Source organism: Vipera berus (genome assembly GCF_964194415.1).
Source record: "Vipera berus genome assembly, chromosome: 2".
Lineage (NCBI taxonomy): Eukaryota > Metazoa > Chordata > Lepidosauria > Squamata > Viperidae > Vipera > Vipera berus.
In genome coordinates this window covers 138,744,995-138,817,083 of record NC_138203.1, presented here as the reverse complement: position 1 = coordinate 138,817,083, position 72,089 = coordinate 138,744,995, and positions in this window count along the sequence as shown.

Below are 72,089 nucleotides of genomic sequence, written 5' to 3'. Positions count from 1 at the left end.
TTCAGCTGTGTACACAAGCGCCCTCCGCTCAAGCGCCCTCTGCTCTCGCGAGTGGAGCTTCGTGCATGAGCATAAGGGCCCACCGCTGGCGTGAGTAGAGTTTCACACACACACACGCTTGCCCGTTGCTTGTGCAGCACAGTTTCAAACAGGCTGTGCCTGGTTTCTCCTTAGTTCTAGGTTGCTTCTCTCCTTGACTAGTTTCCATCCGTTGCTTCTTGTCCTGCTTTCAGGCGCTTTGGAGAATAGCTTGGCTCCCTCTTCTTTGTGGCAGCCCCTGAGATATTGGAACACTGCTATCATGTCACCCCTCACCCTTCTCTTCGTTAAACTACACATACCCAATTCCAGCAACCGTTCCCTATATGTTTTAGCCTCCAGCCCCCTAATCATCTTTGTTGCTCTTCTCTGTACTCTTTCTAGAGTCTCGACATCTTTTTTACATCGTGGTGACCAAAACTGGATGCAGTATTCCAGGTGTGGCCTTACCAAGGCATTGTAAAGTGGTATTAGTACTTCACTTGATCTTGAATCTATCCCTCTGTTAATGGTAGTAGGCTGCAGCCCAGGGGTTGGGGACCCCTGCTCTAGAGTTCCTACTGCTTATAAAAATGGATTAACTATCAAATACTAAGTAAGTTTGAAACTGTCCGTTCTACCATAGGCAATTTAGAAAGCAATGTTCTTTTCTTTTCTTTTCTTTTCTTTTCTTTTCTTTTCTTTTCTTTTCTTTTCTTTTCTTTTCTTTTCTTTTCTTTTGGCTACCTGTTTTCTCCATTCTTCCTAACTCCATCTTTTATGAAGCTTTTTTTTAATGTGGAAGAGGGTTTACCAGTATTCTTTCAAGGCTCTCTCCATCATAAAGATCATTTTTCCACACGTTGCTTATTCTGACCAAGGGAAGGGAAGGAGGAAAGAGGCTTATTGTGTTAAATGATGATCAAACAGTTAGTCCTGGGATTGGATTTCAAGAGAAACTTCTTGGACTGTAGATTTGTTTGGATGGACTAGCAAGACAGTAGCTGTAGGAGGAAGCTAAGCTAGTTATAGCCAGGTCTGCAAAATCACCTGAAACTAGACCGGGTTGCTGCTACTGAATCTGGGCTTTGGGGTCAGGGAGAATTTACAGTCTGGGCTAAAACATTCCCAGATACCTTATCCCAAGTATTATTTGCCTGGCAGTCGAACATCTTCTGTGCCACAGTGTGTACAGATAATGGAAGCCCAGAGAAAGGAAAAGAAACCCTCAGTTTCAGGGGATCAGGACAATCCTTTAAAGAACCACAGGGGGGAAATGGCTGAGATGGGATTTAGAGAGGTAAATTAGATCAGGGCTTTTCAACCTTTTCACCCATTGTGCCACTTTTAGAATAGGGCAACATCCGAGTACCACCAGTCGCCTAGCAAGGTGTCAAAAACTTGATGACCCCACCCCCAAAAAAGAAAACAGTGATGAAGTACAGGTAGTCCTCGACTTACAACAGTTTGCTGAGTGACTGTTCGAAGTTACAATGGCAGTGAAAAAAGTGCCCCCCAAGCCACAGCCGAGCAAGACACCTGCCTGCCTGCCCAGCGACGCTCTTCCTCCTGTCCGAGGTTTTCATTGTTGTGAGCATTTCTGTTGAGGATTGGCAGAGGGGGTGGGGTGGGAAGGGTATTTGGTTTTCATTCCCTCCGTCTGCTGGGTGGTTGCAGCAGGTTTTGGTCATTTCACATGACCCTGGGACACTGTGACCGTCATAAATATGAATCAGTTGCCAAGCATTTGAATGTAAATCACAAAACCCTGGAGATGCTGCAACATTCCAGCTCATCGGCAATTCTTCTGGGCTCAGCAGAAGCACCAGGATCAGTGCCCAGCTCCAGCTGGAGCCTGGCACTGATCCTGGTGCTTCTGCTGAGCCCTGACAGCCCTGCAGCTCCAGCCGTCTCTCTCTTTCTCAGGCTTGTGTGGTGCTGCCACTGGTTCAGCTCATTCCCCTCCCCCGCTACCACTTTTCTAGGATGGTTGCGTACCACCTGCCAGGTGCCAATGTACCACAGGTGGTACCCGTACCACTGGTTGAAAAGCCCTGAATTAGATGAAAGGGTTCCGTTCTCCTCCTGCATTTCTCAAAGCAAGTCCCTCCCTTGCAGATTTTTTCAGAATTGCCATTGTTGTAAATTCCTTGGTCAAGGTGAATTCAGGATAGATGTCAGATGATAATTGGGGTGTTGCAGGTTATAATTTTCATTGTTACACTGAGCATCTTCAGAATCATGTCTATTAACATATTTTTGCCACGTGAAGGTAAATAGTCTTGATATGATTCCTTTATGCAATATTCATTAGCCCCATTCCTGTGAGGTCTGCACATAATTTCAGGATATTGTGATAGCCATTACGTACCTTTCCCTGGGTGCAATTTTGCTCAACATACTTAGTCACTACTAAGTAGTCACTGCTCAAGACAAATAAGTTCCCCCTGTACATCCGTTGGGAAGAGCATGCCCTTTCTCATAACCCAGTAGGGGATAGATATAGAAAGTGTGTTCCACATTACATTACTTCTCTCTTGGTCTGTTGAGTGTGATTTAAGAGAACTGCACTTAATGAACATGCAGACCTACAGCTAAGATCCATTGCTCTAGATGAAGTATTGGTGTACATGGTGTCCAGGGGCAAACGACAACAAGTGTATGATTATTACTGTATGTTTGTCATTACTTCGACATATTGTAATTTGGCATACACACCACTGACAGCGCAGCATACAGATTTCACGGCATTTAATATCATCAACCAAATAATGATGCAGTATTCATCACAGCATGAGGTTATTCTTGAATCTTTACGTTTTTATTAGATTATTTGGCTGGACTCACATTAATGGAGAGTTAAGTTAAACTAGTTAAGTCACCTTGGCTGCTGTCCAACAGAAAGCAGAAAAGGTCATTCTGACTGATGTCCTCTCTAGAAGATTAGATATAGGGCTCCCATCTGACCACTACACCATTCTCTTTCACTCATGGGCTGGGGGCCAGTAGTGGCTGCCCTGCCTTAATGCTAATGTCCTTACATTAGGTCTAAACATAGGCAAGGATCTTAAATACATCCTGTATTCCTGGCTCTCCAAAAGAAACCTACCATACAGGATAATTTGACTATCCAAGTGACCAAGATGCAAGCTGAGACCTCTTACTTTTCCAAAAGAAGATTTTACTTATTACACTAGAGAAGTTTGTTATGAATTCCTCTCCTCAAAAGACATCGTTGTTTTCTCCTTTGGGCAGAATTCGAAAGCATGTAAAAACGCAAGTAGAAAAATAGGGACCACTACGGTGGGAAGGTAACAGCATTCCGTGCGCCTTTGGTGTCTAGTCATGCTGGCCACATGACCACAGAAGACGTCCTCGGACAAGCGCCGGCTCTTTGGCTTTGAAACGGAGATGAGCACCGGCCCCTAGAGTCGGAAACGACTAGCACGCATGTGCGGGGGAACCTTTACCTTTACCTTTACAGTATTGCCTATGGCTGTTAATTAAAGAAGCTTCCCAAGAATAGTTGACTGTGATCTCTTGTAAAGTGTTTTTCAATCTTACCAACTTTAAGGTAGGTGGACTTCAGCTCCCAGAGGTCCCCAACCAGTAAGTAGGCTGGCTGGGAAATTCTGGAAGTCCATTCATACCTTAAGGACTTGAAGGACTTCCCACCTGTCCTTGAGTGGGCAGAAAACAATACCGGTATGAAATGTTCACCCCATTGCCAGCCCCTATTTATTTCCTCTACTTCCTCTGTTTAAAATCACTACGATCACCTAACTTCCCTTGAAAGAAATGAATGGCAAACTCTAATGCAGAGGGCACCCTTTGAGACTGTTCTTGAACGGTGCCAGAATAAGGGGGAAAGTGGCATTAAAACACCCATAGAGAAAAGGACTATTTAGAGCAGGGATGGGCAGTGATGGCCTCTTTAAAACCTATGCACTTAAACTCCCAGAATTCTGGGAGTTGAAGTCCACAGGTCATAAAGGGGTCATAGTTGCCAGAGGAAAGGTAATAAAAGGTCCTTAATGTATTGCTTGAATTCTTACCTTTCTTTCTTTTCATAGCTCATAGCTTTTCATAGAAGACCAAAAGGCAGATTCTTGAAGCTATCACACTTCACTATACTCCGAAGGTGGGAACAGCAATAAAGCACCCATGAACCTTGCAGAACACAACTTCCACAATCCTCTGCCGCCACCCCCACCCCCCCGCAAAGCATGCACCCTTCATTCCTCCCCCCTCCCCAACAATCCTAGCTGGCAGCTGTGGTGACAAGCTGACCCATCATTCTGTTCATCCATTTCACCGTGATGTTTCTTCTAACAGCCTCTAAGTTGGTGAAACCACTTGTCCATGTAGGAGGGATTACTCAATTGTCGTTTAAAAAGCAACAGCCAGCGAGTTCCCAGTTTTGTATCTGTGTCAGAAGATATTAGGCCCATTAGAAGTTAATTGCCAACATTATGCAGGAATAGGTGTAAAGTAAAATTAAACTTCTGTGCTCAAACATAATGGACAATTGTTAGGCAATTGTGAAACTAATGACTAATCTACACATTCAGGAAACTCTCATGGCAGGATTTTATGAGATTGTTCAAGTCAAGCATAGAAATTGGAGATTGGGGGAGGGAGCATTTTCAAATTGAAAAATTCTCAATGCATAGGAAATTTAGCATATCTCGAGTGCCTCAGCCAAGCCAACCCTATTAGTAATCTGAATTACATATGAGAAGATACTTTCAATCTCTCTCTCTCTGTGTGTGTGTGAGTGTGTGTGTGTGTGTGTGTGTGTGTGTGTGTGTGTGTGTGTGTGCACCTTCCAGTTAGCTTTTTGATTCCTGACAACTGTCTGGCCAAGTCCCTATATAGATAGTCCTCAACTTACGACCACAGTTGAGCACAAAAATTCTGTTAAGTGAGACATTGGTTAAGTGAATTTTGTCCCATTTTTCAATCCTTCTTTTCACAGTTGTGAAGTGAATCACTGCAGTTGCTATTACATTAGTAACACAGTTGTTAAGAGAATCTGCCTTCCTCGTCGTCTTTGCTTGTCAGAGGGTCACAAAAGGGGATCACACGACCCCGGGACACTGCAATGGTCATAAATATGAGTCAGAGGCCAAACTTCTGAGTTTTGATCAAGTGACCACAGGGATGCCGCCAAGTTCGTACATGTGAAAAATGGTCATAAGTCACATTTTCCAGTACCATTGTAACTTTGAACGGTCACTAAACAAACTGCTGTAAGTTGAAGATTATCTGTAGTTTTCTTGGCAAGATTTTTCAGAAGCAGTTTGCCACTGCTACCTTGCTAGGTTGGAGAGAAAGTACAGTGATTGGCCCAAGATCACCCAGCCAGCTTCGTGCTCAAGGTGGGACTAGAATTCACTATCTCCAGATTTCTAGCCTGGGGCCTTAACCACCAGACTAAGATGGGAATCTTATGAAGTTTAGCTCCAATATCTCAGGGGTGGCCACAAAGAAGGGGGAGTCAAGCCATTCTCCAAAGCACCTGAAGGCAGGACAAGAAGCAATGGATGGAAACTAACCAAAGAGAGAAGCAACCTAGAACAGGGCTTTTCAACCAGTGGTACGGGCACCACCTGTGGTACACTGGCACCTGGCAGGTGGTACACGACCAGCCTAGAAAAGTGGTAGCGGGGGAGGGGAATGAGCTGAACTGGTGGCCGCACCGCACAAGCCTAAGTGAGAGAGACGGCTGAAGCTGCAGGGCTGTCAGGGCTCAGCGGAAGCGCCAGGATCAGCGCCAGGCTCCTGCTAGAGCTCGATGCTGATTCCAGTGCTTCTGCTGAGCCCAGAAGAAACGCTGATCAGCTGGAGTGTTGCAGCATCTCCAGGGTCTTGTGGTTTACATTCAGATGCTTGGCAACTGATTCATATTTATGACGGTCACAGTGTCCCAGGGTCATGTGAAGTGAACAAAACCTGCTGCAACCACCCAGCAGATGGGGGGAATAAAAACCAAACACCCTCCCCCACCGCACCCCCGCTGCCAATCCTCAACAGAAATGCTCACAACAATGAAAAACTCGGACAGGAGGAAGAGTGCCACCGGGCAGGCAGGCAGGTGTCTTGCTCGGCTGTGGCTTGGGGGGCACTTTTTCAGTGCCATTGTAACTTTGAACAGTCACTAAGCAAACTGTTGTAAGCCGAGGACTACCTGTACTTCATCACTGTTTTCCTTTTTTTTTTTTTTTGGTCATCAAGTTTTTGACACCTTGCTAGGCGACCGGTGGTACTCAGATGTTGCCCTATCCTAAAAGTGGTACAATGGGTGAAAAGGTTGAAAAGCCCTGATCTAGAACTAAGGAGAAATTTCCTGACAGAACAATTGTTCAGTGGAACAACCTGCCTCCAGAATTTGTAAATGTTCCAACACTGACAGTTTTGAAGGAGAATTTGGACAACCATTTTTCTGCAATGGTGTAGGATTTCCTGCCTGAGACAGTGGGTTGGACTAGAAGACCTCCAAGGTCTTCCAACTCTGTTATTCTATTATTCTGTTAGATTAGTCTAGTCTAGTCTAGTCTAGTCTAGTCTAGTCTAGTCTAGTCTAGTCTAGTCTAGTCTAGTCTAGTCTAGTCTAGTCTAGTCTAGTCTAGCCTAGCCTAGCCTAGCCAAGCCAAGCCTAGTCTAGTCTAGGCTAGGCTAGGCTAGTCTCTGTAATCTAATTGGTACAAATGCCAACGGATGCTCTACTGTCTGGATATGTTTTTCTTGTTGGTGTCCTTTGGAGACTTGTTGAGGGAAAAGGAAGTTATACTTCAAAACAGACTTGATTCTTATTTAATCTTCTCCTTCCTTAAAAAAAATATCAAAAGTCCCCAAGCTATCCTTCAAGCTGGCATTCTAGCACATTGCCTGTGCACTTCTGTTATTGGGAGCGCAAAACAAGTCATATTCTCCCTTCCCCCACCCACCAAATCTGTTGTTGTGACTACACATTTTGGAGGGTGAGAATGAAGCAATAAAATCTGAAAGCTACCCTCATAAATTGCATGGATCAGAGAAGTCTCTATTGACAGAGCTGTAAAGCGGAATTATGGCATGATTCCTTTGCAGGCATGCCAGGGCCAAATCCTGGCCTTCTTGAATTTGGGAGGAGGACCAGGACTTGTTATCAAAATCTGATTGTTTTTCTTAAGGACTAATAAAAACAAATATAAACCTCCCTCTTTCGCTCTCTCTCTCTCTCACACACACAGAGACAACATAAAAACATAGGGCAACTTTCCTCAATCTGCCTCCCTTTGGATGCTGTCCATAAATTCCATGTGCATGTAATTTATGGGTAGTGCAGCCTAGCACATTAAGGCTGGACCAAGATGTAAGAGGTGATCTATCCACTGTAAATTCTCTCTACTTGGAAAGTAGCTGTAGACCGGATCACTTCAGAGATGATACTGTATTTGATGCTGTTGCCAGCTTCCAGAAATATCTACAATATCTATGCTACGGTGCATAGTTGGCTCCAATGGGATATGACTAATTAGCTGTTGCTGGTCAGAAAGTCAGTATCTGCCACCCGCCTGCCTACATTCTTGTCCTTATGTCGCACATTTCAACCTGTCAGGATCCAAACTAGGGACATCGTTTGTGCTGTGTGCCACGCATAGCACAAAATTGATTTATAAAGTTGATTTATGGTTCCTTCCCTATCCTAGCATGCATTCTGTCTCAAAAGTGATAGATTCAAGTAAATGGTACAGTATTTCCTAAGGATGAAACGGTGCTTGGGAACAATTTTCTCTAAACTCAAATGGAAAAAAAATGTCTAGATTTCCAGGGACAACAAAAATTAAATTTGACCAAGCTGAGTTAAGAGAATTTTTAAAGTTGGCTAAGGATGGCGCCTACTGCAGTATTGATTCTATGAGAAGTAGAAAGGTCAAGGATTAGCACTCACAAAAGCGGAAGCCTGGACAGATAACCCTGTCAAACTGTGATACCTTCAACCTAAGCCAGCAGATCATAGCCTGTTCTTGTGTTTCATCTGAATGCTCAAAGGCTATAAATTGTGTCAGTCATACATACCGCTGTCCTAAATCTATATGTTTCAGCTGTCCTGCTCTACCAGGTCCTGGCCTACTCTTGTTCAACTTATTTTTTTTTTAAATTTTAATTCCATTTATATCCCGCCCTTCTTCGAAGACTCAGGGCGGCTTACAAGCTTAGCAGTAGCCTTCATTCTATGTATATGCCTGCTTATTAGGGCTTTCACACACACCCCAAGCAGCATTATTACAAAGTCAGCTTAATTGCCCCCAACAATCTGGGTCCTCATTTTACCTACCTCGGAAGGATGGAAGGCTGAGTCAACCTTGAGCCTGGTGGGATGCGAACCTGCACTAATTGCAGGCAGCTGGTGTTACTTAAGGAGGCATTAGCCCACTGCTCCACCAAGGCTCTGTAGAATGAAACTTAGAATGAAGTTTATTGATGATCAATAAAGCTCTTGAGCCACCTTATTGTCAGCTGCTGAATTGTTAGGTTGGTCTTTAAAGAAATGTAAGTAAAGCTATCTTTTCTGGGGGCAATCCATTGGTTGTCATGTGGATATTTCCAATTTCAGCCAATGATAGCATGTTTCAGATGTCAATTGGTGGCAGATATTTGTTTAAGTCTACCCCAGGTTACTCGACAAGTAGACAAGATCAGTTCAGGGAGGCATCCAGAGCAGATGGCATACCCATTAAAAATAGTATTATCCTCATTGAAGTCTACTCCATATGGGACAAACAAGAAGCCATTCGGTGGCAGCTCCTTGTTCATGGCGAGCTTGCTCCTTCACAGATATCTGTTTTTGTAAGGCACATGGGATATAGCTGACTAGTGTGGTCTCTGCTAGATGGCCTGCCACAAAGTCCCTATGGCAGCTTTCTTTAGGCTTCCATCAGAGGAGGATAGTGTAGGATGAAAGTGGATCAGGGAAATTTCCTTCCACCCTTGAACTCATTCCAAGACAAGGAGAACTTGAAAAGACAATAATAATAATAATAATAATAATAATAATAATAATAATAATAATAATAATAATAATAATAATAATAATAATAACAACAACAACAACAACAACAACAACAACAACAACAACAACAATTGGAAGATCTTGGGGGTTTTCCAGTCCAAACCCCTGCTCAGGCAGGAAACCATACACCATTTCAGACAAATGGCTGTCCAGTCTCTTCTTAAAAACTTCCAGTGTTGGAGCATTCACTGCTTCTGGAGGCAGGTTGTTCCACAGATTAATTGTTCTCACTGTCAGGAAGTTTCTCCCTAGTTCTAGGTTGCTTCTCTCTTTTGTTGGTTTCCATCCGTTACTTCTTGTCCTTAAGGTGCTTTGGAGAATAGCTTGGCTCCCCCTTCCTTATGGAAACCCCTGAGATATTGGAACACTGCTATCTTTTACTTTACTTTTACTTTTATTAAATTTGTATACCGCCCTTCTCCCGAAGGACTCAGGGCGGTTAACAGGGCATATATAAATAACAATACAAAAATTAAAAAGGAATTAAACAAATGCCCAATTAAAAATTACAATAACAATAAAAGCAATAAAAGACCCATTAAAAACCCTAACGTTCCCCATCAGGCCAGACCAGCTAGTTCAAATAAGTGGGTCTTCAGCCCGCGCCGGAAGGAGCGAAGGTCCGATGCCATCCGGAGCTCAACCGGCAGTTGGTTCCATAACGCCGGAGCGCCCACAGAGAAGGCCCTCCCCCTGGGGGCCACCAGTCGACATTCCCTGACCGGAGGCACCCTGAGGAGGCCCTCTCTGTGGGCACGCACAGGGCGGAGGGGAGTTGATGCCGGCAGCAGGTGGTCCTTGAGGTACCCCGGACCCATGCCATGTAAGGACTTGAAGATCATAACCAAAACCTTGAACCTCACCCGGAAGACAACTGGTCACCGCTCGTCCTTCTCTTTATTAAACTAGAAATATCCAATTCCAGCAACTGTTCTTTATATGTTTTTTAGCCTCCAGTCCCCTAATCATCTTTGTTGCTCTTCTCTGTACTCTTTCTAGAGTTTCAACATCTTTTTTACATCGTAGTGACCAAAACTGGATGCAGTACTGCAAGTGTGGCCTTACCAAGGCATTGTAAAGTGGTATTAGCACTTTACGTGATCTTGATTCTATCCCTCTGTTAATGCAGCCTAGCACTGTGTTGGCTTTTTTGGCAGCTGCAGCACACTGCTGGCTCATATTGAAGTGATTGTCCATTAGGACTCTGAGATCCCTCTCACAGTTACTACTACTGAGCAAGGTACCACCTACTATATTTGGTTTTTCTTGCTTAAATGTAGAACCTTACTTTTTTCACCATTGAATTTCATTTTGTTATATAGCGCCTAATGTTCAAATCCGTCAAGATCCTTCTGTATCTTAAGCCTATCTTCTGGGCTGAGCTACTAGGAAATGCATTTTAATAGCACTTGTTGGGAAGAATTGCCATTTCTTATGGCTTTGGAAAGAACTTTCACATGATGCATCAGGAAACATGACTGCTGATGTAGCTCCCCCATTCCTGTTGGGGAGGAAATCCTCCTTCATTTACTTTGACAAACAAATCTTCAGTTATGCCACACAGCAGGGGAAACTGGAAATTAGACAACACGGCAGGGAAGAATGGGTAGGAAATCTATGTGTGCTTTCCAAGCTGTTATGACTCTGCAAACATACACAAAGCAGAGTTGCAACCTCAGTGTTCTACGAAAACTTTAAAAGGGGGTGGGGGTGGTGGATAAAAATGCAAGAGTATAAAGCATGAGGGTCAGGAATGAAAAAGTTGGTCCTAGGAAGCCTGCCCATAATTGCTACTGGCCAGCTGGTCAACTAGCTAGAAGAAAGGGACTGTTAGTACCTAGCTATCTTTGATGGTGGGCCACCAAATTATCTGGTCCATGATAAGAAGCTCCTGGCAGAGAAATGTCATAGCTAATGAGTGACTGATGCTAGATTCCCACGACAGGTACCCAACAATCTGCAGCCGAATTGTAAAAAAAAGGGGGGGGAGAGTTTCCACAAGAAAAGAGATGTGATACCTGAGTATAAATCGGCAGGTTTGATCTGATTGTGCGACCCAGTTGTTAAATTCTTTTAGGAACAGAGGGAGGCCTAGCAGGCTGAAATTGAGCAGAGAGCTTATCATCTGCAACAGAAGGCTGGGATTGGTCACCTCTGTGCTTTTTCAATCTGGGCCCCTGCAAATTGCTCCCCTGTTCTCCCACGGCTCCTATTGAAACATACTCTAGTGAAGTTTGAGAACAAAGTAGCATTCTGGACTAGAGTCCAGGATTCTGGGTAAATTGGAGGAGGAGGAGGAGATATTTGCAGTTGAGTTAAGAGTTAAAACAGGATGGCACAACTCAACTAACTAACGAAGGGTGGCACAAGAAGGAATTTGTGTGCTAAGCTTAAATCCCCTGGCCCTCAAAGACTCAAAATAGTTTCCAGTGCAGGTTTCCTGTCCCCCTTTTCCAGCAGGTGCTCTTCTTATAATGGCCATTTGCCCACTAACCTCCCTGCACCCCCTGATTCCCTCTCCTAACAGCCAGTGCACTTTCTTCATGCAGAGATCCCACCTTCACTCCGGTCCTGAAGTATCTGGACCAGATTTTCCCTTCTGCATCTGGCATCCGCAAACCAGGGCAGAATTTCCAGGGTATCCAGGTGTTATGTATGCAGGCACCTGCATAGCAACAGCCACCAGGGGGCGTTGGCCTGAACGGTTTTGGCGGGAAACCTAGTTTCGGCGGGAAACCTAGGGCCAACCCCATTGGCTGTCCGCTTACCTGGCTAGGTATTTAAGGAGGCCAGGTAACCCTCATTCCTCAGTACGCTACCCCCTTCCAATAAAGAGCTGAACACGTACTCCGGCTGGCGTCTCTTCCTTGTGTCGGACCCACTACACAATACCAGGAAACAGGTAAAGTCTCCAAAGGCGAGATCTGCCTCCCCAGCCCCCAACCCAGCCTTCAGTCTTCATTTATAAGAAGTAGAGAGAATAGGAAGGAATGTGGACTAGTGTAGATCCCGATCCCTGGCGTACGCAGGGAGGTAAATGACCAGGGGTGGCCCAGAGCCCAGCTGGTTTCTCAAGGTAGAATAACCATCCCTCTCCATTTCTCCAGCTGCCTCACTTCCTCACCGTTACTGGAGAAAGGATTTGACATGGGAATGCATCCACTAGCCGCCCCGCCTCTCCGCTCTCAGTTTCAGCCAGGCATGGTCCAGCAGTTAGAAACAGATGGCCAGCTGCCCAAGGGGATTTTAATAACAGGGATGAGGTAGAGAGAGAGGACCCTGACTTCCTCTCTGTCTTTGTCTCCATCATTCTGTGATTCTGTGCCCTACCTGCTGCTCAGCTGTTTTACTTGGGGCACAGCTCCTTCTTTCTAGGTTCATGTAAGGCCCGGAACACGCCCCAATTATCCTTGGAAAATACCAGCTCACGCATAAAGAGAGAGCCATAATATTTTATTTGTGCTTTTTTTTATGATACAAGCTCTTGGAAGTAAGTCTTGGAGAAGGGAGGCGAAAGTGATATATTATCGTCTAATAAAGCAATTGAACATGACAGCTTTTAAGGAAAATCTGAGATGTGGAATCTGATTATGGGTCTTCTGAGTGCCAAGGGGAGGGGAGGGCAGAAGTGGAGGTGGAGAGGGAAGGAAAGCAGGTGGGAAGGCAAATCAAGAAGCGTAAATACCCCATTAAGGTGCTGGGGTGTTCAGCTTTCTGTTATTTTAACCAAGTAATAAATGTAGTTTATGGCCCTGCAAAGAATATAAAGAGGACAGGGCTTTGCAGCAAATCCTTCAGAACTACTATAGGGCTCAGACAGACATCAAGCGGCATGCCCCAAACAAGCAGCCACGTGGGGAACAGGTTTGCCCAGGGAATACGGGTGAAGGCATTGTTCATAATGGGATACAGAGCAAGCACAACTCACTCAGGAAGCCTGGAGTAACGGTATGTGGGAATGACCTTGGGAGAGAGAAGGAAGAGTCACAAACTAGGCAATAGTTAGATAAGAGGCAGCTGAGCGGGCAGAAGGAAGCTGAGCCATCAGAAGGACTGTAGGAGATAACCAGGCTGAGCCTGAGGGAGGGGTCAAATGTGTCGTAAGTCATGAGTCTCTGCATGGTCGCAAGAGATCTAAATCCAGCCCACTTTGAATGCCTTTCTTAGCTCCTGTTCATTTCCTGTTATGGCCCAGATAGTCAAGGCAATGCAGGCCTCTAAAGAGTTCTTTCTCTTAAACCACAGGTCTGCAACCCGCGGCTCCGGAGCCGCATGTGGTTCTTTCAGTTTCCCCGCAGCCTTGAAAGAAGCGGTGGTGAGACCCCTCCTCAAAAAGCCTTCCCTGGACCCAGCTGTTTTAAACAACTTTCGCCCGGTCTCCAACCTTCGCTTTCTTGCGAAGGTTGTTGAGAGCATAGTGGCGCATCAGCTTCCTCTGTTCCTTGAAGATGCTGATTATCTAGACCCGTACCAATCGGGTTTCAGGCCCGGACACAGCACGGAGACGGCATTGGTCGCTCTGATGAATGATCTCTGGCGGGCTCGGGACAGGGGTCATTCCTCTGTCCTGGTCCTATTAGACCTCTCTGCGGCTTTTGATACCATCGACCATGGTATCTTACTGCGGCGTCTCAGGAGATTGGGAGTGGGAGGCACTGTTCTTCAGTGGTTCTCCTCCTATCTTCTGGAACATTCACAGTGGGTGTTGACGGGTGGCCAGAGATCGACCCCGAGGCCTCTCATTTATGGAGTTCCTCAGGGGTCGGTCCTCTCACCTGTTTAACATCTATATGAAGCCGCTAGGTGAGATAATCCATGGTTTTGGAGTGGGTTATCATCAGTATGCTGATGACACCCAGCTTTTCATCTCGACCCCAAACCACATCAGTGATGCCCTTGACGTGATGTCCTGTTGCCTGGAAGCGGTCCGGGAATGGATGGGGAGGAACAGGCTTCAACTCAACCCGGACAAAACTGAATGGCTGTACATACCGGCATGTCAGGATATTCAGATTATTCCATCTCTTAATATCGGGGGCGAGTTATTACCCCCCGTAGATAAGGCTCGCAATCTGGGTGTCCTCTTAGATTCACAGCTCTCCTTAGAAGATCATATAGGAGCTGTGACTAGAGGGGCCTTCGCCCAGGTTCGTCTGGTGCACCAGCTGCGACCCTATCTGGACCTGGATGCCTTGCATACAGTCACCCATGCACTTGTGACCTCTCGTCTTGACTACTGCAACGCTCTTTACATGGGGCTGCCCTTGAGAACCACTCGGAAGCTTCAGCTGGTGCAGAGTGCAGCTGCACGAGTTCTTTTGGGGGTCTCCCGATACTCCCATATTACACCTCTGCTCCGTGAGCTGCACTGGCTTCCAGTTGCCTTCCGGGTGAAATTCAAGGTGCTAGTGATGACATACAAAGCCCTACATGGCGTGGGTCCGGATTACCTACGGGAGCACCTACTGCCAGCGTCAACATCCCTCCGTCCTGTGCGGTCCCACAGAGAGGGCCTCCTCAGGGTGCCACCGGTCAGAGAATGTCGGCTGGTGACCCCCAGGGGGAGAGCATTCTCGGTGGGTGCGCCAATCCTTTGGAACCGCTTACCAGCTGAAATCCGGATGGCCCCCGACCTTCGCTCCTTCCGGCGTGATCTAAAAACTTATCTATTCCAACAAGCCGGCCTGGCCTGATGGATTTGGGTTTTAAAATTTTCTCACTTTATTGCTTTATTGTATTCTTACTTTATTGCTCTGTACACCGCCCTGAGTCCTCCAGGAGAAGGGCGGTATATAAAACAAATAAATAAATAAATAAATAAATCTCCTGCGGCTCTCAGTCCTCTGCCATGTGCAGTCCAAAAAAAAAAGTGAGACTAAAAAAGTTCAACCAATCAATTCAAATATGCAGGGTAGGTGCATATCTCGCCTTGTCTCCACTCTTCAATCAAACCCTGTTCTGCACATGGGCGCATGTACGTGCATGCGCACACATTTTTTGCGGCTCCCAGTTTTTCCTTTTGTGAGGGAACCGGTTCCGAGTGGCTCTTTCACTGTTTCAGGTTGCTGACCCCTGTCTTAAACAATGTTCCAGCCAGTGGCCCTCCAACAACTAGTAAGACTCCAGCCACACGCTACCCTGAAGGCAACCACCTTCAGTCCCCCAAACAACAGCACCTCTAGTACAAAGAAAGCCCACAGAGTAGGAGCCCACTCACAGGGCAAGGTCCAGGATTCCAAGTCCAGTCCACCAGACAGGATCCAGGCACAAAACAAGGGCAGTCCTCAGGATAAGAAACAGGTCCCAGAAAAGAAGCAGTTCCAAAGCCCCAGTGAACCAAAGGCCAAATGTAGGCCGCCAGAGAAGGGTGAGGTCCAAAACAAAATGCAAAGAGCTATCTTCCAAGTGAGGCAGGACAAACAGCAACAGGCACAAGTAAAAGCTGGGGGAGTGTAAACCAAAGCAAACAATTGTTCCTGGCGAAGCCTAATGGTTAAAGCATCCAGCTAGAAACCAGAGGACTGTGAGTTCTAGTCTTTTTTTTAGGCACAAAAATAGCTTGGGTGACTTTGGGCCAGTCACTCTCTCACAGCAGAACCTATCTCACAGGGTTGTTGTTGTGGGATAATAGGAGGCAGAAACATTAGGTGTGTGTGTAAAAATTATTCTTTATTGCTGAGCTATCGTCAACAAGCTGTTGACATCATCAGAGCAAGGGCTGAATGATAAGGGAATCAGTACATACACTTATATGGTAATAATAACGGTCAAATTGTGAAATGTGGGTGTGGCCTACTTGTGACAAGCTCGCTCGTGTATAATCACAGTGTTGGCGCAACTTTTAAAAATCAACCAGAGACTGGCTTTTCCAACAAAGCCGGAACCACTGTGATTATACACAAGCGAGCTTGTCACGAGTAGGCCACACCCACATTCCGCAATTTGACCGTTATTATTACCATATAAGTGTATGTACTGGACTCCCTTATCATTCAGACCTTGCTCTGATGATGTCAACAGCTTGTTGACGAAAGCTCAGCAATAAAGAAGAATTTTTTCTTATATCCCGGAGTTCATCACAACGGTTTAAGTTGACCCAGAATAAAATAAATAATAAGTCCATTTTGGCAGGTGCCCTTGCGTTGAAAAAAATGTCCTTCAAATCTCCACAGCCCTCTGATTGTGGAGCTGACACATTTGCCTTGGTTTTGCTGCCCACAGTTCTTTGTCCTGCCCTGGAATCCATTCAACTGTAATCTACGCACACAGAGAAAGACACAGACACACAGACACAGAAAGAGAGAGACAGAGACGGAGAGACACAGAGACGGAAACGGAGAGAAAGAGGGAGAGGGGGAGAGAGAGGGAGGGAGGGAGACAGAGAGAGAGAGTGAGAGAGAGCTAGCTGTTCACAGCAGTTTTTATGTGTCCAATACAACATAAATTGAATCACTCTTTAGATGTGCTAGGCCAGGGGTAGGCAACTTGGCTCTTTTATGACTCGTGGACTTCAACTCCCAGAATTCTAGCTCAGGAATTCTGGGAGTTGAAGTCCACGAGTCATAAAAGAGCCAAGGTTGCCTACCCCTGGCTTAGGCTCTCCTGGTCCATTTGCAACACAACTGCAGGGGCTGGATGAACTAAGGATGCCTATGAACAGGATGGAGACCTCCCATTGGCAGGGAAATGAACAGAGGGACATCTCAAATGATTTGCACTGATGGTATATAGTTTACATGATGCAACAAACAGTCTGAAAAATCAATACATCAAAGTCTAAGTACTGCAGCTGAGTTTGTCATAGAAAATATAATGAAGAGAAAACATAAATGGAAGGGTTTTTTTTAAGACAAGCAAATGCTCATCGAAAGATACTGAGCAATTGTGAGGAATGAATGTTAACATAAATCAAAATTATTGTATATGAGTGTGTTTCTGCCCCCTTTTTATATGGAAATGAGAGTTGGATATTTCAGACGAAAATTAGAAGTTGATCAAAGTGAGGATAAGCAGTGTTTGTGATTAAAAAGGGAAAAAGGGGTCAGGAACAAGTGGGTGATAAATGAATGTGGAATGAATACAAAAACAATCAGCACCAATAATTATATTGACACATGATATTGGTTTTGGTCATATAAGGAGAGGAGCGAATCGCAAAAAAAATTATGAAAACAGGAGAAAATTAGTGAATTGCATTGGGGTAAAGTAGACTGAACTGGATTTCCTTTCTATTTCTCTTATATCTAATGTGGTCTCTCATAGGGAACTCTGTAGATTTTAAAACTGTGGTGGTCATGGCAGATTGGGTGGGTGAGGCCAAGGTGGGCATGGTCACCTCAATGTTGGTTGTGGGGAGGGACACCTGTGGGGGGTGGGCAGGGATGGAGGAGATCCAGGGGGTCTCTGGCAGGTGGGGCGGTAGGCAGGAGACTCATTCTGTGGGGTGAGGCGAGGCAGGGTGGGTGGGGGTGCCATTGCCATGGGACAAGGCAAGGGTTGGAGCAGCTGCTGCCTGACACCATCGGGCCCCGCACTCAGAGGCCAGCGAGTGCATGGGGGTCGACAGTGTCTGTCAGTAGCCACAGCCTGCCAGCCCCTCAACCGGTGCACTCTGGGGCTCCGCAGCCCATCACCAGCAGTTCAAAGAAGCCACCTTCGAGATGGATGGTCGGCCAGTAGCTGAGGAGGTAATGCAGTGGGTCATGCCCAGGAAAAGGAGAGCAAGCGAGGCCAGGAGGGACGGGACAGGGGGAGGGAGGGAAACCAGCCATGCTGGGATGCATCCAGCATGTGGGACCTCGGCGAGTTAGCGGGAGGCTACTTGAAGAGGGACGGTTGCCATCTCCGGGGCATGGCGAGCGTGCCCACAGAGAGGGCTCTGAGTGCCGCCTCTGGTACGCGGTCCATAGGTTCGCCACCACTGAGCTATTAGGTCATCATGACATCTGCTGATTGTTTCTTAGATAAACTAGAAATAAAACACTGTTTCTTAACTTGCATATTTGCAATGCTACTGAAGTTGTTCTTGCATCAAGGATCTCTGCTATGTTTCTGCAGCTGATAAGGCAGATTTTTTTTTTCCAAGGAAGACATTTCTTTTTATGCCACCTGCACTCTCATGTCTTCTTAAAACCAGGGCATTACAGCCACCGGCAACCAATCTTCTCTCTCCCTATTTCTGTGAATTCCTGGTTTAGAATTTATCCTCCTTCATGTATACAGTCATATAGAAACAGAACAGCATAACAGAGTTGGAAGGGACCTTGGAGGTCTTCTAGTCCAACCCCCTGCTTGGGCAGGAAACCCTATACCATTTCAGACAAATGGCTGTCCAAACTCTTCTTGAAAACTTCCTGTGTTGGAGCACCCGCAACTTCTGAAGGCAAGCTGTTCCACTGTTTCTCACTGTTAGGAAGTTTCTCCCTTAATTCTAGGTTGCTTCTTTCCTCATTTAGTTTCCATCCATTGCTTCTAGGTCTGCCTTCAGGTCCTTTAGAAAATAGGTTGACCTCCTTTTTCTATGTGGCAGCCTCTTAGATAGTGGAACACTGCATATTCTGAAGGACTTCTGTAATGTGCCAGTTTAACATTATAACGGCATGTTGCATCTCCTTGAAGGGTTTGTTGTAGCTTGGAATTGCTGTTTCTGGAGCATTATGTTTTCTGTGCTGGTGTTTCCTTACTGCCAATTGTTATAGGGAAGACTTTCAGAAGTGATATTTTCTGCAGGTAGATATAAAAGTTGGAGGGTGAGGAAATTGCACGTTTTGATAGGGAGTTTTGATAGGAACTTCTAATCTGATGCATAAGAAGAGTGGAGAGTAGCTGTAGACATTCTTAAAGGACATACAATTATTGGTTACCCCTGGTTGGTCAACATTTTCTGCAAGTTAGAGGTTTGCCTAATAATACAACAGAATCCTGTCCAACATGATAGCACTCTGGACAGTAGCATATATCTGAAAAAGGGAAGAGCCTTGGTGGAGCAGTGGGCTAATGCCTCCTTAAGTAACACCAGCTGCCTGCAATTAGTGCAGGTTCGCATCCCACCAGGCTCAAGGTTGACTCAGCCTTCCATCCTTCCGAGGTAGGTAAAATGAGGACCCAGATTGTTGGGGGCAATTAAGCTGACTTTGTAATAATGCCGCTTGGGGGGGGGGCGAAAGCCCTAATAAGCAGGCATATACATAGAATGAAGGCTACTGCTAAGCACATTTGATTTGTGCTTAGATTGTAAGCCGCCCTGAGTCTTCGGAGAAGGGCGGGATATGAATGGGATTAAAATAAAATAAAAAATAAGATTAACTCCAAAATATTCCAAGTTAATTTAAACATATGGTATATGTGTGTTTGCCCCAAAGTTGCTTTTTCAAAAGGCAACTGGACTTTCTTTGTTCTTCCTTGAAGACATTTTGCTGCTCATCCAAGAAGCTTCTTCAGTTCTTTCTCAGTTTGAAAAAGCACCTTTGGGACAACCATGACCTGGATGACTGAGAATCTCCATAGATGTTTGTTTGACTGATTTCTATAGCCACCCATCTCAATAAATGACTGCCTGAGGATGAAAGTAGCCTTGGAAGAGAGATGTCATTTCCACATATTTCTGCTGTAATTACACAATGCTTTTCCTCATCACTTCTTAGATTCATTATTTCCAAGGCATGAACCAAAACTGGTGCTTACCTCACAACGTGACGACCTTTTCTCGTCATTCTGGGTAGGCAAATGCCTTATTCCACTGTCTGACATTACTAGTGTACCAGGTAGTATCATGATAATGCTGACTTGGAGAAATCATGAGGGAAATCAGTTACTCCGGCTTTTGTCCTTCTATTTTGCTGATCCATATGCAGCATATGAAAAGTGAATGTTAAGTCTGTAAAGGTGCTGGAGAGGAACTGTGGGAAGTCAGCCCCCCAGAGAAGGAAATATTAAAAGGGCAGAAAAATACATTTCCTGAAAGGATCTTAAAGAGGCAGAAAAGCACGTCCAGTTTTCTTAATAGTCCCAAGACTCCCTCCCCCAAGCAGAAACCAGCTCTGTAGAAATGCAGATGTAAACCATCCAGGAAGGTTGAAGCTTAAGAAGACAAAGAAACCTAAAATCTACATACCCCACCCAAACTCTAAGACAGGACATAATAGGATTAACCCACAGATGCCAAAGGGCACACCCAGACTCAGGTCAGAATACATGACACAGGAAATAGCCTCAAACAGGAACAGGAAACAACCTCAGGAGCCCCAGAAGGTATCAAAGCCCACTCCCTACATGTGCTCTTTCTCTTTTCTGCCAGAGCATCTTCCTGTCTGGCTGTCCTCTTCCATAAACTGCAACCTTCTTTCTAAAGCAGTCGCCATGTTGTTTATTCCCGGCTTGGATTGAACCACGATGAAGACTTTTCTTTCAACAGAACAAACAATATTACACTTCTCTTAGCTGTTTTTAATTTCCAGGCCCCTCCACTTTCGGTAAGGGGAGGCAAGGAGCCAAAGGAAGGACCAAATAAAAAAAAACTAGCATATAAACAAATGCAGCAACTCCTTCCCACCACCATCACCCTAACGACCGATAAAACCGCATTCTCTTGCAGCTGCTTTTCCTTTAAAAAACAACGACAACGTGATGGCTGGAAAATGTACACATTAATTCCATGTAATTTGTCCCTTGGCACACCAACCAAAATTTTTATTCTGACGAATGAAAGCTTGCTTCCAAAGAGGAAGTAATGTGTATTAATGTTGTTCTGAATGAGTTAGTGTGAGCCATAAGACAACCTGGGTCTGTAGACAATGTTTGCTTGTAGCCAAACCTACAAATACTGAGTTAGTTCTATAATGATTCCAACAGAAGTGATTCAGCCAGGGAAGAAATAATACTATTTTGCTATTGTTTTTAAAAATTGGAGAAGAGAAATAAATTAGAAAGAAGAAATTAAAGTTTCTCTTCCCTTGCCCTTCTTTTTAAAAGAGAAATTGACACCGGGACAATTAAAACAACTTATTGAAGCAGCAAATCTTTGCACTGATTTTATAATAGCATTGAGAAGAAGCAACAAAATAGGTAAGAACTGCCATCAGGAAATACTTATTTAAAAGTGTAGGATCTCTAAAAAAAATAGTTTTGGCTGTTCTGCCCTTTAGTCTGATCAATTTTACTCATGATGAAAAAATGGAGGCATTCTTATTAAAAGAGCAATACCCAGATGTTTTGAAGTCAGTAGGATTTTTTTTCTTTATAAACTTAGTTTATAGAAGCTGTTTGGTTCCTTCTATGAAATGTTAACTTTATAAATTTTCTTCTTTTCATATATCATACGTACTACATATACAGTTACTTATACATGTATTAATGGTGTACTGTGTTGTTGTTTTTTTTAGATTTTGTGACTTGGTCTTGGACTGTGAATAAAGCTTGACCGATTGACTTTATAATTGCTGAAAAGGCAAAGCCTGTGCTGAATTGCATCAACAGGAGCAGAAGAGTCAGATGTGATTGTTCCAGTCTACTTTATCCTGATCATTGACATATTCTACTGAGGTCTGGGCAAACAATTCAAAAACGATGATGACAAATTGGAGCAAGTTCAAAGAAGGATTTGGCAGGAAGCCTCAGAAATCTCCCTTCTCTTCCCTGCCCTGCCGAAAGATAAGTAGCTGCTGCTGGATAGAGGAGGGAGCAAGGAATTGCCAGACTGGCTAGGAAACTGTCACAGAACTTTGAAAATAAAGATTACATGCAGCACCGAGGCAGTCTACAACATTGAAGTAGCTTCCTCAAATTTCATTGCCTCCGTAGTCATGGGTTCCAAATTTGGACACATTCTGTAAGTTACCCTTTTGAGGTATGTTGGTTCAAAAATTGTTGCCCTATGACACACCACTTTACATTGTCATTTTACATTGCCATGACAATGAAAGCATTAATAGCATATAGATAAAATTAGTCATGCACTCATCACTGTTTTGGGTTTACACTTCTATTAGTTTTGCTATTTAAAACTTTTTCATTTTCTGAACTACAAGTTGAATACTTTCTCCATAACCATAACCATCACCATTATTTGAATTTAAAGTCAACATTAGAATACTTATACATTTATCTATGTATTTTTCAGAAAGCATGCAGTTTTGTATAGTGGGTTTTAGCAGAAAGCTGCCTTGCAAAATTCAAAGGAATGATTATAATAATAAAAAGAATAATCACGTTCTGCTTCACACATTATTTTGGTGAGGATGAATTAAATGGATTCATATTAAAAAGCAAATGGAATGTCTTCCCCATTCCTAATTATAATTTTTATTTTCTTTTTATGTGCTACCTTTCCCCCAGCTCAACGTAGTGAGCTTAGCTCCTATCTTAATTTTTCCTGCACAATTAAGCTGTGAGTTAGGTTGGGCAGTGAATCCTGTAATTCCCAGGCAGGCTGGCCAAAGCTAGTCTTAATAACCTCATAAGACACCTTTGGCCCTGGAATCTACAGTCCAACAGTATCAAGGCATGCATGAAAGGTTATGTCTGTGTTTTAGCTAACTATACATGTTAAACATTGAATTACCTCCTGCAAACCTCACCCAACAAGTGGCAGATTAATATTGGATGAAAAATGTTCTCACAGCTTTGGCTATAAACTTTTGGCAAAGAAGGTCCACAGTGGCCTTCAAAAACCTGATTACAAGATGAACACAGATAAATAAGAGATAGAGGGCTGAGGGAATAAAATATTTCAAGCAGAATTTGCAAAGAGGTCTTGCCTTCCCAAGCATTGCCACACTGCAAAATAAATGCATAGCTTTGGGGCCATTATGCATTCAGCAAGCCAGAAAGTTGTCTTTAGCTTCTGCTGGAGCTCACAGAAACATTTTACTCATTTCCCTTTAGACAACTATAAGGGAAAATTGTCACAACTCTGAGGCATGCAGTGTCCATCCCAAACTATATTGTGTTACCTATTGCCATGCAAAATATATTGGAAGTCACCAAGCACATGCCTTGATTTTATCATTTACTGCTCCAAAAAATAGGAAGGAACTCAGAATGGACTTAATCACAGTAGTCCTCATTTGGCGACTGCCTTGTTTAGTGACCCTTCGCAATTACACAACAGCAATCAAAAGGTAACTCTGTCACCAATCCTTGCATTTACAACTTTCACAAGTCTCTAAAACAAGGTAAGCTGAAGTAAGATAGTAAAATTGTGATGGTTCACTTAGCAACCGTTTTGCTTAATTACCAAATTGCCAGTTTCACTTGTGGCTGCTAAATGAGGACTACCTGTTACATTAGCAGTGAACACGAATTAAGTCAACCTCCTCTTTACGAGGCGAGAGGCATACAGCTACTCTGGGTAACAAAATAGATCTTGATGACATTCCTCTCCCACAGGAATCATACATTTGGCCTAGCACCGGGTTAGGCAATCTTGGCTATTTTATGACTCGTGGACTTCAAATCCTAGAATTCCTGAGCCAGAATTCTGGGAGTTGAAGTCCACGAGTCATAAAAGAGCCAAGGTTGTCTACTCTTGGCCTAGCACATCTAAACAGTGATTCAATTTATGTTGTATTGGACACATAGAAACTGCTGTGAACGTCTTCTTCATTCCCCAAACTGATTTCCAAAGTCCAAGAAATAATTCCACAGCAAAGCTATCTACATTGGTTTAGTGTACATTTATTTGTTTATTTTACTTATTTATTAAATTTCTGTGCTGCCCATCTCCCTTACTAGGTGACACTGGGCAGCTTACAAAGATCTATCTGTCTATCATATAGCTGAACTATTCCACTGATTGTACTCCACCCTGAGCACGATGAGAGAAGATGAGTTAGAAAGAGAAGAAAGTGTTAAAATACTGGAATTGGATATGACTAGCTTAATGAAAAGAAGGACTAGGAGTGACGTGATACCAATGTTCTCATGTAGAGTGGTTGCCACAAAGAAAAGGGAGTCAAGCTATTCTCCAAAGCACCTGAAGGCAAGACAAGAAGCGACCGATGGAAACAAATCAAGGAGAGAAGCAACCTAGAACTAAGGAGAAACTTCCTGACAGTTAGAACAGTTAATCAGTGGAATGGCTTACCTTCTGAAGTTGTGGGTGCTCCTGTCACTGGAGGCTTGTAAGAAGGGATAGGACAATCATTTGTCTGAAATGGTATAGGGTTGGATTAGAAAACCTCCAAGATCCCTCCCAACTCTGTTATTCTGCTTTTCTGTTACAATCTGTTCCAAAATGCATGTTATCATTAAGATAATGCACAAGAAATATTATTTCACAGAATTGTTCACAAAGACACATACACCTTAGGCAAAAATGCAAACATGGATGCATATGAGAAGTCTGGCCCCCCATGTGCACTCAGGTTAAATATGACATTAATAAAAGTAAGAAACTGAGACGAGCTGAATTTATTTCCACATCCTTACCTACCTCAGGCCTTCTGGGAAAATGAAGATGGAAGACATAGAAGCAGCAATAGATTCTTCCTTATGCAATCTACATCCTACGTTACAATACTTACATTCAAATTTAATTGCTATCCGTCTTTGTCAACTGCACATGCCAGGCACGGGTTTTCTTCTGCCCCTGTGATCTGTTACTGCTGTCACCAATTTCACTTGCATTACCTCATTTATTTATTATGATTTATTTATTATAATTTATATGCCCCCCTACTTGAATGATTTCATGCAGCTTACACAGCAGCTTATAGAAAGCATTTATAAAAGGAGTACCAGATTAATTCCCCCAAACCCTCTCTGTTGGTCTGTATCTTCAATTAAATTCTCCTTCACTGAAAGTCCGGAATAAGAGGATAATTTTAGCTATCTTTTGAAAAGAGAAAGGGGCAACGTGACCTCCAGGGGCAACCATTTCCAAACGCTGGGTGGAGAAATGGAGAGAGAGATGGAAAACAAGGGTTCAAGTTGTTTAGGGCTTTATTGATAATTGAACTGGGCTCCAAGATCTCCTGGCAAACTTTGCAGCTTTTTGCCAAACTGGTGACATTCTACTAAACTGGTTAACGCCGTTAGTAGGCAGGCAGTTTCATTCTGTGCCAGCTGTTAGCTTCTTCAAGGGTACCTCATGGAAAGCAATGGCAGTAGTCTGAGAAATGAACAAAGGTATGAGACATTGTCTTCACTACCTGCTCTAAAAATAGGTGCAGCTGATGGAGTCACCAAAGCTGGCTAAGGGCTCTGTCTGCTGCTTCACCAGAAATCAAGTGTCCAGGGGAAGCCAGAGATTACATTCAAGCTCTTTCAGAGGTAATAATAATAGTAATAATAATAATAATAATAATAATAATAATAATAATAATAATAATAATAAGAAGAAGAAGAAGAAGAAGAAGAAGAAGAAGAAGAAGAAGAAAAAGAAGAAGAAGAAGAAGAAGAAGAAGAAGAAGAAGAAGAAGAAGAAGAAGAAGAAGAAGAAGAAGAAGAAGAAGAAGAAGAAGAAGAAGAAGAAGAAGAAGAAGTAGTTGGAAGGGACCTTGGAGGTCATCTAGTCCAACCCCCTGCTCAGGCAGGAAACCCTATACCATTTCAGGCAAATGGCTGTCCAGTCTCTTCTTAAAAACCTCCAGTGTTGGAACATTCACTACCTCTGGAGGCAGGTTGTTCCACTGGTTAATTGTTCTAACTGTCAGGAAGTTTCTCCTTAATTCTAGGTTGCTTCTCTCCTTGACTAGTTTCCATCCGTTGCTTCTTGTCCTGCTTTCAGGTGCTTTGGAGAATAGCTTGACTCCCTCTTCTTTGTGGCAGCCCCTGAGATATTGGAACACTGCTATCATGTCACCCCTCACTCTTCTCTTCGTTAAACTACACATACCCAATTCCAGCAACCGTTCCCTATATGTTTTAGCCTCCAGCCCCCTAATCATCTTTGTTGCTCTTCTCTGTACCTTTTTACATCGTGGTGACCAAAACTGGATGCAGTATTCCAGGTGTGGCCTTACCAAAGCATTGTAAAGTAGTATTAGTACTTCACTTGATCTTGATTCTATCCCTCTGTTAATGCAGCCTAGCACTGTGTTGGCTTTTTTGGCAGCTGGAGCACACTGCTGGCTCATATTGAAGTGATTGTCTACTAGGACTCCGAGATCCCTCTCACAGTTACTACTATTGAGCAAGGTACCACCTATACTATACCTGTGCATTTGATTTTTCCTGCCTAAATGTAGAACCTTACTTTTTTCACCATTGAATTTCATTTTGTTAGATAGTGCCCAGTGTTCGAGTCTGTCCAGATCCTCCTGTATCTTAAGCCTGTCTTCTGGAGTATTGGCTATTCCTGCCAGCTTGGTGTCGTCTGCAAATTTGATGAGTTCCCCATCTATCCCCTCATCCAAATCGTTGATGAAAATGTTGAAGAGCACTGGGCCCAGAACAGAGCCCTGGGGCACCACACTACACACTTCCTTCCATGTAGATGCAGTTCCATTGAGGACCACACGCTGAGTACGGCCTGTCAGCCAGCTATGAATCCATCTGGTGGTGATGCTATCTAACCCACATTTTTCTATCTTATCAAGTAGTAGGTTGTGATCTACTTTATCAAATGCCTTACTGAAGTCCAAGTAAATTATATCTACAGCATTCCTCTGGTCCACTAGTTTTGTCACTTGGTCAAAGAATGCAATAAGGTTTGTCTGGCATGATCTGTTTTTGAGAAACCCATGTTGGCTTTTAGTGATAACTTTGTTCGCATCAAGGTGTTCGCTGATTTGTTGTTTGATTTGTTGTTGTAATGCAACCCCATCCAGCGCAGTGGCTGAAATAACCATGGAGTCACAAGATTTCTGTTCCAAGGACAGTTCAATTTTGTTGGAATTCAAGATAGAATCTTGAATCTATCTTCAGAGTTTTATTCCAACCCAACCAGTCCCTCACAACAGGGGTCCTCAACCCCCGGTCTGTGGACCAGTACCGGACCGCGGCAGGCCAGCAACCGGTCCTCACAAACAAGTAAAGCCGCATCCGTGGGATGCGGAATGCACACAAAACCACATACCCTCTGATCTGCAGAAAAACCTTTCTCCACTGTTGCCCAAAAGGTTGGGGACCTCTGCCTCACAAGCTTCAGGACTTCCACTGCAGTTCCTATTTGATTGGGGTGGAGAGATACAGCTACATATCCTCGTCATACTGAAGACACCTGTGATGGAAGGAAGCATCAAGACATATGTGTTTTCTGTATAACTAAAATGCATTTTCAGGGATGCGCACTTAAAATATTTATTTTATTTATTTTAATTCCATTTATATCCCGCCCTTCTCCGAAGACTCAGGGCGGCTTACAAGCTTAGCAGTAGCCTTCATTCTATGTATATGCCTGCTTATTAGGGCTTTCACACACACCCTACAAGCGGCATTATTACAAAGTCAGCTTAATTGCCCCCAACAATCTGGGTCCTCATTTTACCTACCTCGGAAGGATGGAAGGCTGAGTCAACCTTGAGCCTGGTGGGATGCGAACCTGCACTAATTGCAGGCAGCTGGTGTTCCTTAAGGAGGCATTAGCCCACTGCTCCACCAAGGCTTACCAAATATGTTGGTAAGAATCTATGAACAGGCAAAAAATTGGTGCATCAGGATCCTGCACAACAGCATCCAGAAGGAGGGGTCAAAATCTGCAAAATGGTAGATGATATGTACTGAGCTTGTGGTACCACACCATGTGAGCCAACGGCTCCTTTGAAACCTAGACAGACCGTCTCCAGCCTTGCAATCGGTCTACCTTGGCGGGAAGCATGGTTCCATTCTATTGGCTGCTGCTAGAGGGTTGGACTGTATATATATATATATATATATATATATATATATATATATATATATATATATATATATATATATATATATATATATATATATATATATATATATATATATATATATATATATATATATATATATATATATATATATATATATATATATATATATATATATATATATATATATATATATATATATATATATATATATATATAGTGGCTAGGCACGGCCCGGGTTAAGCTCTGTCATAACTAATAAAGGATGTGTTATTCTCCGAACAACTGTGTGTCTTCATTCCGGCTCACCAGAGTCCACAACATAACAGTAGATGCGGCACCATGGTGGATCCAAGCCCTGCCCCTTTCCTATGAATCTTGGTATTATACAGACATACAACAAGGTAAGACCCCAGTCTCTAAAGTGCCTGGCATCTTTTAGATTTTGCCCACCTTCCTTGATGGACAACAGTGAGCCTAAATGCAACAGTCCATCATCTTTCCTACGTATGCGCTAATAACAAGGCCGAGACAAGGGGTTCAAATTTTCAGGTATTATATACATGTCGCTTCATTTCGCAGCCTTCCCACATCCATAAGAATTCACAACACATAACCAAACCCGCAGCGTGCTAAAAAAAATAGTCTTTGCAGAGCTCAGCATGAACTGTAAACTCATAAATTAGATTCCTCGGGTGAACTGAACGGATGGATCTGTTTTCCAAGCAAGCAACTTTATAGCAGAATTCAGCTAATCCTTGTTATCTCTTGTAGTGGCTGGTAAGGCCCCCTTGGTGTTCCTATTAGCTAGAGTAATTACAAGCCATCACAGGCCATCAATGCTCATTTTTAGCTCTCAGTACTAATTAAGGAAACAGATTTGGCTATTAATTAAACAAAGTCTAGGAAAACTGTTATTGCCTTATCCTAATACTTTGCCATCACAGCTCCTTTCTCCTCCATGCTGCTTTGCACATTTTTGTCTCCTTCCCTGTCTTCCCAATGCCTAACACAACTCCAAGCAAAATTTGTTCCCAGCTATTTCTTGAAACAGAACCTTACTTCCTCCACTCCATTTGCCAATCTTGTTTCAAACTGGGTGAGGACAAGAGATCCAATTAAAAACACATTACAGGTTTCAGCAGGCAGTTTTTGCTTATTTCTGCTCAGCCAGCTTCCACTTTTCTCTTGTCAAAGCTCTTCGCTGTTATTGGCCCATGAAACCAGGTGGTAGAATAGCTTTCGCTTTGCAGTTGGCTTAGCATCTCCTAATGTGCCTCTGCTTTAATCTAATGTGCCTCTGCTTTAATGAGTCACATGGCAGAGTCCCATTTTAGTTATTCTAAAGCATGTAATTACATGGACTAATTAAGCAACAAGACACAATAGGGCAAGGATTTATTGTGCCATATTTTACGCCTAGGTGTGTTTTTTCACCCCACTTGGATGTGAACAATTACACAATAATTCAGCCATCAAAGGCTTAAGTTGCAATTAAAAAGCCAATATTTAATTTCTAAAAATGTTTAATTTGGAGGTAGGCCTGAAAATTAAATAAATAAATAAATAAATAAATAAATAAATAAATAAATAAATAAATAAATAAATAAATAAATAAATAAATAAATAAATAAATAAATAAATAAATCTGCCTTTCCCCTACCTCCCAATTACTGAATACGTTAGTCCAGTATTAGACTAGAATGCTCATTATAGTTTTGATTTTTATCTACTATAATGAAACATGTGATTGGACACTGAAGACAGAAATCCTATATTTTATCACAGTGGTGGTTAGTGACAAATGGTAATTTCACTGTTGATTTGATTTGTAAAATGTATTTCTACATTTGAATGTTGAATAACTTGTTTGTTTGGTCTGAACTGTTACATAAATGACCCGTATATCCACCAAAGCTTTATGCATATTGCTTTAGGTTTCCATCCTGAAATTCATGATTTAAAATTCTACAGTACAGCTTACATATAAGGAATCCATAAAAATGAATATGAGGAAAATTACGCAGACATGTCATACAAAATCATCAGCACAAATCATCAGTGGTCTCATCATGAAAAAGGCACAAAAATGCCTCCTTTAGAAGAAGCACGTGCAAAAATATATCGCATTAATTTTCATACGCCCCTTTTTATTTCAAATTTATGCACTGAAAAATTAGAAATTGGGTGAAAATTAAATTCACTGAAGTATCCATGCCTAGGTAAGAAGATTCCATAATCAATAGGGAGGGAAAAAAAAGTAATGTCTTGTTTGCCTTGTAATTAATGTCGGTAGGAAAAAAAGGAAATAGCTATTAGTAATTCTTTGATTTTAATTATATCCTGATGCTGTATTGTTGTTTTTAAAAGCTACATGTACTCTGATTTATATTCTATCCATTAATAACACAAAAATTACATTTCTTTGTTTAATAAATGACCAGACAGAAAGTACACACACAGACATACACACACACAGACACACACACACACAGACACACATCATTCATGTTCTCTGGCATCTCTTCCCAGTAGTACCCTATGGTATTTGTGTTCACTCATTTTGTGGTGTGTGTGAGAGAAAGAATGTGTGTGCCAGGTGGAAAGCCAAATTCTTGGAAAACTTGATGATTCTGTCCTTTTGCCCCCATTCAATCTCACATTCTTTCCCTGGCTCAAGATATTCAAGGATCACTGACTCCTTAATGTTGTGGATAAGAAAAGAGTGCCATAAATCACTCCCGGAGGGAATCCATTGTTGCATAATAATCCATCCCTGGGAGCAGACAGCTACACAAGAGACCCGTGGCTCATTGTTCTAGACATTTGAAGAAGCTCTTAGGTCAGGGGTCAGCAACCTGAAACAGTGAAAGAGCCACTCAGAACCGGTTCCCTCACAAAAGGAAAAACTGGGAGCCGCAAAAAATGTGTGCGCATGCGCAGAACAGGGTTTGACTGAAGAGTGGAGCCAAGGCGAGATATGCACCTACCCTGCATATTTGAATTGATTGAAATTTTTTAGTCCCACTTTTTTTTTTTGGACTGCGCATGGCAGAGGACTGGGAGCCGCAGGAGACGGCTGAAAGAGCCGCATGCGGCTTCGGAGCCGCGGGTTGCAGACCTGTGTCTTAGGTGGAGAAACAAGGCAAAAAGGGAGGCAGAGGAGCAGTGTGAGAAAGACTTGCCAGTCTGGGAATAAGGGGCTATACTGCTAACACCAAGGCTATCATTTGGTGTACTTTGATGAGTATTAAAGATCAGCAGATTATTGACAATTAAAAGGAACAACCACCAGTAAATATAGTAATTCTTTACCGATAATTGGTTCCTTTTCAATTGTCAATATGCTGATCTTTAATATTTGAGGGAAAGTGGGATTTTAAAAAAAAGAATATTACATAAGATATAAGTGTAACTTATGCACTGTTTTGTAGCCTACTGAAGGAATGTCTCCTTCTCACATACTTAAACACTGTATAATGGAGAGAAAGGCTGTAATCCTAAATGAACTAGATAGAACAAGGGTGTCAAACGGCTGGCCTGGGGGCCGGACGCATCACACGGAAGCCGCACCCACCCTATTGCCAGCAAATGGCAAAACAGTCCCGACACGTTGCGTGACATCACGTGTTTGACATGTCTGAACTGGAAGGCAAGTCTCATTGAACATAGTGGGGTTTGCAACTCTTCATATATCTAATGAAGCAAACTGAACTCATAATAAGAATTTTAATCGTTGTTAGGGCATCACCAAAGTCGGGTTATTTATGTTGCAGCTGACTATCACAGCTATCCTCCAGAAGGGGTTTCAGTATATCTATGGGGCCTTCTACCATAATAAATGTTAAAACGAAATGTACTTTTAAACTGTTCAAGTCTTGTGCTTCTGCTGGCTTGACTCCAATTTAGTTAAAAAAAAGAACATCTAGAGAGACATTCAACTAGAAAACAAACATAAAAAAATACAAAAAGCAGGAATTGTAAACTAAACAAAGAAAAAAGAGAAAGGGTTACAAAGTAGCAACAGGTGAAGCTAGAGAAAATCACATCGAGTCACCCAGTCAATTAGTACAAGTGTTCCCCCCCCCAGGGCTGTGTGCTCTCTCTCTCTCCATTAACTTTACTCTATATACTGTATAATGATTGCATCTGTAAGGATCCCTCTGTTAAAGCCCTGAAGTTTGCAGACGACACAACAGTCATTGGTCTCATTTGAGACCGTGATGAGTCTGCAAATAGATGGGAGGTTGAACAACTGGCCCTGTGGTGCAGCCAGAACAATCTGGAGCCGAACCTGCTTAAAACCGTAGTGATGACAGCACAGTATCAGCAGTAGAATCCTTCGAGTTTTGGGATTCGATTATCTCCCAGGATTTGAAATGGACACCTAACATCATTTAACCATCATTTTAAAAAGCACAACAAAGCATGTTCTTCCTGTGTCAACTTATGAAGTTCAGACTGCCCCAGGAGCTGTTCATACAATTCTACAGAGGAATTATTGACTCTATCATCTGTACTTTGATAACAGTCTGATTTGGTACAGCAACTAAACAGGACAGATACAGACTTCAATGGATAGTTAGATCTGCAAAAAAAAACACAATTGCAACCAGCTTGCCTTCCACTGAAGACCTGTATATTGTGCAAGTAAGAAGGAGGGCTGAGAAAATATCGATAGATCCCTCATATCCTGGGCATAATCTACTTCAACTTCTCCCCTCAGGACGTGGCTACAAGGGATTGCCTGGCAAAACATTTAGACACTGGGAGAGTATTTTTTCCTCGTGCCATTACTCTGATGAACATCTAATCCTCACAGTATCATTTTATGTCTAAGTATATTTACTCATGTTGTATAGCTGTAGTATTATTATAATCCTTTCCATCTTCTCTACTGTTCCCTCTTATTGGTATCATATCATCATCATTATTATTCTGCTGCTTTGCATGTACCTTGAGAGCTTCTGCACTGGAGTCAAATTCCTTGTGTGTCTAATCACACTTGGCCAAATAAAGTATTCTATTCTATTCTATTCTATTCTATTCTATTCTATTCTATTCTATTCTATTCTATTCTATTCTATTCTATTCTATTCTATTCTATTCTATTCTATTCTATTCTATTCTATTCTTCCATTCCTTATTCTATTCTATTCTTCCATTCCTTATTCTATTCCAATCTTCTTATTCTATTCTATTCTATTCTATTCTATTCTATTCTATTCTATTCTATTCTATTCTATTCTATTCTATTCTATTCTATTCTATTCTATTCTATTCTATTCTATTCTATTCTATTCTATTCTATTATCATGTATACATCACATACTCTGCTAATAAGTAGTTAAAATGTCTGTTAAAGAGTAAATAACACTCTGTTCCTATAAAATGTCATAAATTCTATGCCAAAGACAAACATATTGCACCGTTTATTTGATTACTAGATACAACTGCCTTTTAAAAAAACAGGTAGATTACACATCTCATGAACCTGGTCCTTAGTATTGGGAGTAATACTACTTTTCCAATTTCTCCCAATACAGGTAGTCCTCGAGGTATCAACCTAATGGAGCCTGCCCATTAGGCTCACAAGTCAAAAAAATTCATGAAATGAATCAGACTCAATTTTACAAATTTTTAAAATCAAATTCATTAATTGAATCAAATGGATCATTAAATGAATGAAGATATGACTTACTATTTCCTCCTATTTGTTAATTGCTCACTGCCTGAACTGAGGCTTTCCCTGCTGCTGCTGGCTGCCCATCAGCTGTTTACAGTGCAGCCTTCAGCTCAGGAACTAAATTGCTTCCAAGCAGGCTGCAGAACTCTCTGTTTGTAACTGCTTTTTTTAAAAAAGAACAACAACATTTGTTTCTAGTCTGCTTTTAAAAAAACTTGCACTAATTAGCTTCAGAGTCTCCAGCCAGGCACCCAGAGGGAGATGGGGGAGGGGTTTACAGAACTGTCAGCTTCCAACAGTAACAGAGATGGAAGGGACCTTGAGGTCAAATACTCTGCTCTCACAAGAGAGTATTTCCAATAAATGCCTATCCAGTCTCTTAAAAGCTTTCAGTGATGGAGCACCCACAACTTCTGGAGGCAACTTAAATTTAAAACCTACAAACTACAGTAATATATGCTAATCTCCAAAATAAAAACAAGGAAACACAACATTATAGAATGCCTTGTGTAGATGCTGGCTAGCATTTCTACAAGTAAACTTTATCTTTGCAAAGTTCTGTACTTACAAACACAATAGTTTGCAAAGTACAGTACTTAAAAAGAAGAGCAGTTTCCAAAGTGCTTGCAAACAAACAGCTTGCAAGCACTATATAGCAGGCATGTCAAACTGCCGGCCCGTGGGCCGGATGCATCACGACAAAACCGCACCCTCCCCATTGCCAGCAATGGGGGAAAAGTCGCGATACGTCGCGATACATCACGTGACGTCGCGAGTTTGACATGCCTGCTATAGAGTAACCATTTTTTTAAAAAAAATACTTACAGAAACAATTCTAGCACTCCAGTCCCTTAACACAGGCCGCAAAAATCGCTCGCTCTTGTTTAGCCATGTGACCAAGGACAAAAACAAAACCTTTCCAGCTTCAGGAATTGCATTCGTAACCCAAACAGCACAGGCAACTCACAGAGTTAAAATGGCCATTGCTTGCAACTGTGACTGAATCCAAGTCACATGGCTACAGAGGCCTCTTTTTCACCACAATTTTGAATTTTTAATGTAAGTACCCTTTCTGAATAAATTTTGTTTTTCTGAAAACTCGCTAAACGAATGTTCGTACCTGGGGGATTACCTGTAATTCTTTTAGCAATACCCCACGGAGACACTTGGTGGCAGTGTGCAAAGTGCAGTAGTCACTTAGGTCTTCAGGCATTCTCTCGTTTGGCAGTTTCTTGCTGCTGTGTCTTCACATCTTTCTGCTCCAGCAAAGCAATTGCCAAGCACTTTCCTTCCTGTCAGCAAGTAAAACTGGTCATGTATACTTTTATATGTGTCTATGTGCTCAGGCATGTGTGGGTGAGTATCAAAATGCGCCTACATGGGGGCACATCGTCCCTTTTAAAACAAACATTTTATTACTTCCCCCCCAGCTTTTCCTCAAAATATTATCACAAGCTGTTGTTTGTGATAATAGGTCTTTCTCACATGCACAAGGTTATAACTTTATCTGACATGGTGGGATTTCAAGGTTGTTTGTTGGTTTGAAATACTATTTTTCTTTTCCTGAGTGACCTACTTTCCTGCTGGGCTTTGTTGTTGTTGTTGTTGTTGTTTTGGTAATAAGCTGCTGCCGTTTATACAAGGAGCTTTCTTATCTCTGGAAAGTAGCCAAAAAGTACAGGATTGTCCAAGAAGAAATTAAAGGACAATGGGCAAACGGACAGAGGGAAAGCAGAGCAAGTAAATGAACCCAGAAGTCATATTTGCATGGGAAACAAACAGGGGAACATAGTTCACTGATGTCCTCCATAACTGGCTGCTGCCCCATTCTGTTGATGGGGCAACCTGGCAGGGCAGATAATCTTTTACTTTTAGATTTGCTGGATTTTCCATCTGAGTTCACAGTAAGAAATACAGTGGAAAAAGAAGAAAAACACCAAGGAGTGATAGCTATGTTGGTGTGAACTTCTGAAGGTGAAATTCAACATATCTGAGTGGGGAGGACTGCCTTAGGATGGTAGCGCTCTCCGCCCTTCCTTGAGTTGGCAGGAAATTCTATTATTTCCCCTGCTGATCCTTATCCTGACTCTTTTGCCTCTGTTCCCAGGCTTTATATCCATCAGACTTGGGATGAGAGAGAAAGCCAAACAGATTTTCCACACTTTGAGGTTTATCCTTGGCTGACTCCAACACAGTGCTAGGCTGCATTAACAGAGGGATAGAAAAAAGATCACATAAAGTGCTAATACCACTTTAGAATGCCTTGGTAAGGCCACACTTGGAATACTGCATCCAGTTTTGGTCACCATGATGTAAAAAAGATGTTGAGACTCTAGAAAGAGTACAGAGAAGAGCAATAAAGATGATTAGAGGACTGGAGACTAAAACATATAAGGAACGGCTGCTGGAATTGGGTATGTGTAGTTTAATGAAGAGAAGGACGAGGGGTGACACGATAGCAGTGTTCCAATATCTCAGGGGCTGCCACAAAGAAGAGGGAGTCAAGCTATTCTCCAAAGCACCTGAAGGCAGGACAAGAAGCAACGGATGGAAACTAATCAAGGAGAGAAGCAACCTAGAACTAAGGAGAAACTTCCTCACAGTTAGAACAATTAACCAGTGGAACAACCTGCCTCCAGAGGTGGTGAATGCTCCAACACTTGAGGTTTTTAAGAAGAGACTGGCCAGCCATTTGTCTGAAATGGTATAGGGTTTCCTGCCTGAGCAGGGGGTTGGACTAGATGACCTCCAAGGTCCCTTCCAACTTTACGATTATGATTATGATTAAAACCAATGCAGTTCGGGGTGACTTAACCCTGTCCCACTCCAGGGCTGAGGAGCTGTGAGAACACAGCAGAGGAAAGCTACTCCCAGGCCCGGTTTGTGCTGACGTTTGGTGCAAGGGGTGGGTGGGTGGGTGGGGAACAGAGCAGCAGCCAATTTTTACTGTATAGAGGCTTTTTATTGTTGCTTCTTTAAAGCTGCCCAGAGCTGTCAAGGGAGTGGGTGACATATAAATTTTCTAAATAAATATATGAATACGTAACAGCAAACAGTAAATCATTTGGAAAGAGTGGCAAGCTAGCAACCTGTTTTAGTATATACTCAGAGAGAGAAAGAGAGAACAATATAGATATGTCATTGCTCAGAGAATGTTATCACAAAGGAAGAGGGAGAGAATTACATTTTATCATGTTGCAAGATTCACAGATTTTAATTTGGGGTATTTTTTTGTTTATTTGCAATCTGCCCAGTTATAAACGCTTCATATATGCATGCTGAAGGGCTTCTGGTATTAATACTAACACTAGACTCAACACTGTATATCTATTTATTTATGTGCTTCCTGAATATGCATACACTTACAGTATCACCTCAAAAATGAGAAGATAAGGTATTTTAAAACATCTACTTTGACAGAAGTATCTCTAGAAGTGGGCATTCAGATAACTTAGAAATGGGTAGTCTGATAAACTGCATTATTAAATGCAATTTGTTATTGCAAATAATAATAATAATTCCAGATGTCCATAGATAATTCTGTCATAATCCAATGCAGTTCACAATCAGGCCTCCTTTTCTGGAATAAGTTCTGCTTCCTTGAGCTCCATGTGCCTTCCATGGATATTGGCATTGTTGTGATTCAGCATCAGCCTGTGATACCGGCAGCTGAGTCTGATGATTCTGAAGAGGAGGAAGAGGAGGGGTTTGGAGAGCCTTTGGTGTCAGAGGGAGGCTCTGATGCACTGCAGAACTCTCAGCCTGGCCCATCATGTCCCTCATCAGACTCAGCCATGTGAGCATGAGGTATTGAATGTGGATGATTCACAGCTGGATCTATTCAGGGACGCTAGGAGCAGGAGGCAATCCAGCAGAGTAGAACAGAGAAAGGCAATGAGGCAACTCGGTGAGAGGAGAAGACAATGAGAAGCCACGCCTTGGGGCTGCTGATAAAAGGGGAAGGTGTGGGAGGTGCTGGTTGCTGAAGGCAACCGTTTGAAGATCTTCTGCTAGAGTCCTGGTCTGTTATTCTTGTTTAACTCTTGTTTGAACTTTTGGTTTAACTCTTGTTTGAACTTTTGATTTCTTTGTAAATAAATTTGGTTGGGGTTTTTCCAGCCTGTTGACTTTAAAAAGGGGTTGTCCCTGACATTCAAACAGGGCCGGTCATAGGCTGGAACAGAACAGGCATAGTGGTGGATGAAAAATACATGTGTCTTCATCCCTTTACATACACATATTTTTCCCACATATACTCCCTACCCCCCTACCCCATCCCAAAATACACACACTGGCATGTGCCTCATTCCTCTCCTTGGTTGCCTCCCTGTAATCTTCTATTACTTCACTGGAAAGAAAAGGAAAACAGCGAGATAGTCTTCTTAGACTAAGCTATGAGTGACAGATCTTGAATTTCCTCCTATCGCCTGCCCTGGAAATGCTTACATTTCCTTTTTTCTTGTTCTTACTTTAGGAAGCCATCAGCGTCAGCTGAAATTGGGCAGCCTTTAAATTGCATTAAAATGAAATAAGAAAAGCAACTGATTTGCCCCCCCTCCCAAGCAGCTGATTGTGCAGTGGGCTTTATTTCTGGACATTAGCGGGTTCTCTCAGCCTGCTGATTATGCAGTTTAAGAGATTTATTTTATTTTATTTATTAATGGGACTTATATCCCGCCCTATCTCCCGAGGGACTCAGGGCAGCTAACAACAACAAAGATTAAAGGTCTCTGTACAGTAAATTAAAATTAAAAATTGAAATAAATTAAAGATTAGAGTTAAAATTGTAAACATAATTAAAATCCCTGTCAGTCCAGGTCAGCCAGGTGGAAAAGGAGTGTTTTGAGGTTGCGGCGAAAGGACTGGAGATCTTGGGCCATCCGAAGCTCAGGGGGGAGCTGGTTTCACAGGGCTGGCGCTCCCACAGAGAAGGCTCTTCCCCTGGGGGTCGCAAGCTGACATTGTCTAGCCGATGGTACCCTGAGGAGGCCTTCTCTGTGTGAGTGTACTGGGCGATGGGAATTCATTCCCAGCAGCAGATGGTCCTGCAAGTATCCCGGGCCTAAGTCATGTAGGGCTTTAAAGGTAAGTACCAGCACCTTAAATCTCACCCGGAGGGCAACCGGTAGCCAATGCAGCTCACGCAGGAGGGGTGTAATATGGGAGTATCGGGGTGCTCCCATCACTACCCGTGCAGCTGCACTCTGCACCAGTTGAAGCTTCCGGGTGGTCTTCAAGGGCGGCCCCATGTAGAGAGCATTGCAGTAGTCTATATGGGAGGTAACGAGTGCGTGGGTGACTGTAGGTAGGGCATCTCGGTCCAGAAAGGGGCGCAACTGGTGTACCAGGTGAATCTGGGCAAATGCCCCCCTAGCCACGACTCCAATATGATCTTCAAAACTGAGTCGTGAATCCAGGAGGATGCCCAGGTTGCGTGCTCTATCAACGGGAGGTAACATCTCTCCTCCTATAATCAAAGATGGAACCTCTTGGACTAAACGAGATGTCGGTATGTAAAGCCACTCAGTCTTGGCCGGGTTGAGCCGGAGCCTGTTCTTTCCCATCCAAATCTGTACCGCTTCCAGGCAACGGGACATCACATCGAGGGCATCACTGGGTTGGTTCGGGGTAGAGATGAAAAGCTGGGTATCATCAGCATATTGATGATACTTCACCCCGAAGCCACGGATGATCTCTCCCAGCGGCTTCATATAGATGTTGAACAGGAGGGGCGAGAGCACCGATCCCTGAGGCACCCCACAACTAAGGGGCCTAGGGGTTGACCTCTGCCCCCCTGCCAACACCGTCTGCAAACGACCCGAGAGGTAGGAGGAGAACCATCGTAGAATGGTGCCTCCCACTCCCAACCCCTCAAGATGACGCAGCAAGATACCGTGGTCGATGGTATCAAAAGCCGCTGAGAGATCTAATAGGACCAGGACAGAGGAGTAACCCCTATCTCGGGCCCGCCAGAGATCATTTACCAGCGCGACCAATGCCGTCTCCGTGCTATACCCGGGCCTGAAACCCGATTGGTACGGATCCAGATACTCAGTTTCCTCCAGGACCAAAGGGAGCTGCCGTGCCACCACGCTCTCAATGACTTTCGCAAGAAAGCGAAGGTTGGAGACAGGACGAAAGTTGTTTAAAATAGCTGGATCCTATGCAGGTTTCTTAAGGAGGGGCCTTACTACCGCCTCTTTCAAGGCAGCAGGGAAGTACCCTTCACTCAGTGAGGCATTGATAACTGCTAGGAGCCAGCCTCATGTAACCTCCCGAGACACATAGACCAGCCAGGAGGGACACGGGTCCAACAAACACGTGGCGGCACTTAATTTCCCCATGATCCTGTCCACTTCATCCGGAGTCACAGGATCAAACTCTTCCCAAATGTTCTCGGCCAAACTCATCGTTTTCCTCTCGTCAGATACTGCCCAGTCAGAGTCCAGACCAGCCCGAATCTGAGCAATTTTGTCCACCAGATATTTACTAAATTCCTCGGCCCGTCCTTGTAAGGGGTCCTCTCCTGTCCCTTGATTTAAAAGGGAGTGGACCACTCTAAACAGGGCGGCCGGGCAGTTGTCTGCGGACGCAATGAGGGTGGTGAAGTAAGCGCGCTTTGCCACCTCCATTGCCACAAGATAAGATCTAGAAAAGGATCTTAACTGTGTTCGGTCAGACTTGGACTGACTGGTTCTCCAAATGCTCTCTAGGCTCCTTCTCCGGCGTTTCATCTCCCGCAGGTCCTTGGAGAACCAAGGAGCAAGTCGGGACCTGCGCCGGGTCAGAGGACGCAAAGGCACAACGCGGTCGAGAGCCTCCGAAGCAGCCTGTTGCCAGGCATTAACTAAGGACTCGACCGGGCTGTGGAAGAGGGAGGTAGGGATCAGTCCAAGCACCATCTGGAACTTATCTGGGTCCATCAGGCACCTGGGGCAGAACCATCTGGTCGGTTCCGCCTCCTGACAGTGGGGGGTGACATAACAGAGGCCCAATCTGAGGACCCAGATTGTTGGGGGCAATTAAGCTGACTTTGTAATAATGCCGCTTGGGATGTGTGTGAAAGCCCTAATAAGCAGGCATATACATAGAATGAAGGCTACTGCTAAGCTTGTAAGCCGCCCTGAGTCTTCGGAGAAGGGCGGGATATAAATGGAATTAAAAAAAAAAAAACCGCAGGAGATAATGGTCTGTCCATGAAAGGGGTTGAGATGTTGTAGTAACCCCACCCAGCCCATTAAGCCACTGCCCAGAGATAAAAATAAGATCAGGCGTGTTTCCCCCCTCGTGAGTCGGGTCCTGAATAATTTGGGTCAGGTCCATGGCCATCATGGAAGCCATGAACTCTCGGGCCACCTCCGATGTACTGCCCAGGGAAGGCAGATTAAAGTCTCCCAGAACCATGAGTCTGGGAAATTCAACCGCCAGTCCTGAGAGGGCGTCAAGTAGCCTGGATAGAGCCGTTGCTATGCAGCTTGGAGAGAGGTATACCAGCAAGAGATACATGTTGCTCACTTATGATGGATGTGGCTGTTGTTATAGCAGCTGGCCCAGCACTGATTTCTGTTCTACAACGTGGGTAACACCATTGGTAATCTGTCAATGTGCATCCGTCACGATCCAATAAAAAAAAATCAACCGGCCAAACTAACCCATTAATCTTAATGCAATATTTTTAAATCTGTCAGAGGCACGATTGTGCCAGAAACAAGAATTTGGAGATCGTCTGTTATTTATTTGGGAATGGTGTTCAAGAACTTTCTGCATAAGAATCAGTCGGTTTATTCCATCTCCCCATAAGGAAAAATAAACTAAAGCAGTTGGTTTTAACCCAAGTTCTGTTACATAAATGGTGAGTGATGCTTTTTGTCCGAAATCAGATCTGCTTGATCGGGCAGTTAAAACTAGGTTAACAACATCGAGTGAGGTTGGTAGGTACTTTTTGCAAGCACAATCTGTCCTCTGCAGGTTGACTCATCTAGTGACAGAAGAGCTGCTGAAAGCTTCGATAGTGGAAGATTTACAGGCAAAGGCAGAACTTCCAAAATAACTTTGTCACTGGGTGGTTTCTCCTTGATTTAGTTTTCTTTCATGTTGGCATGCAGGAAGTAGCCATGTTCATCTTGCCCCCCACACCCTGTTTTGAAAGATAACCTGGAACAGAAGAAGCCACCAGCTGGCAAAGGCTGTTCAGCCGTGCAGAAATTTCCAAGAAGGGCTGTGGATGGAATTCGAGAAAGCAGAAGGTTTACTTCATGATGTCTCAATTCCTTTAAAAAAAACCCACACCTCTACTAAAACTAAATTTAAAATATTGGAAACTGCAACTCTTTCTCTCCTATTCTTTAATATCCCAAAACTACTTTTTGAAAATATAGATGGCTCCAGCTGTTGTTCCCTTAGCTCACACAGTCATCTCAACTACATCCCAGAAAAGGAAAGAGTGGGATGAGGAAAGTTTCAGAGCCAATGGGGGGGGGGAATCTGCTCTCCTTCCCACCCTTCTTTTTTGGCACTTTCACTGAAATCATTATCCTCATAATTGCTCTCTTCTAGGGATTTCTGTTGGCCCAACCCAACAGAGTGGTATGCTCCAAGTCCCTTCTATGAAACAGTGCCAGCTATGGGTACGCAGGAGATGTGCCTTGTCTGTTGTGGCACTTGCCTCATGGAACAGCCTCCTTCAGAGAGAGCTGAGATCCTCCAGGATCCAGAGGATCTAATGTTCTTGACCTTCTGAAACACCACAAAGGCTTGGCTTTTCTCCTAGGCATTTGGCCAAGATGTCAGTGGAGCCCAACATGTGTTGTGAGTTAGTTATGCAGTGCCTTGGTTACCACAATAGTTATTTTTTAACAACATTTTGCAGGGGTTCTATCGTATTGCCAAAAACCCAGAGATACTTATTCAAGATGGGTAATCATATACATGTTCTACATAAATGATATTCTAGTTGAAGCATTTTTATCCTGCTGTTCAGCCTCAGAGGTTTCCAAGCAAGGTTACCTGTAGAATTAGTTGAGGGAGGGGAAGAGTTTATGAATTACGTGAGAGAGGGGGAAGAGTTAATGCTTGGTTTAAAAATATGACATGAAAGGAAAAAAAGGGAATGTTGAAAAAACAAGAGAGAGAAATGGTCTTTCACAGTTTGGTTAAATACTTTTTGTTGTCGTTCGGTCACTAAGTTGTGTCTGACCCGTTGTGACCTCATGGACCGTTTGCACACCAGGAACCCCCCCCTCCCGTCCTCCACTGGCTACTGGAGTTTGCCCAAATTCATGGTTGTTGCATCGGTGACACTATCTAACCATTTCATCCTCTGCCACCCCCTTCTCTTTTTGCCTTCCATCTTTCCCAACATCAGGCTCTTTTCCAATGAGTCCTCTCTTCTCACGTGGTGGCCAAAGTATTTGAACTTCAGCTTCAGTATCTGTCTTTTCCAAAGGACAGTCTTGGTTGATTTCTTTTAGGATTGACTGATTTGATCTCCTTGCAGTCCAAGGGACTCTCAAGAGTCTTCTCCAGGTTAAATACTGACAAATGAATATATTTCAGAAAGAATGGAAGCTTGGTCCCAAATATTCCAATAAACTTCATAGTGTCAACGCTGCCAACATCGAATGTTCTTGCTTGACAAGAGATGAAGAAGCAGCTATTTCATATGTTAAACTTGTGTATTGCTTTAAGAGATAGGGTGAAGGCTGGGAGGAGGGAGGAGGAAGAATGTATGTCAAGTTTCCGAGGTATGGGCTTTTGGTTTGTTGGGGTGTTTCTCATAAAACCTCTTGATAAGTCTGTCAGCTTTCACATCAGTAGATTTCACCCAAATGGCTTCAGACAATGGGTATCCCTTCCATTGTACTAGGTATTGCAATTTTCTCTTAAAGATTCTAGAGTCAAGAATACGTTTCACTTCATAATGGGTCTGACCTGCTACCACGAGGGGTCAAATTACTGATACTGCCACAATTTCAATACTGCCACAATAACATTCAATGCTAACATTGAATGTTATTGCTTGACACTGTACCTCAAGGCCGTCTGAAATAAAAGAAGATAAGAACTTGGCGGGTTGTCTAATGGAAGAGAAACTAATTCTTCAAATTATTTGGAGAATGTGATTAATGACAAAAATAGAAATGTGGAGGATTGTGTTTAATATATTGTGCAAGGGGGTGGAGATTCAGATTCCAGCTTCCTTCGAGCAAGCATTTGCCGGTGTATTGGGCTAATAAAGGACTTTTAAGGTAAACAATGCCTCAGAGTCACTTGAAAAGCTCATACATCAGAAACTTGACACAGAGTGTATTTTGACCACAGATTTCAGAGGTTTTCAGAAATTATGGGAAGTGAAACCTCACAGAAATACAATAAGAAAATTAATTAAAAGGGAAGTAGATACTACCAAGGCTACAATTCCAGTGAAAGGGGGGGGGGATAGTGAATCTGTGAAAGGTAACAGTCAGGGATCTGATCTGTCCTGCAATGGGGAAATTTTTCACCTGGTCTTCAGCTATTGAAGGCATTTGGGTGTGATGTATTAGAAAGCAACCTAAAGTGTCTCCATTGGATGGGAGCTATAAAGAGAGATTAGTAAATGCTTCTCTTTTGAGAACATGGTGGCTCAAACATTTGACAGGAAGCCATTTCCAAAGTTGGGCTTTGGCCACGCAGGAAGCATGCTGATTTTGTGAGTCACCAGCCTTGCCTAAGGGAGAGGCTGTTGCGTAACCCAGACAGGCAGACATGGCCATAAATCAACCAGCACCGACCTCATGGAAGGAGTCTCCTGTGGCTGAGGCAAAAATTTAAAAATGTCACTGCCTTGTTAAAAGCTAAAGAGGCCCTCCAATAAGCCATAATTAGATCTTAGGGGCCTGTGGAGTCACGCCAATAAAAATGGGATAATATTCTCCCTCTCCTCTTTTCATTAGTACAATCGTACAATCTCCCTTCCCTTCCCCCCCCCCCAAAAAAAGAAGAGTCAGGTATTGGCAAAAGAGAACAACTTGAATCCAAAGCCAGCAGTGACCAGGTTACTCTGATGATACCATAGTGTTAGTTATTTCTCAAACTTTGGAGAAGTCAAGGTTACCTTTTGACAGCATTACTTCCTCCTTGGGGAAAAAGGGAGGGGAAGGATTGAAAGGCTAGTTCTCACAGCATGTTAAACTGAGTGAATGGCAAATGAACAGTATATAAGCCCCCAGCCAGCCAGCAGTCCAGAAAGAGATGGCAGAGGAATCTAGTTTTGTTTGCAGTTTATCAGCCAGCTATTCTAGGGGCATCACGATCTAGTCAGAGAGGATGCAAACCTAATGCCTGTCTAGTCAACCATCCAAAAGAAAGAATTGCAAAGAAAAGCTGGGGCGGGGGAAGTAATTTTCCATTACAGAATCCACTTGTTAGGACAATCCAGGCAGCCACAGAACACTTCTCCTGAATGTGATTGAGCCAGATCCACTGCTATTGCTCAGCCAGTGGGGAAGGGGTTAATGATGTACGGCTTTGTCAGAACTCTTCAGTGCAAGGACTCATGGGATACTAGGCACTCCCAGAAGAAGTGGGTATGGACAGCGGTCTCTCAAAAGCAGCTTCTGACCCTATTATGGGGACTCATTTAGTATTGTGGCCAGGACTTCTAACAGGGTCCATATGAGCTGTGCCAGTGGTGTCCATAGCAACGGTGGATACCTTCTCCTTGAGGTTTCTGAGATGTAGTGGATTTGGCCCTTTTCAGATGCAAATTTCTGGTTTGGCAGGCCATTATTTTGTGTTCTATTTAAAATATATCTTCACTTGTTTCATTTCAGTTCTGGATCCAAGAAAAAATATCAGACTTTGAGATATGGTATATTTTGTTTTGGAACAATACCAAGTTTACAAGTACTGATCTGTCATATTGATTGTGGTGGTGCTGTTGCTATTGCTGCTCATGATAGCAGCACACAGGGAAAACGCTGAATGTAATTAAATTATGTCAATTCACATCTTCTATTTGGAAACCTGTCAGAAGACAATCCTCTGTTGGAAGGCGAGATCTAGTCCAAATCCAGTTTTGACGTATCTTGAACGTGAGAGTAAGGAGAGACTTTGAATTTGCCCAGAAGCAGATTTGCATCTGAAATGAATTAGGACAGGGGTCTTCAAACTTGGCCCTTTTATGACTTGTGGACTACAACTCCCAGAATTCCTCAGCCAGCATGCCGGGCTGAGGAATTCTGGGAGTTGAAGTCCACAAGTCATAAAAGGGCCATGTTTGAAGACCCCTGAATTAGGAGATAGAAAGGTTCTATCTCCTATCACTGCTCTTAGAGACTTCCCCCACTATTGTAAGGGGTATTGATTGATGTATTGACTGACTGATGGTGTACTCTCAACTCCTAGAAACCACATAAATAGACTTTATCCATAATGATCTACCCCTAACTTGATTTTTCAGATCTTCCAACAGTGCACCCATCACCACTGTAGCTGACTTCATCCTTTTGTTCTCTTTCCTTCCGCCTCTCTCAGCACGATCCTTCTCCAGAAAGTCAGGCCTTTGCATAATGTGTCCAAAGTAGGATAATTTGAGCCTGTTCATTTGTGTCCCAAGTGAGAATTCTGGGTTGATAATTATTAATAGTTCCAGATTTGCTTTCATTTACCGTATATCCATAGCATTCATGGATTTTAAGGAAAACTACTGTACATCTGCTTTTTCGTACCCTTCCCTCCCAACACATAAATGATTTTGACACATTCCATACATAGAGGAACACAAAGGAACATTTGGCTTTAGTGTAATTGTGTTCCTTTTGTTTATTTGTTTTAAAAATTTATATGGCATCTATTCCTTTTACAGCTCTGGGCAGCTTACAAGGAACAGTAAAAACATCACTGACATCCATTAAAAATGAATATATAAATGTTTAAATAAATAATGGAAGTTATAAAACACAGTGACTGGGAAAATAAGTATATTTTGATATCCTTTCCTAAATTGTAATAAGGGGAAAGTTTATTTCAGCCCTAGTGGCTCTGCACTCCATAATATGGGGCACTCCAGGGAGAAAGATTAATTAGCCATTGATAACAAGCATATCCCTGGTGGGACCTGCCAAAAGTGACTTGTTGATGATGTGGGATGGTATACTGGAATAGGCTGCATGCAGCATGGACTTCAACTATGTTTCAATCAAATTCATCTTTAAAAGCTCACTGTCCCATTAATGTCTGCAGATCACAAGAAGAGTCAGTAGTGATAGACATATCTTGGGTCATTACATCTTTATCTGTGTGATCTCTTGAGATAATGAAGACACAGCTTTCCTTTCCAACTCTGCTGCTACTTGCAAAATTAAGAAATAAAGTAGCAAGGATCCTCTGTAAGAATCTGTAGCTGAGCTATCAAAACAATTGTTCTGTTCTCTCCTCCACCATTTTTTTCTGGTAAGGGAAAAAATGTGCAAAAGACATGATAAACAGAAGAAAGCAATTACCGGTGGGCTTCCCATAAAATGACATAAACTAGATAGGGTGATTTCACAATAATTGGAATCCTGTCTAGTATGCTGCCAGTAAGTACAAGACCCAACAGATTATTCTACGCAGGTTGCTAAACCCAGGCCAGGCCAATGCTTGAAATACTAATTAGAACATGCAGCTGCCAGTCTGGAACCCAAAGCTACAAACAGGAATAGAGCAAGCAAAATTTTGGAAAGGCTATTTGATGGATAATTATTGCATTATTTAGTAATTCATTTAAATCAGAGAAATGGGGCCCTTTGCCCAATAAAGCCAACAGTGGCTGAACCATGGCTGTCACTGGTTCAGCCTAATGGAGGCTACATTTCCATCCCTGGACCAGGTCTACCAGCTTGCATTTCTCTATCACATGCCTAGTTATCTATATTCCCCTTCCAGCAGCATTTATCTAAAAGCTATAAGTGTGTTTCCCCCAATGGGACTGTTGCTTTTTTTATGGTAACATTTGATGGTGGAAAGGGAGATCCTCAAATATGGTCAAGAAGATCCTACAAGCCTTTGGAAGGACAGCAATTTTGGGCTGTTGTCTTGACTATCAGTCAGACCTTTGAGTCCACTTTGCGTATTTTTGCTTCTGCTTCTAAACAGAAGGGACCATATTTTAGGTAGACAGCAGCAGACAGCCTTTATGAGGATCATGTTTTCACTGAGTCCTTGAGCAGCAAGAAAGATGCATTCCCCCAAAATGGAGTGTATGTGTGTATTCCAGGACAAGGGAGGAGGACAGATCAGGAGGAAAAACTTAACTCAAAATTAAATTAAATTGTCCCTTAATACAGAGTCTCCAACCAAGGCAACTTTAAGACTTGTTGGACTGCTGACTGAGGAATTCTGAGAGTTGAAGTCCACAAGTCTTAAAGTTGTCAAGGCCGTAGAACCCTGCCTTAATATATTACAGGGATATATGAAAGTCAACAGTCATTTAACATGTAAAAAATACCTTACATAGGTATTTATGTAAATGTGGCCATTACTGGACAACCTACAACCACAGTTTCAGAGAAATTTCCTTGTCTAAATCTTTTATGATTGTAAGTCACCCAGAGTTGCCCTGAGGTAAGATGGGCAGCCAATACTTTTTATAGTAAATAAATAAACAGATAAACAGAATGACCACAGGTAGGCGAAAAAGCAGTGGTAGTGGGAGTGACTTCCAACTTCCTGCCGGCTTCCCCATTGATTTTGCTAATGGGAAGCTAGCAGGGAGTGTATTGAAAATCATGGTCACATGACTGCAGCCCACTGTGGTGATGTTGCAGCGGCCAGAACTTTTCAAATGCAACTGGTATGAAGGTCCCTGAAATTTCAATTAATAAATGGGAGTAAAGGGTCCCAAATTTTGTATGCATTCTTTAAATTAGCAGACACTGGATATCTTGATTTAGAAATGTTTGTGTTATGTGTTTGAGCTAACTGAAGGTTACAAATGGACAAATAAGAGGGTTTTAAAAGTATATACTGTAAGTTATAATGTGGCCATGAAAGACAGATCACTGCTAATATCTGTAGTAAATACTATTAACAAGTAATTCTGTAGAATTCAATCTATTGGGTAAAGGTAAAGGTAAAGGTTCCCCCGCACACGTGTGCTAGTCGTTTCCAACTCTAAGGGCCGGTGCTCATCTCCGTTTCAAAGCCGAAGAGCCAGCGCTTGTCCGAGGACATCTCCGTGGTCATGTGGCCGGCATGACTAGACGCCAAAGGTGCACGGAACGCTGTCACCTTCCCACCGGAGTGGTCCCTATTTTTCTACTTGCATTTTTATGTGCTTTCGAACTGCTAGGTTGGCAGAAACTGGGATGAGTAACAGGCGCTCACTTTGTTACGCGGCACTTGGGATTCGACCCGCCAAACTGCCGACCTTCTGATCGACAAGCTCAGCATCCTAACCCACTGAGCCACCGCGTCCCTAATCTATTGGGAAGATAATGCAAAAATATTTGGGGTAAATTCTAACCCTTTAGAGCAACACTGCCTTTCCCCCCTTTTTTTTCAGAAGAGGGCCACATTAGCCCCCCCCCAATGGCATCCTGTTCAACATACTCCCTGAAAAGGGCATTAACCCATTCAAAAAGTGGATAGGTAAAAAAAAGTCTTATGATTAATTTGTAACTATATTCTGATGCCATTAACAATTCATTACATTGGTCTAGCCGAGATGAGTAATATTCCGGCTGTGGCCTTAAAATTACCATCTTGGGGCAAATATCTGGGCCCCCGGGGCACACATGCTATCCTGGCACATCAGATTCCACACCCTTTTTTTAAAGTAAGAGTACATATTAACAAAAATAATAAATTTTAGGTGCCGTTCTAAAGCTAGCCATTCTGCCCCAGCATGTTCTTTCTCTAATTTGTAGTTGCATGTAATCCCTGCTGCTCCCATGTTACAGGTATTTTCCTCCGACAGCTGGGAGCTATGATTGCCTCCCCAAAGAGCTTCAAAGCGCTCCCCCAAAGTAGCCCTTAGTGCTATTTGTCAGACAAGTAAATCAGCTGCTGTCCTTTTCTTTTTCAAAAAAAAATGTGAACATTCTCTCCAGCCCTGGCAATTCCAAGTCACCCCTCTGATTTGCAGGGAAGGCACACAGCTCTATAAGAGAAAGCATAACTGAAACAGCAGTGCCCTCTACACTCCTCCTGCAAAATGGCACCTTTCCTGGTGCTGAGTGCCTTGCAGCCGTTCTCCATCCCACATCCCTTGCTTGCTAGCTGCTTTCAAGGGGAGGAAGTGTGGTTTCCTGAATTTCGCGCTTTCAATTCGGAGAACAGGCACGTCTCAAACAAATCAGAACTGACCCCGTTGGCTTCACCTGAGAGGTGATTTATGAGTAACTGGCACATTCGTGATCATTATCAGTCAGGAGGTAACCAGCCCACTTTACCTTCCAGGTATCAAGGCACTGTACCGTCAAATGCCGAGATAATGAGATCTTCTCCTTAAAGGTATTCTATCGAAGGTGGACAGGACAGAGTCAAAAGTGGTTGCTAGCTATCCAGGATTTTGAAGGAAAGGTAGAGTGAACTAGACACACACACACACACACACACACACATGAGCCACTTCAGATAGAGAGATGGACAGTACATAAATGTAATAAGTAAATAAATAAACTTAAATAAACCCAACAACAGTCAGGGTCGGTGCTAGACGGGAAGAGGAGAGAGTCTTTCTTTTGTAAGATTTCTCTTTTATTACTGCAATACTTCACTTTTGTTAAACCATAAAAACTGTTAAATAGATGCATATTTTAGCAGCGTGAATTACACCAATTACAGAGTTACTCGCACAGTTTGGTAAACAAGCACAAACTGTAATTAAGAAAGGCAGAGGGAAGAAAAGCAGTGGGAACAGAGGGGAATTATAGCAGGAGAGTGTGAACCTTCCGTCTGTGTCTACACCGAAAGAGAGAGAGCACCAATTTAGCGGTGTTCGTTTACAAATTGTATCAGAGAGAGAGAGAGAGAGAGAGAGAGAGAGAGAGAGAGAGAGAGAGAGAGAGAGAGAGAGAGAGAGAGAGAGAGAGAGAGAGAGAGAGAGAGAGAGAGAGAGAGAGAGAGAGAGAGAGCGCAATAGCCCTTTGTGGTTAACAGGAAGTGCTGATCATTATCAGAGTTTCAGAAGCTGGCCATCTATGATACCTCCTGTCCAGGACAAATCGCATTTTAGGGCGGGTGGATTCCATGAGGACTATGAAAGGAAGAATCAGTCAAGCTTCCCACCCAGTTCAGCTATCAATTCTCTCCAGAGAATTAACTCTTTATTCAGAAATGGGTTTGGGGTTTTTTTAATGCAGGGCTCTCGGATACAGCTCGGTTCAATTCCTTGGTTTATTTCAGACAAGACGAAATCGCACAAACCACCAACACAAGTACACAGAAATCAAAGCCTTCCAATAAGTCTGTATCAGAAGAGAAATTCTAGCCTTTTCCTCCCATCTTTCTGAGTCAAAGGAAACTTGACCTTTCTCTTTATTGGCCTTGGGAAACAACTGATCCATGCGGATAGAACACATTTTCAACCTGGAGACTGCTAGTTCCGGTCTCACCAAATTCATTTCTCCTTTTTAAATTCCTTGGTTTATTTCAGACAAGACGAAATCGCACAAACCACCAACACAAGTACACAGAAATCAAAGCCTTCCAATAAGTCTGTATCAGAAGAGAAATTCTAGCCTTTTCCTCCCATCTTTCTGAGTCAAAGGAAACTTGACCTTTCTCTTTATTGGCCTTGGGAAACAACTGATCCATGCGGATAGAACACATTTTCAACCTGGAGACTGCTAGTTCCGGTCTCACCAAATTCATTTCTCCTTTTTAAATGGGACTGAACGGAGGCTCTTAATCATAGGGAAGCACCTTAAGCCTAGGGTGGTTCTCCCAGGGATTAGAGGGCAACATCTGTCATCTGAGACGAGTGACTGCACTGGGTGGGACTAATTAAAACTAGGCCTAGCAAGTTTTGGAAGACCATAATTTCCTTCTGTTACTGTCCTGGCAACGATGCTTTCATCTAACGGGGTATGAAGTCATATTACTTCCAAATGAGTCCTCCAAAGCTTTTACCTTCTTCGGCTTGCTCTCAAATTTGCTTCTTTGAAGTAAACTGAAATAAAAATGCTTCTATTTCTATGTTTCTAGGTGAGAGAGATTGGAAAGAAAAAAGCATTTATTTAAGAGTGGAGGATAATGGAGCCCAAAGCATTGTTTTGAGGTGGTGGATCCATTTTGTTTTGTTTTGTTTTTTTAAATGGCTATTTTTATTGTGAACTTTCTGCATGTAGAACCAGACACTCCGTCACTGGGCTATGGCTCTTTCTCCAGATAGTCTCTTGAAACTGAAAAGCAATTCAGACACCTGCATCCCTCGTTACTATGGCACGGAACACCCTATCCATGACTCCCCAAGGACAACTCGGGTGCTTCCTCCCGTACTGGTGCTATTCATTTTAAGAACTTCGTAAAATATGAGAAGTTCTTCCTAAACAAGTTGCAACAACTATGAAAAATGATTCGGATGTGGGAGAAAACAAACTTTACCTATCCAAGCAGTAACAGCAAAAACCCAGGGATGGGCAACTTATGGCTTACAAGATAGCAATAGTAACAGCAATACCACTTCATATGTTGGGAAACTATAATTTCCAACCTCTAATAGAATGGTTAAGATGTTGGGAATTCCTGTATAGCAACCTATTAGATTACAAAAACCTGGGCCTCTCTTTCACTATTTCTATGATACTGCAGATCACAAATGAGGATTCACATGCTTGGGTTTTTTCCCATTGGATTTGACGTATTTAGCAACAGCAATAGCACTTAGACTTACATACCACTTCACAGTGCTTCGCAGCCCTCTCCAAGAGGTTTACAGAGTCAGCATATTGCCCCCAACAACCTGGGCCCTCATTTTACTGACCTCAGAAGGATGGAAGGCTGAGTCAACCTTTAATAGGCAGATCCAATGAAGTCATCTCTATTCCAGGGACAAAATTTGGCAGACAAGAAGGGGACCATTTAAGGGACTAACCCCTGCTCATTGTAATAACCCAAATTGAAACATTGACAAAAGGTTAACTGTCCAGCCTCGGTCCAAATAGAATTTAATTAAGATGTTTGATCAGAAGCAGGGAGAGTCCCTGATTATTTTGGCCCAGTCATTCCTCTGACCCCAACTTCACAGGGTGACTGTTGTCGGGGAAGGAAGCTTTATCACAGGGTAACTGTTGTGGGAGAGCAAGCCTTAGCAACCTTGCTTTTAGTTCCTGCAAAAAAGAGAGGTTAAAAATCAACCACCCAGCCAAAACAAATAATGGAGGAACAGGACTCAACTTCCATGGTAAATGGTAGGTGTTGTGTACATAGTTATGGGAGTGGTTTCCCTTCGGCGGGAAACCTGAGTGCAATCATTGGCTGCTACTTCCCGGCGGGAGATTCTAAGCCGGGGATTGGTTATGTTTGAATGGAGTTAGTATTTAAGGCAGGGTTCAACGGCTGCTAGCCAGTTGACCCATGTGAGTTCCAATAAATGTTCCTTGTGCGACATCGCTGTCTCCGCTCGTCATTCCGGACATAACAGTGGCGACGAAGGTGGGATTGACGGCAGAACAGCGAGAGAACCGCAGAAAGCCGACAGAGTGAAAAGCGGGAAATTTGAACCACAGTCAACCGAGCAGCAAGCAAATTAAAACAACAGAATGGCGCAAGTCGGATCCCTGAAGGAGTTTGACCGTAACTACCCTGAAGACTGGGAAGAATATGTCGGACAAGTTGAGGGGTACATGCTGGTCAACGGGATCACGGAGGACAGGAAGAAGGCAGCAGCGCTACTAACTATCAGCGGCACGCCGGTTTACCGGGTGGCCGTCGGCCTGTGCCAACCCCTGCCGGTCTCCAGCGTATCGTACGCCGACCTGTTGGCGAAACTGAGGGTCCACTTCACCCCTAAACGGTCGGAACTGTTCTGGCGGAGGATATTTGAGAAGAGGAACCAGCGGCCGGGCGAATCAATACAACAATTTGTGGTGGCAGTCCGAGAAGCAGCCTTGCGCTGTAAATATGACAATCTCGAGATTCGCATCAGGGACCGAGTGGTTTTGGGGCTGCGAGACGAACACTTGCAAAACCGAATCATCTCTAAGCCCACCGGCAACCTCCAAGAAGTCTTAGACGAGCTACTCACGTACGAGTCTACAGGCAGACGCGACCCCCCCCTACAACAGCATGGCAGCCTCAGCCGAAATTAACCTGGAGAGCCATGTGGACGGTGGGGAGGTGGACTACCAGTGGGAAGCCGAGATTGCCGAAGTAGCCAGAAGGTTCGGGAAGATGGCGCCGAGACCACTACGAGCCGAAGGCCCAGATCAGAACAGAAGGCAACCACCACCAGCGCCGCAACGACCACAGAGGGACAACCCCGCCAGACCTCGAGACCCAGAGACCCGGTGTGGAAGCTGCGGCGGAAATCACCAACGATCGACTTGCCGATTCCGAAACGCCAAATGCCGAGGGTGCGGAAAAACGGGCCACATCCAGGCCATCTGCAGAAGCCGACCGCGCAACAACCGCCTCCACGAGCTCGACGCTTGGGCCTCAGGTGAGGTAACCCCTGAACGGAGTGGTGGAGAGACCCCTAGGCCCAAGGCACGCACTTCCAACCCGGGGACTGGGGTGGGGGTCAACCACGTAGGGATCCCTAGACGAAAATACACCCCTAGAGTCAACCACATTTTGAGGCCTAAATTAAGAATTGAAGTCCAATTGCAAAGTGTCCCTTGCAAAATAGAAGTGGACTCCGGGGCCTCAGTACAGTATCTATAATTTCTAGGGACACCCTTAAATACATCGAAACCAGAAGCGGCCAGAAAATTCCCCTTAAACCCACCAAATTACAATTAGCCGACTTCCAGAAATCACCCATAGAACTAGTGGGAGAGGCTACCGTCAACGTTAAATATAAGGGGTTCAGTGGAGTATTAACTATTTTAGTCACCGAGGGCCAGAGAACTAGCCTTGTAGGCCTTAATTGGTTCTCGGCCCTAGGCATTTGGGTGGGGGGAATTAACACCATTCAGAATAAAACCCTAAAATCCGTCTGCGATAATTTCGCAGACGTATTCGACGGGTCATTAGGAAGGTACAAGGGACCCCCCATTAATTTTAACTTAGACCCCGAGGTTAGGCCCATCAGGCTTAAGGCCCGGAGGGTGCCTTTCGCCCTCAAACAAAAAATCGAGGCCGAACTAGATAAGCTAGTAGGCCAGGGCGTCTTAGAACCGGTAGAAGGGGGCCGGTGGGAGACACCGATCGTCACACCCCTGAAACCAAACGGGGATGTGAAGATCTGTGCCGACTATAAAGCTACCCTGAACCTCGCAATGAAAAAACATGCTTACCCGGTCCCGACGGTGAAGCAGGTCCTCGCGACGATCCAGGACAGTGGCATTTTCGCCAAGCTCGACTTGGCGCAGGCGTATTTGCAACTTACTGTGTCTAAGGAAGCCGCCGAGGCTCAAACAATAGTTACCCACAAGGGGGCGTTCCGCGTTCACAGACTTCAGTTTGGGATAGCTGCAGCTCCAGGCATCTTTCAGGAGGTGATGGAGAGAACCTTGAAGGGCATTCCAGGTGTATGCCCTTACTTTGACAATGTCCTCATCGCTGGAAAAACTGAGGACATCCTAGCTGAAAGGCTAGAACAGGTACTGGGGAAATTCAGGGAGGCAGGATTGAAATTAAAAAAGGATAAGTGTTGCATAGGGGTAAAATCAACTGAATTCTTGGGGTTTAGAATTGATGCATCAGGCATCCACCCTACAGAAGGAAAAATTAGGGCCATAAAGTTAGCTCCAGAACCCCAGAATAAGGCGGAACTACAAGCTTTCCTTGGCTTAATTAATTTTTATCACACATTCCTGCCTCACAAAGCAGCTATTGCTGAACCCCTCCATAGACTTTTAGATAGGAAGACCCCCTGGCAGTGGCAACAAAAACACAGGACCAGCTTCCAAACTTTAAAGGACATCCTGTCTAGCAATTCTACAGTCACTCACTTTATAGAGAACAAACCCATATTCTTAGCTTGTGATGCTTCCCCTTATGGAGTGGGAGCAGTTATTAGCCACATGGATGAGCAAGGGCAACAGGACCTTAACAAAGGCGGAACGGAATTATGCACAGATTGACAGGGAAGCATTGGCCATAGTGGCAGGCGTAAAAAAGTTCCACGATTATCTGTATGGTAGGGACTTTACTATTTACACTGACCACAAACCCCTGCTAGGGCTATTTACTACCGATAGACAGACTCCACAAATAATGTCTCCCAGGATGCTAAGATGGTCAATTTTCCTTTCCGCTTACACATTTTCAATCAAACACAGGCCGGGCAAGGAGATGGGGCACGCTGACGCCCTCAGCAGGTTACCCCTAGAGGATACAGGTACAGACCCCGCACCTGTGGGACAAATCATGTCCCTACAAGAACTCTCTGAGTGTCCCCTAACTGCCAGGGACATTGCAGCTGCCACCAGGAAGGACCCCATACTCAGCAGAATAGCAGCATGGGTACAAGGTGGGTGGCCTAGCAAAAGCCCTGACCCCAAGTTCACACCATATGTTAGAAGGAAGGACGAACTATCATCACATGTTGGATGTCTATTGTGGGGCAACAGGGTTGTCATACCAGAGAGGCATAGAAACACAGTAATTGGGGAATTACATGATGGGCACCCTGGAATTGTGCGTATGAAGGCCCTAGCTAGAAGTCACGTATGGTGGCCAGGGTTAGACACAGCCATAGAGGATAAAGTTGCAGGGTGCTACCAGTGTCAGCGTTCTAGACCGGAGCAAGCACACACAACGGTACACAAGTGGGAAGAGGCCAGGAACCCGTGGTCTAGGATCCATATTGACTTCGCCGGCCCTTTCCAGGGCCTCACATTCCTTGTAGTAGTGGATAGCTACTCCCGGTGGTTGGAGGTCGTGCCCGTTAAGTCCATGACATCAGCAAAAACCATACAGGTCTTAAGGGGACTCTTTGCCACTCATGGGTTACCTGACGTAATTGTCTCTGACAATGGGCCACAATTCACATCTAATGAATTTCAGGACTTCCTCAAGGCCAACTGGATTAGACACGCAACTTCAGCACCCTTCCACCCTTCCTCTAATGGCTTGGCAGAATGGAACGTCAGAACAACCAAGGACGCCCTCAGACGAATAATCCACGGTGACTGGCATCAGAGACTGGCTCAGTTCCTGCTGGCCCAACACACCACACCGTGTGCGGCCACAGGGAAGAGTCCTGCTGAAATGAGGTGGGGCAGGCGATTGATAACAAAATTGGACAGACTACACCCTGACAGACTACCTGCTGAACACGACCCGGTTACCCCAACCAGGTCTCTGAACATTGGGGACATGGTGTGGGCTAGAAATTACGGACAGGGGGACAAATGGGCACAAGGGGTCGTGATAGAGAAAACCGGTCCCTTATCTTATTTAATTGAGGGGGAAGGGAATCAGCTGATTAGGAGACACATCGATCAGTTAAGGAAAAGGGCCCCTGAAGGTGTACAAGCCAACAAAGAGGGACAACTCTACAACGAACTCTACACCTTCCCCAGCCAAGGGTAACCAAGCACCAGGGGGGAAAGGGAGGAGAATACATTTCAGGGCAATTGTAGCAAACCCCCAGAATTGTAACGCAAACCCCCAGAATTGTAACGCAAGGATAGAAATAGCGCCCCCTGACAGCACACCAGGGGCATCCAGTCAACCCAATGTACCCCAACAACAGCAATCACAACAACAGCCCAATAAGGAAACACCACCTGGGCCGTCCACACACACAACAGGGTCAGAGGAGGTAGTCACCGGTGGAACCGAAGGAACCCCAGCAGTTAGTATGGCCAGCAGATATCCAGTCAGGCAACATAAACCCCCAAGCTACCTGAGGACTATGTCAAATAGTAATTTCATCCAGGGGGGAAGGGGTGTTGTGTACATAGTTATGGGAGTGGTTTCCCTTCGGCGGGAAACCTGAGTGCAATCATTGGCTGCTACTTCCCGGCGGGAGATTCTAAGCCGGGGATTGGTTATGTTTGAATGGAGTTAGTATTTAAGGCAGGGTTCAACGGCTGCTAGCCAGTTGACCCATGTGAGTTCCAATAAACGTTCCTTGTGCGACATCGCTGTCTCCGCTCGTCATTCCGGACATAACAGTAGGGTTGGTTCCTATCATTTTTCTTAACCTTTTGACTTGCCCACAATCCCAAAAAGTATTGTCCTCAATGTAATCTCCTGAGGAAGATGTAAACTTTTTTTGAATCAATAACTCAACTTTTTAGAATCTCTCCAAAGCTGATGGCTTGTCTATTGATGTCCAACTTATAGCCTAAATTAGCTGTCTTCTCTTTGTCCCTCTTAGCCAACAAAAGTGCGTATAGTCAAGGCTATGATCTTCCCAGTTGCAATGTATGGCAGTGAAAGTTGGACCATAAGAAAGGCTGAGTGCCAAAGAATTGAAGCCTTTGAACTATGGTGCTGGAGAAGACTCCTGCAAGTCCCTTGGACTGCAAGGCGATCAAACCAGTCGGTCCTAGAGGAGATCAACCCTGACTGCTCTTTAGAAGGCCAGATCCTGAAGTTGAAACTCAAATACTTTGGCCACCTAATGAGAAGGAAGGACTCACTGGACAAGAGACTAATGCTGGGAAAGGTTGAGGGCAAGAGAAGAAGTGGACAGTAGAGAATTTGGTGGCTGGATGGAGTCACTGAAGCAGTAGGCGTGAGCTTAAATGGACTCCAGAAGATGGTAGAGGACAGGAAGGCCTGGAGGAATGTTGTCCATGGGGTTGCGATGGGTCAGACACGACTTCGCAACTAACAACAACAGAGGACAATAAGGATGTCATTTAAGGTTTCTGTGATAGCATGCGGTTTTATGAACTTGAAGCTAGATCAGTATATATATATATATATATATATATATATATATATATATATATATATATATATATATATATATATATATATATATATATATATATATATATATATATATATATATATATATATATATATATATATATATATATATATATATATATATATATATATATATATATATATATATATATAAATTTCAGAGGTATTTCTCACAGAGGTCTTACAGGAATTTCAGGACTGCACTGATGGAAGATTATTCAAACTAAATCCAGTCCCATAACAACATCTTGGATTTTCGTCAGGAAATTTCCATAGCCATTTCTACTTTTATTAAGATCAAACAGGTGTGCTAAACACATACAGACACACAAGGAAGGTGGGAAGCTTTATGAAATCTGAGAGGTGGCCCGGATTTATTATGGGAAATACAGGACTCTTTCCACATTGCTTCTTTTTTCAGAAATATGTGCACAATGCCAGGAGTGATGTACGAAAGCTCATTCCCATAACAACTTTTCTGAATGAGACCAAGACCAGTTAATCCTTGGAAACACTTTCTCAATGCAGCCAGATACATGCCGCTGGGCCCTGAGAAGTATGGGGTGACAGAAATAGGCCGTTATTTGTCTCTCCCACCTGCTATTCAGAGATATACTGCTTCTGTAAGGGGAGATTCTCTTTCCCGCCCATGACTAATAACCATAGAGAGAACTATTCTCCATGCTTTTGCCATTTTTTTCCTACCCTCGAAGAGCTTGCCTAGAGGTAAAGTGGAGATTTTAATCCTCCATAGGATGTCCTTATCCGTAATTAGTATTGTGGTTTAAAAAATTCTGGAGGAGATTGAGAGAAGAAAGTATTCTGTGTTTGGTTTGCAGAGGGCAAAGATGCCTACCCTGCCGAAGGAACAAAGCATATTGTGGCAGCCAACAAACCACTCACATCAGCCTTGTCTAGAGAATGATCTGGAGTTTGTGCATCAGTTCAGGACCCCATTCTGCTCCCCTCTCCAAATCCAGCAGCACATGACTAGCCAAGGTTGTGCTTAGACATCATGCCATGTGGCTGCTACAACACAGATGCTACTTGTATGATCCTTTGTCCTCTGGTGATATGTCTGCATATGTGTGTAAATGCGTGGGCGTGCAAACCCAGCTCTCCTGCAGCTGCAAGCCCAGAGACCCAGCATTCCAGCCATGCACAAGGGCTGACAATACCTTAGCACTCCGACTGTGCCCAGCTGTGCACACCCATCACTGATTCTTTGGGAGCTGCCAAGGTGGCCTCCGTCTTCCTCTCTCAGTATATACAGTAATCTGCAAGCAAGGCCTTTGTGCTGCAAAGCCATATAATGTACTTAGAGGCTCTGAGAACAAAGGCTCAAAGGCTTTGGGCTGCTGCAAAGAAGAGGGAAGTCAACCTATTCCTCAAAGCACCTGAAGGCAAGACAAGAGACAACGGATGGAAACTAATCAAGGAGAGAAGCAACCTAGAACCAAGGAGAAACTTCCTGACAATGAGAACAATTAGTCAGTGGAATGACTTACCTCCAGAAGTTGTGGGTGCTCCAACACTGGAGGTTTTTAAGAAGAGACTGGACAACCACTTGTCTGAAATGGTACAGGGTCTCCTGCTTGACCAGGGGGTTGAACTAGAAGACCTCTAAGGTCCCTTCCCACTCTTGTTATTCTTGTTCTCTCAGAAGCAAATGGAATAACTCAGGGAGGGAGGGAGGCAGGCAGGCAAGCAGGCACATTTACTGCACATATTGATCACTGTATGAGAATAAGGAATCAATTCTCCACAGTACAGACCAGCTCAGAAAATAATCTGTTAGAGTAATAACTGGAAGTTTTGCCTAGAGGGCCCAGGAGCTAAATAAGCATGATGAAATTTCACTATATCACAATTGGATTATAGGCATGTTTGCCAAGTTGTAGCCTCATGTGGGATCTATTAAGGACCCCATCTATAGAAACCACATTGGTTTGTCTGTGGAAAGGATCTGAGAGCTGTCTCTTTCAGAAAAAAAGAAGAAGAAAAAAGGGGGGTTAGTCTTATACCAATTGGGCTGGGCAGAGTCATCCCTTTCCCCCAAATGTTTATTTTTATTTTATTTACATTTTATTTTTATTTACCAAAAAGCTTACCTCTTAAACTGAAATCTCCAAAGTCAGCAGGCTCCTATTCACATTAGCTGTTACTTCTTTCATCGCAAATAATAAAGTTTGTTGTTGTTGTTATTATTATACAGCATGTTAAATAAGCCAATTTAACCTACCTTGTCCTTCAGCCTGGGAGGCAGTGCAACAGCAACCGTCAGTCTAGATTTGCTATATCCCCATAGCCAAGCTCTACTCTGCCTCCTTAGAAGGGCTGGTGAGTGGTGATCTCCAGGTTAAGATGCCCTGAGGCTTTTCAGCTTTTGCACTAGAAACTCTACCGAGGAGACCTGAGCAGTGGTAGATTCTGTGGCAGGCTACTGTGCTCCTATTGGCCATCTGAGACCACACTGGACATACACGCACATAGACAAATCGAGGTCTGTCTATTTTCCCGTGAGGGGCTCCTGCATAAAATAACCCTTATGGAGAGAAAACAGATTTCTTCATAGGCAGGAATTGGGGGTGAAGGTGGGGAGAAGAATGCCTCTGAGCCTTTATAGTCAAGAGGAGAAGCATAAATCTAGATTTTTGATGCCAGGGGAAACCAAAGGACAAGTCCTCCTTACGTAGCGTAGCAAGGGGATTTGAAAAGAAAAAGAACAAATGAGGCCTTGCAGGAGAATACTTCACTTTCAGCATACATGGAATAAAAATGAATGGCAAAAGAGGATTGTACTTGCCAAACACTGAAAAGAAAGAGAGATGCCGACCGTTGAAGAATGGATTTTGAAATTGACTGAATGAGCAGAGATGGCGAAATTAACTGCTTTGATTAGAGATAATGGACTACTAGACAGCTTTATAAGAGACTGGAAGCTGTAGACTTTCTACATGTTAAATATAATAACAGAGGGATTTGAAGATTAGTGTAATGTTTAGCTCAACCTGTTGATTTCTTTTTCTTCTTTTCTTTTGCTTTTTCTTCTGTCTTCTTTTATGTATATTACATACACATACATGCATATTTGTAAAAGGGGAGGAGAATTTACTGCTTTTTCTTTTCTTTCAGCACCCAGCCAGGGTGGATCCTACATATTAAATGTTAAATTTAATTGACCGCTTTTTCTTCTTTTTTGTACACTATTTTTTTTTTGTTGTTGTTAGGGTTGAACGTATGCTTTTGTTTTGTTTCATTTTGCTTGTTTGTTTTATTGTTTTCTATTTTATGCTCTGTGATAAAAAACAATAAATAAATATATTAAAAAATGAATAACAAAAGGAAAGGAAATGCCCAAGATAGTCTGTGCTCACTTGGGAGATTCAAAAAAAAAATGTTGATGTTTCCCAGCCATTTCTGAACAATTCCACAATTGCAGGTTTGACAAGTCTAAATCTTGTGTTGTCTACTCTGTATTACAGTTAAGAGTCCAGGGTGCTTTAGAAAGTGCAAAAGGACAACCCAATGGGATTATATAAAGATCACTGCGCTGCAATTTTCTGAGTCCTAAGAGAAGCAAACTATCTTAAGCTCCAATAAAAGTCTGGTGTCAGGTCTCTGTTGCAATTTGTTTGCCCAATTGCTCCCCACTTTTTCACAATCACTATTATAAAGTAAGCCATGTAATATTATAAACTATAAACTTCGTGCTAAGAGCTGTACAAAGAGAGAGTGCCTGCCTGATAGAACAGGAACACTTTATATATATATATATATATATATATATATATATATATATATATATATATATATATATATATATATATATATATATATATATATATATATATGTCGTTTCTGACTCTAGTCGTTTCTGACTCTAGGGGCCGGTGCTCATCTTCGTTTCAAAGCTGAAGAGCCAGCGCTTGTCCGAGGACGTCTCCGTGGTCATGTGGCCGGCATGACTGGATGCCAAAGGTGCACGGAACACTGTTACTTTCCCACCGTAGTGGTCCCTATTTTTCTACTTTCATTTTTACGTGCTTTCGAACTGCTAGGTTGGCAGAAGCTGGGACGAGTAACAGGCAATCTTATGGAAGAAAAAAGGGTAACAATGACATTAGCAAGAAAGAGGAGGCACCCAGCCAGGCCAGCTATATCATTTTGCAATGTATGATGTGTATCTTACATATCAAATGCTGGAGGGCAGCAGTGAGATAGTGAGTCTCTTATGAGTCTCAACTACCTTGAGATCTTCAGCACTAGTGGAGGACATAATTCCCTCAACAGAGCTGAAATCCGATTAAGCTGAGATCCTTTCTATTTCTCACTTGGAATTCTATAATTCACTTTGAGCATGAAAGTCCTCAGGGACCATCTTGATTCCAGCTGAAGGCATAGAGTCTATCACTGTTCCAATAGCTAAGGGGCTGTCTCAAAGAAGAGGGGGGGGGGTGTCAATCTATTCTACAAAGCACCTGAAGGCAGAACAAGAAGCAATGGATGGAAACTAATCAAGGAGAGAAGCAACCTAGAACTAAGGAGAAACTTCAGGACAGAACAATTAACCAGTGGAACGACTTGCCTCCAGAGGTTTTGGATACCCCAACAGTGGAAGTTTTTAAGAAGAGACTGGACAATCATTTGTGTGAAATGGTACAGGCTTGAGCAGGAGGTTGGACTAAAAGACCTCCAAGGTCCCTTCCAACTCTGTTATTCTGTTAACCTGATGCTCTCTCCCCATGTTACTGAACCGAACTTCCAGTAGTTTTAGTCAGCATGGCCAAATAGGAGGGACACAGTTCCTGAACCTCTGCAGTAGCCTTGCTTTAAAGACACTTTCCCTCTACTAACTGAGAGAGAACAATGAAGAGAACATTTATTTCAGTCGGAGACCAATGAAGAGGCAGATATGCATACAGTTAAATCTAGATGAACTACTAAGACAAAATTTAAAATAAATTAAAAATTCTATTACTTTCTTGGGGACTATCAGCCAAAAGCAGAGCTTCTGAAATCTATCCAGCCACTTTTCTAAGGTAGATAAAATATGGCCTTGCATGGATAGCATTTGGATAGCAATCTTTTAGCTAACTTGTTAAATAACATGAGTCCTGCTCTTCAGGGACATCAAAATCACCAGAGTAATGAGGAAAATCTTAGAGTTATAAGTCCCATAATAAATAAAATAAACAGTGTTGAGTGAGTTTCTCCTAATGACACAGAAGAACCAAAAAAAAGGGAATCAATAATTGCCTGCAAGCTACTGGAACTTTTAACGTAAGATGTATTGCTAAATCTGCCTTCTAAAATTACCAAAATTACCCCATTCTTTGCACATACACTCTGGGCTATTTAAGAAGCCAGACTATCTCAGTTGGCATAGTTGAACTAACTCCTTATCGTCACATTACCTATATCATTTTGGTGTCCCACATCCAACACTATTTTGCTTACAAGCTAAATTTCCCCAGGGGAAATACAGCATCTGGTGAAAACCAAATATAAGCCCAGACTTTCATCTGTGATCCTCTTCGAGCTTCCAATTATCTTTTGGGGCTTTCCCTGGTTTAAACTGTTTCACTCATCTGATATTTTCAGAGGCCAGAAAGTATGGATCCTGTATCCAACTCAAGTAAGTGGATCCTCCCATCTGCATATAAATCTCTAAAAAGCATTATTTATGTAATCTCTTAATTCAGGGTAGAGTCAGGGCAACTAAGTGGAGGTATTTACTGGCCGGATGCCCTTCCTGATGCCTACCTGGAGCTCACAGCAGATATTTCTTTTTTGTGTCCTGAGAAGGAAATATTTGTCGCTACCTTAGGATCGAACTCTCAACCTTCCAAATGGAAGACAAGTGTCCTCACCACTAAGATACCTCACTGCTCATGTGCAGTAAAACAATATAAACTGCAAAGCACCCATGGTAAATACAAATATTACAATGTTCCAGAAGAAACATCCATAATAATAATAGCCCCTTTAACTCTTTTAGCATAATGTATATACCTTAATACAATGGTCCTATTACAATGATACAATGGTTCACCATTCAGGAGCAACCATGAGATCATTGAGATACAGTAATCCATATCATTTTTTTTCACAGCAATACTGTCAAGCCCCTATCAGCATCTCACTATCCAGAAAGCAAGATTTTCATCAAGTTAGGAGGTTGATGGGAAGGACAAATGGGGTTAAGTTAGAGAATTTTGGAGAGTGGGCTAGTAGACCTTGACCTTATTTACTGACAAATTCATTCAAGCACCAACCTCAAAATGTTCCTTTTTTTGAGTCTTGGCTGAATAGGAAGGATATCAATCCTTTACAATATCTCAGTCCTACATAAAACATATAGGGAACAGTTGCTGGAATTGGGTATGTGTAGTTTAATGAAGAGAAGGGTGAGGGGTGACATGATAGCAGTGTTCCAATATCTCAGGGGCTGCCACAAAGAAGAGGGAGTCAAGCTATTCTCTAAAGCGCCCCAAGGCGGGACAAGAAGCAACGGATGGAAACTAATCAAGGAGAGAAGCAACCTAGAACTAAGGAGAAACTTCCTGACAGTTAGAACAACTAACCAGTGGAACAACCTGCCTCTAGAAGTGGTGAATGCTCCAACACTGGAAGTTTTTAAGAAGAGACTGGACAGCCATTTGTCTGAAATGGTATAGGGTTTCCTGCCTTAGCAGGGGGTTGGACTAGATGACCTCCAAGGTCCCTTCCAACTTATTATTATTATTATTATTATTATTATTATTATTATTATTATTATTATTATTATTATTATTATTATTATTATTATTATCCACTTTGTTCTGCAATACTTTAGAATACAATAGAGCTGGAAGGTACCTTGGAGGTCTTCTAGTCCAGCCCCCTGCTCAAGCAGGAGGACCTATACCATCTCAAACAAGTGACTGTCCAGCCTCTTCTTAAAAATCTTCAGTGATGGAGCGCCCACAATTTCTGGAGGCAAGCCGTTGCACTGGTTAATTGTCCTCACCGTCAGGAACTTTCTCCTTAATCCCAGGTTGCTTCTCTCTTTGATCAGTTTCCAACCATTATTTCTTGTCCTGCCTCTGGTGTTTTGGTGAATAATGTGACCTCCTTCTTGGTGGCAGCCCCTCAAATACTGGAATACTGCTATCCTGTCTCCCCTATTTCTTCTTTTCTTTAGACTAGCTAGCCAAACCCAAGTCCTGCAGCCGTTCTTTGTATGTTTTAGTCTCCAGGGCTTTAATCATCTTAGTTGCTCTTCTCTGAATTTTTTTTCCAAACTCTCAACATCTTTTTTGTGATATGGTGACCAAAATTGGCTGCACTATTCCAGATGTGGTCTTACTAGGGTTTTATAAAGCAATACTAATACTTCATGTGATTTTGATTTTATGCCTCTGTTTATACAACCCAGGATTGTATTAGCTTTTTTGGCTGCTGCAGCACACTGCTGGCTCATAGTCAAGTGATCATCCACTAGGACTCAAAGGTCCCTCTCACAGTTACTGTTTTTAAGCCAGGTCTCACCCAATCTGTACTTCTACCTTTGATTTTTCCTGCCTAAATGTAAAACTTTGCTTTTCTCCACATTGATTTGTCAAGATCTTTTTGGACCCTGAGTTTTGTCTTCTGGGGTGTTGGCTATTCCTGCCAGTTTGGTGTCATCTACAAATGTGATGAGTTCCCTTTCAATTCACTCATCTAAGTTATTGATGAAGATATTGAAAAGTACTGGGCCTAAGACAGAACCTTGTGGCACCCCACTGCTTACTTTTCTCCATGTGGATGTACTGCCATTGAGGACTACTCATTGAGTACAGTTTGCCAGCCAGCTACAGATCCATCTGGTGGTGATGTTGTCCATTCCACCTTTTTCTAGCTTACCAAGGAGTAGGTTGTGGTCTACTTTAGCAAAAGCCTTACTGAAGTCTAAGTAAACTATGTCCACAGCATTTCGCTGGTTTACTAATTTAGTCACTTTATTGAAGAATGAAATAAGATTGGTTTGGCATGATCTGTTTTTAACAAACCCATGCTGGCTACTAGTTATAACTTTGTTTGCTTCTAGTTGTTCACAGATCTGTTTTTTGATTATCTTTTCTAGGATCTTCCCAGGTATTGATGTTAAACTGATTGGTCTGTAGTTTCCTGGGTCCGTTTTTTTCCCCTTTTCTTGAAAATGGGAACCACATCAGCCCTTTTCCAATCCTCAGGTACTTCCTCGGTGCTCCAGGATTTATGAAAAATGTGATGTAATGGTTCTGATATAACATCTGCCAGCTCCTTCAGAACTCTGGGATGTAATCTGTCAGGTCCCAATGATTTATATTCATCAAGGTCAGAATTCCATCATAAATGCAGGCATTCTGTTACCTTCTGCTTAGCAAACTGTATCTGATCTTGAAAAGCTAAGCAGGTTTTGGCCTAGTTAGTATTTGGGTGGGACCCTACCAAAATTTCAGAGATGTGAGTTAGATTGTAAAGCTGTTTTTTTTATTAAAAAAAATCCTTGAAGGCAAATGTAGTGAATCATTTCCACATTGCTGTCAACTTTGTAAGAGGAGAGTCACATTAAACTACGGTGGCAAAAACCAGAATCACCTTTTCTGACCTAACCTATTTTATTAAAAAGCACAGTCTTTCAGAAACTGTAGTTTAACTCATCACAAAAGTTGATGCCTTTTAATAAAATTGGTTAAGTCAGAAAAGGTGCTACCAGTTTCCTGATATTCTCAAAAACACTCCACAGATACGTTGAAATAGTCTTCCACCTTTTGGAGGTCAGATTGACGTCAATTTGGCATCCTTTTGAAAAGCTGCTAAAACAGAGCTCTGTCCCACGTCCCTCTGTCCAGATATTTGTCATAACTATCTTCTTCGTTTTCATTTCTGTTATGCCAAGACTGCAGTGATATTTTTCATGGTTTCTGCTGAAGGTTTCTATTACTATGACCCATCATGACTCAAGAGAATTTGGCAGTATATAATTGAAGAGGTACATCACCAGAAGTCAAGCTTCACCTGCAGACATTTTAAATCCATGCTAGACATTCCAGGAGATGAATAGTTAGCAGGGAAACTCCAACATGTAACCAAGTCACTTTATCTAATTTGCTCTGATCAGTTTTTGCCACATTGATTCTCCTGTGGTAATTGGTGAGGTTTGTGTATGTTATTTCTTGTGATAATGCTGGGGATGGCTATGTCTCAGAAAGCTGTGGAGTAAAACGGAGACAGAGGGCAATTATTGATCAAAACAACAATTTGACCCTCATGGATATATGTATTAAATACTTGCACCTGTGGGAGTTAATAACTGCTGCATGAGTGTGTAACTTTTGCATATACAAGGATGTGATTATCTGGTTTTATTCAACCCAGACCAGAGCAAGCAATTAAAACTGATTAGTATTTAGCAGCTCTGGCCTACAGACTCCTACTATATATCATAAAATGGGAAGGATGAATTTCCATCTCAAGCTTGCTCTGCAAATAAATCTCTGTGAGTTTACTCTACAAATGAGGTCATCTCAGAATCTTCAGAGCAATGGTGGGATTCAGCCAGTTCGCACCAGTTCGGCAGAACCAGGAGCTAATTTTTTGTTGCCCAGGCCCAGAACAGACTTCCGGAAGCGGCATCCACACAGAGAACCGGTTGCTCACATATTTGAATCCCACCACTGCTTCAGAGCATTATCACTGTGTAAGCTGATAACTTTTTTGATGTTTTCCAAAGGATTCAGCAAACTATGGAGGCATCCAAAATCATTTGTGGGGTCCTTGGTACTCTCTGAGTTTGGTTGTTTTCTTGCAGATGTTTCACTACCAAACTAGATATCATGATGTTACCTAGTTTGCTAATAAAACATCTGCAAGAAAACAACCAAGCTCAGAGAGCACCAAGGAAGCCCACATTTCAATCCTGAGCTACAAATATTCTCCTCTATCAAAATCACTTCTGCTCAGCCTTGACCCCCAATCAGTACACAATGTTTTCTGGCCAACCTCAATTAGCTGCTCCTTTTGAGAAACAAAGATCAACTTTCTGGAAGGGTTAAGCCAAGGAGCACTCATTACAAGAAAACTCTTAGAGAAATACAGATTTTCCGCTAGGTCATATGATCTGTCTAGCAGGTGTTGTTGGAATTTAACCAATAGATCCAGATCTCTGAGAGGTAGCCTGGTATGAAAATCCCTCCCCATAATCAGCGATCAAGTTACTAACATTCCACGTTTTTCTAATGTAGAAAGTGTATCTTTTATCTGCAAGTATACCTGGAGAGGATGAATGTGTATGTTAATTGCCTTTTTTTTTTTCAAAAAAAAACAGCTGCATTGGCTAGCCTTCGTTAACCTTGCAATGAACTTATTTGCTGTTGCAATGTCAATTTAAGGCAAAATCTGATAGGAACAAATACTCCCTTGGCCTGCTCTTGCCTAATACAAATGCATACCCCAACCAATCAATCAAACTGATAGTTACTTATAACATTTCTATATCATGTCAATCCAGCAGCTCTAAGCAATGTGCAGTTCATACATGCAGGTAATGCCACAAAGAAAGAACAATAATACAACCAGTGGTAAACCCAGCTAATTAATACCAACCATCTGGGGACTAATCCATTTGTAAAGGGCTCCTGGAAGAACCAAGCCTTGATGGGTTCTCAGAAAGTCATGAGAGAAGTCATTCTCAGCTCTGGAAGCCATCTGCCCTAGAAGAAGGAGGATCAGTTCCATGAGCATTCATCATCTTTCCTGATAAGTGGAGGCCTCCAGCAGGCATCTATGTTTACCCAGATTGATGGGGCAAATTTAGCTAAGATAGGTGTCCATGAAGATACCCCAACTCTGGGGGGTTTTAGGCGATAACCAACACCTTCAACTCTACTTGGAACTGACCAATTATCAGGCACAAGCAAGCAAAACCACTAGTGAAAGGGCCCAGGTAAATATTTTATTGTTGATCACCTGTATGACAAGAAACCCACCAGGGTGTCTACTTTCCCTTGTGAAATTGTAGATATAGACCTAAGGGTTTGGCCTCAGATGATTCCTCTTTCAAACCAAATACAAGCTGGGCTCCTCCTAGAGGGGGTCCCTCTCCTTCAGCTGGTGATTCCACCACACCGATAGCCAGTGAAGCTCCCGCCATCAATTGATGAGTCTCTTTAGACAGCCACCCAAAGGAAGAGACAGACAACCATCCTTTGATTGCCCTCCATCGAAGAGAAGAAGAAGAAAAGAGTCTATCAATGGAGAGCATGGGTCCTCCTCAACAACCCCACGTATTAGGGCTCATCAACAGTGCAAGCAGAATTTGTTCCATTTCCATTTGGCAGAATTGTCACAGGAACAACACGCTCCACCACCTTCTACTTCTTTCTCCTCCAAATAGATCTCAAACTAGCTTTTTCCTCTTCTCCAAATAACAAAATACGCACAGCCTGTGGAGCAAGGCAGCACCTTTTCCATTTGGTGGAGAGGGCCTTTAAGATTCAGGTCTCACCTCTGCAATCTTATTGTGCTGAATAATTCACAGATGTGTTAAATGCCTAATTTCTCATTAACTGTTAATGCAACCACAGAAAGGAAATCAAAGTGGTAAATCTGGCTGGGTGCTTAAGCTCTGGATATATGGATTGCAGGGAGATCATATAACCTTGGCTAGAGAGAGATAAAGAAAAGGCTGGATACCAGGAAAAATGAACAAGGTAAGTATTTTTGTGCACAACTGAAGGGCTCTGATCATTTAAAAAGCATCCGTCTATGAGCACATAGCATGCTCACTGTACTCATCTCCCTTTCCCCAAATCAGAGGACCGAGAAGTGCAAAACTAATTAAGGTACAATTGTTGCAAATGTAGAATTCCCTATTAATACTTAAAAAGAAGTAACATAAACTCTTCATGGGTAGGAGCAATTTTTCTCAACCTCAGCAACTTTAATTCCGGCTCACAGAGTTCCCCAGAAATTCAGTATGTTCATAATTCAGATATTCACATATTAATCATTGTTGTTGTTAGTTGCAAAGTCATGTCCGACTCATCGCGACCCTATGGACAATGTTCCTCCAGGCCTTCCTGTCCTCTACCATCTTCTGGAGTCCATTTAAGCTCACGCCTACTGCTTCAGTGACTCCATCCAACCACCTCATTCTCTGTTGTTCCCTTCTTCTATTGCCCTCAATCTTTCCCAGCATTAGGCTCTTCTCCAGTGAGTCCTTCCTTCTCATTAGGTGGCCAAAGTATTTGAGTTTTAGCTTCAGGATCTGGCCTTCTAAAGAGCAGTCAGGGTTGATCTCCTCTAGGACTGACCGGTTTGATCGCCTTGCAGTCCAAGGGACTCGCAGGAGTCTTCTCCAGCACCATAGTTCAAAGGCCTCAATTCTTTGGTGCTCAACCTTTCTTATGGTCCAACTTTCACTGCCATACATTGCAACTGGGAAGACCATAGCCTTGACTATACGCACTTTTGTTGACAGGGTGATGTCTCTGCTCTGTCTTAAAATTGCTTACGCTGATATTAAAAACGCTATCCCATTTTTTTTAAACAAATCGGGGAACTCCATTTTCTTATTCAGATTTTAAAATATGCATATCAATGGCAAGCATTTATAATGACTAATTTGGGGCATTTTATTTCATTCGGAGAAGGGCGGGATATAAATGGAATTAAAATAAAAAAAATAAAATAAAAATAAATAAATTAGGTGTCCGTAAGAAAGCTGAAAACGTGCTGGTCCAATATGTCAATACATATTGTAGTTGTAAATACTGCCAGTGGGTGGCAACAGATAAATGATATTTATCTTTTAACATAGGAAATGAGATAGCAATCCAGGAATCCACTGTGGTCTTATTACGGCTAAGAGACTAACCTTCAAAATTGGAAAGAAAAATGTATGGCCCCAGTTACTCAAAGAATTGAAGACCTGATGTTGCTTGTAACTTAAAAAATCTGCTACTTCAGGATTATTTATGGACAATTACAATGAAATGTGGTTATTTATTGAAACTATATACAGGGTAGCAAAGAGCTCAGCAGTTAAGACCCTGGGCTTGTTGGCTGGAAAGCTGGCAGGCCAGGTTAAAGACCCGAGCTCCATGTGATGGGGTGAGCTCCCGTCCTCAGCTCCTGCCCACCTAGCAATTCAAGAACATGCAAATGCAAGTAGATAAATAGGTACCACTTTGGTGGTAAGGTAACAGCACAACATGAATATATATATATATATATATATATATATATATATATATATATATATATATATATATATATATATATATATGTTTTTATTGCTAAAAAATCAAGCTTTCATTGGCTAACTGCCAATATTGTCAGGATGGAAACGCTGAGCGCCTCATTGTATCAAAATCAAGATTGCACAAACACACAACAACCCTGCATTGTAGAACACAGGGAAGAAGAGAAACAACTATTTAGAACCTCTGGTATAAGAACACGTGCAATGACTAGAGCTATGGCTATAACACATGGAACTGTCAGCAATCCACTTTTGACA